The sequence below is a fragment of the Thermobia domestica genome, chromosome 8, assembly GCF_964235325.1.
Source record: "Thermobia domestica chromosome 8, izTheDome1.hap1.1, whole genome shotgun sequence".
NCBI lineage: Eukaryota > Metazoa > Arthropoda > Insecta > Zygentoma > Lepismatidae > Thermobia > Thermobia domestica.
Window position 1 is genome coordinate 25,080,892 of NC_137461.1, and position 72,089 is coordinate 25,152,980.

Here is a 72,089-nt window from a genome sequence, read left to right on the forward strand (position 1 = left end):
ACTTTGCCTCAGTAGCTGGATCGTCGATTCCCAAATAGATGGACTGGTAGGCGAGGAGCAAATGAGTGGCCGGATCGATCCACAGATTTATCTCTATATGTTTTTTTTTCTTATGGGAACACCTGAAAACTGTATCCTACAAAACACAACCAACATCATTACCAGAATTAAGGACCCGAATTAATACAGCTTGTCGAGAGATACCACCACTTTCTTGTCAGTACGCACCTCAGAAATTTGAAGATCGTTTATATTATTGTCAGGAAGTGAATGGTGCGCAATTTCAGCATTTATTAAGCTAAAGTTCAATATAGCTTTACACCATGTAATTGTACTTGGAATTTGATCATAGTGGGGTAAGGGAGATGTGTAGAATGGCCTCTCCATCTACACATGCTCAAACAACACAAACACAGACGAGGATGTTACGTACCTGATTCAGATATATCGAACGACACCCCACTTCATATGTTTTACCATTTAAAAGTAAATTGAGTTGAACACTATTTGGGACTCTAAGGCATGCCCTGGGGCGTTCTTTTTTCTTTTTTACCACGATAAGTATTGCACTTTTGACACAATTAGAAATGTGTTTGTCTCGTTTCAGATCTGATTTCCTGTTGTAGATTTCTCTGTGTGGCTACAGACATTTCAATAAAAACTGTGTTGAGATGATGTGGCACGTGTTGTTCGCTTATCACATCTGATTTACTGTTTCAGATTGCTAGTGGTGGCCACAGAATCTGCAATGAACACCGTGTTGGCATTTTGACCAACCGCCATTTTGCACAGGGTTCGTGTAGGAACTCGGGACTGGTACCATCTTCTTTCTTTTAACAATACCTTTCCAACGATGTACTACTTGACCCCCCTTGCCATGTGAAAATTTTAAGTTGCACCGCATCTGGAACCCCAGGGGTCCCTAGGGCAACACGTTTTCACTCAAATCGTGTGCCCCTAAAATAATGAGATATGTGTTCGCTGATTTTTCCACCTACCCAACTGTTTCCGAACAAATGACCTGGGGTCAGACTTTATAGACGCCCTGTATATAAATATTCAGCGTCCTAAGAATAACTTTCGTCTCTCGGACCCAAGAGGAACAGGAATGGAGAATGGCGGAAACTTCACAACGAGGAATTACATAATTTATATGGTTTACCAAACATTGTTAGGATCATTAAGTCTAGGAAACTCAAGTGGGCAGATCATACAGCCAGGATGGAAGAAAGTAGGAACACTTTCAAAGTCCTAGCTGGAAGACTAATAGGGAAACGACCATTAGGAAAACCTAGGCGCAAATGGAAGGACAATATTAAGATGGATCTCGCACAGATACGAATACAAAGTACTTAGAAGCTGGATCAAGTTGACTGAGGATAGAAGCCAGTGGAGAGCTTTTGTGAACGCGGCATTGAACCTCCGGGTTCCGTAAGCCATACAGTTAGTTAATATCTATATACTAAACCTGGAGCGAAAGAACCAGAACTAATAGTAAATATTTGCTAGCAAGAAATTTGTCTTTCCATTAAAATCCAAGATCCCAAGAGTGATTTCACCCCAGATCTTAAACTTTTATTTATTTATTCACAGAGTTTCATGTAGCACTAAGCCAATTGAAAAACTGCACAACATAACACTAATAAACAATACATAATAAATAAATATGAATTTTAAAAAAAAGAAGCAGAAAAGGTTCACCTCTAAATTTACAATGTTCCCTTTAGCTGCGTTCTAAAGTGTCGTCTAAAAGTAAAAATGTTACACTCTGTTAGCAATGTATTGTAATCGTATCTAGTTTGTAAAACAAGGAGTGTTTTATAATTGATAACCTACATGTCTCGTAAACTAGCAAGTTAAGAGAGCGAGTTCGCCGGGAGGTACTCGCAAGTTAACCTGTAATAGTAAAAATTCAAAATAAACTTTACCATTGATAATATTATACAGGTAAAATAGGTCTGCAGCTCAGCGTCGTTTGTTAGGGGGTACATAAGTTCATTAAATACATGATTTTTTTTTGTCTCGAATGATCACGTAACTCGGGAATTCGAAATCTAACTATGGCTATATAAATAAGTTTAAGACCGAGTCAACGCGTGATAAATTAGTAGATACTGTCAACTTCCATACACGTGAACAATATTTAATGATCGCGAAAATAAAGCCTTATAAAACATTGTAAGGGCAGGAAGACTTTGTATTTCGGGAAATCTATAATGTAAACTAAGCAATTTCTCAGCTCTGGATGATATCGATAAGATGTGATCCGTAAACGAGAGTTCTTCATCAAAGACAACACTTAGATCTTTTTGAGATGACACATGGTTCACATAGTTATATTGTTAAGATTGTAAGTCTGTAGAAGTACATTCTTTTTTAAAGAGACAGAAAGGGTAGAATGTTCGTTGGGGTTTAAAGCTACATTCCAGTTAGTACAGAAGCCTCCTTGCATCTATTGAAACTGGGAGTCCGAGAAAAGCTATTTCAGTGTAATTTCTCATAATGCTGAAACAGCAAGAAATAACGAGAAATGGTTTGTGATAAGGTTAAGGGTCCCCAAAATAGAGTTAAGCTCATCCGTATTAAAGCAATTATTAATCGGTTTCAATATCGAATTTTCATTGGAAGTGTACTGTAGTTTTGCAATGCCACACCATACCAATTTTATTTAAAGATAGTATTTAATTGACTCAACAGAACTACGTTAGTTAACTTTTAAAACTGACATCTTTTGTAAAATCTGTGCATTCTATGCCAATGACGTATGTTGAATATTTTCTTAAAGTGTTTAGGGAACTGGTGAGCAACTACATAATGCACACAACCTATAATCAATATACAATAAAAATAAGTAATTTAGTAGAGAATAGTTGACTATTTTCTATTTCGGAAAACATTACTGTATTCAAGTGTCAGAAGCTATCCGGTTGATTCAGATCTTAACGCTCTATAAGTCATTAGGGACTATACATGGCCACAAAGTGCGTCTTCAACTCAATGATGATGGTTTGTAATTACTGGCTTTCTTATCTGGACTTCATTACTTCCTAATTCACGAAGCTTATTATGTCTTATCAGCATGCTTAATAAACTGATAATTTTTTGCCGTAACCGGGAATCAAACTTGGGACGGTGTGGTAACCATATATTAATGTGCAATAATAATGATTACTATGACAATTACTGTGTCACTAGTACCCCAGTACAAGATTACAGGTGTAAAATATCAGAAATGGAGGGTTTTTGATTAAGTGTCAAACTAACTGGAAGTTGTTTTATATGTTTTTTGACGATTATGATTAACACACATACACTCTTAATTCGCTGCAACAGATACACGGACGAAACTAGATTTGTTACCTCAATAGACCTTGCATATTTGAATTGTAATCTTTGATCATAGAGTGCCACACCATCAATTCAACACACGTGTGAAGATGAAATAAATCTCGTGTAAATCACATGCTTCCACAGAAATCATAATGTAATGTTGTTAACTTAAACACGTAGGATAATGTGATTTTCGTTAGTAATTCTTTGGTAAGCTTTTGATTACAAATGGATTGACTATATTCGACAGATTAGTTATTCAGCAGTACAAAAGGGCTTACGTGTTGGTGTCTACAAGATACTGATGACATATTTTGCACTCATTGAGAGATATGAGATCTGTTCATTTGTAGCATTTGAAGGAAATCTGTTCAATATAATATTTTGCACATCATCTGATGCTTTCATAGATCATAATGCATCCACAGGTGACACCAAATGTTAAGGTTATGTCAACGCATGCACAAACGTGTTTATTCATAGTGTGATACTGAATCAAACTATCATATCTCGCATATTTGAATGAGTTACTACTGTCTTATAGTAATCAGTTGTATATACGAGTTTACTGGGTGAAAGAAGAGAGTTTGTGACAGCTGATGCAATGCGTCCTGCCACAAGATTTTTCTTGGACTTAGTGCTATCGTGAAACTGATATATATATATTCACCAATTTCTTCAATTTCTAGTGTTTCTAGTAAGGACGAATTCACAGTAGTTACAAGAACAAGTACCACTACTATTACTGTTGCTATTACTTCTACTCCTACTCCTACTACTTCAACTACTGTTACTACTATTTCAAATGCGGAGACATTTCCAGTATTGGAGAGCATATATTTTCATGAAACTTTGTCATCGAATACATTAAAAGTTCGACAAGTGTGTGCCATAGAATCAGCTACTAAAATGAACCCTAAAATCTATGTCTATTTGTTTGTAACATCACTGATTTTAACAGGTCAGACGTTGTAGTGAAACAGTTACTGACTTATCACAAAGTGCATGTGCTTTATCTTGACATAAATACATATATGAAAGGCACACCTTTAGATAATTGTACACAAGTGGTACAGTCCGCAGCAAAAAACCTGCAACATGAGCATGTAAGTTTCTTTGTGAAACTAAGCCTAACAGCGCAGGTAATCAACATAACGTCTAAGTGGCACGGATCACGAAGGGAAAAACCTCGGCGTCCTCCCCTCCACACATATTTTGGAGGAAAAGACTTCGTCGTTTCACAATTAAACTTACATGCTCATGTTGCAGGTTGTTTTTTTTGCTGCAGACTGTACCTTAAACAGAAGCAAATGGCGCGTGTTTCATACTAGTGATGCTCTTCGTGCTTTGACTTTCTGGAAGTACGGTGTCACTTACCTCGACCTGGACGTGGTTGTAATGAAGTCGTTGGATGGTCTGAAGAATTACGCAGGTGCCGAGGGAGGTAACGCAGTGGGATCCTCCATTATTAACTTTGGGTATTGACATCCATTGGCTGAAGTTTGTGTTCAAGATTTAAGAAATAATTTTAATGGCTTTGTGTTTGATCAGAACGTTCCTGGTGTTATAATTCGAGTTTTTGAAGCTGCGTTTGGTGTGACTCTAACGGATTTAATGACTAAAGACATATGTGATTGTTTTACTGTCTATCCTGAATATGTTCTCTACTCTATTCCCTTTGGAGATTGGAATTATTACTTCAGCGAGGAGCTAGCAAATATCAAGTGCAAGTGCAAAAATTAAGTGCAAATATCAAAGTAAGTTTTGGTTCTAGACAAGCGTATAATTTTATTGCACAGAAAGCTTGTCCGAAAGTATATTCAGCCTGCAATGAGCATTTTGAATATCATTGTTTTACCATTTGGAAGTTAGACGTAATAAAACCTTGTAGAATTTTATAATTTAACATAAATTTTTTGGTGAAATTATATACTTGTAGCAGCAATCCTATAAATGACGTTTCCTGCTAAATACTCAAGTGAAGGTATCAAGACGGACAATATTTTGTGTCAAAACGGGTTAACGAAGGAAATACTGTGTACACTCATAATGAGCAGTGGACAGATTTGAATAATATTCTTAATTTGCTTAGACCTAATTGGTATATTATATTCAAGATCTAGGAACTAAGTAAAATTACCTCTCCTCTGTTAATGCTAATTCCCAGGGAGGTTGATTTGCCATTTTCTTGGATAATGACTACAGCAACCCAAAAGCATAAAAAACAATAGTCTAGTAGCTTAGCGACTGGATCATGCAAAATGTAATACCAACATACCACTTTCAGGGATGATAGACCTATTAATAAGAAGTATATCCTGATATAGACCCAAATCAGCGGGGGTCTTGTTTTAGGTATATGACGTCATCAATATGGCCGCCAACGAATTTCGACTTAACTGAGTTTAAAAATGTATAACTCCATTACCATTGAAGGTAGAAACTCCCTTTTACCTTTATTTTGCAGAGAATACATTGTACCTTTATTGTCATTATAAATACTTGCCTTATATTGCCGCCATTTTTAAATATGACGTCTCAAACTGGAAAAATGTTTATTTTCAAAACGATTTTCTATGTTTTATAGCAAATAACTTTGAAACTGCTATGATTATCGGAAAATACTTTGATACAATCGTCAAAGATCATTTCAATAGCTTTCGAACGCGACCAGAATCTTTGATGTATCTCAACAAATAACCGAGATAATCAATTTTTTGTAGGACTAAATGTCGAACTTTCGTGAATAATGTTCGAATGTATCCGTAGATGTAGTTATATGGCATTTGTAGTTCCATTGGCCTTTGATAATAGGAACATAGTACCGCTACCAGTATGTTCCTTTTAACGTGGAGAATAGCAAATCACAAGTGTTTATCTTTTGTCCGTGCTGAAAACCCTTTATAATGTCATAAATCCAAGATGGCCGCCGCGGTTTATCTCCGGTGAAAATTTCTCGCCACAGAAAAGTAAGAGAAACATGCAACAAAAGCCAATCTCTTTCTTTGGATGTGAAAAAATTTTGACATAACATGTGATTGACTCTCCTTTGTGTCTACAAGCCAGTATATGACGTCATAAACACAGTATGGCGCCATGGCTTACATATGGATTATGAAAATTATTTATTTCTCGCATTAGAGAAACGATAGAAACGTGCAACAACCATCAATATCTTTTTTCATATGTAGAATCATAAAGACATAAGTTTTGTCTTTTCTTTCAGGCGAAAAACGAGTATATGACGTCATAAACCCAAGATTGCCGTCGACTCTTAAATATGTGTAATGCATAATATTATATGATTTATTTTTCTCGGCCCAATTCAAATTTTGGTACACGGCCATGAACCTTGAATCATTTCTTTTTTATTTGCTGGACAATCGATTTTATTCGATCGGTGAAATTCTCCTCCTATTGTAGTGCATTGGATCAGATTTGTCCCTGGATGTTCGCCCTGGATCATATCAATTATGCCTGTTGGATGTCAGTATTCGTAAAGTCTTTGGGAGAATTGAATGTACGAAACCCACAAGTATATGATGAATTTGAGAAAGGTAATTTTGCGGAAAGAAAGACTAACAGTAAATATTCGTACATGTTCCACGACCTGTTACATGAAGAATGTAATAAGGATCTAAAATGTGAAGGAGGTGCTATTGGTCTATTTGATAATGAAAGTGCTCTTCTGCGTTAGATGGTTTCGGGGCCAGTGATTGCAGAATTACTAACCGAACTTGAGAAAGAGGCAGAAATAAGTGACGATTCAGATTAACACAGGCATCATGAAGATACAGACGCTTTTTCCTCTAGGTTCAAAAAACATGTGAAAGCTTTAATAAATGCATGTGAAGATGATGACAGAAATACATTTGCTCAAGAAAATGGTGTCCTAATATGCGTTACCACATATGCTGTTATGGATGAGAAAGCAGCTGAGTCTGTCTTCAAAGCAGAAGAATTGGGAAAGCAACAGGACAAACATTTGTTCGGAAACGGTTCATCGAATGCCAGACGCCTTTAAGAGAACCGATTAAAAGAAATAAACTTTCGCTTTTTCATACATCGCAAAAAGAAGGAACGAAGAAAGGACTCAAGGAGTCAATTTTAGAGTTACTGTAACCTGTTTTCTCGCTTATACATAGCTTGTCAAAGTCGAGGTGGAAACATCAAAGATTTCTTTGCTCACGAAAACCTTTCGTACCTTCCGTCACTCTCTCCAAATGATGAATTGCGCAAGGGAGCAAAATCAGATATTATTTCTTGCTTAGAACCACTTGGAACATCACAATACGATGTACCTAGTGTATCGTGTGTTATATTAGATGAAGCAGTATTAGCTCACATGCTGAAGCCTATTCCGGGACAGGCGTTTTCTATCTATTACACTAACACAGTTCAACCATCTTTAGAAAAGTTTGCGAATGATGTCGTCAGATTAGACATAGTCTTTGACAATTATGATCCCGACAGTCTGAAAAAAGAAGAACGAGACCAACGAGGAAAATGACCAAGAATACTTGTGAAAGACTCCACACTGACTTCCAAAAAATGGGCATTGTTTTTGAATAATTCTGAAAACAAAACTGATTTATTTCGACTTCTGTGTAAACACTCACAGAACATAAGTGATTCTGGTGGTACGAGAGAGATTGTGTGTGCATGTGATGATACCGCAATCAGCAAACTCTAATATGGACGTGATAAGCCTTATGCCCTGCAAATAAGAAGAAGCAGACACACGCATGTTCTTGCATGCATTGCATGCCAGCAACCACGGACATAAAAATATCTCAATTAAAACTGTCGCTTCTGATGTTGTTATTGCCGTTGCTTTATTCTTTGAGCTCAATGTATCACACTTGTGGATTGAATATGGGAGTGGTAAAAATAAGAGATATATTCCTGTCCACGAAATTGCAACAAGCCTAGGAAAGTGTCACTCAAAAGCCCTGCTCTTTTGGTACGCATTTGCAGGGCGTGACACAGTGTCCGCTTTTGGTGGTCATGCCAAGAAGACAGCTTGGCAGGTGTGGCAAGAATTCCCTGAAATAACGGATATGTTTATCAAACTTTCAGTTACTCCTGCTGAAATTTCAGCTCAGGACTTTGCAGCTCTTCAACGGTTCACCGTACTCCTGTACGATCGCTCTAGTTCTTTACTAAATGTTAAAGACTGTCGACAAAGATTAATGACGAAAAAGAATTGTTCTTACGAAGGGATCGCACCTACATAGACAGCCTTATTTCAACACTGTCTTCGAGCTGCCCTACAGGCCGGGTATTACTGGTCTCAAGCTCTCCAGAAAGTGCCCATAATCCTCGAAATTTGTAAAGGGGTTGGAAGAAGGTGGATCGTGGTTATTATCCTCTGTGGTCCTTACTTCCAGAAGTTTCTGCGCACTGTAAAGAACTTATTCGCTGTGGTTGCAATACTGGTACTCCTTGTCAACATTCTTGCAAGTGTCAAAACTTGGGGTTAGTGTGCACTTTGTTGTGTACCTGCGATGGACAGTGTGATAGAGTAGATCATGTTATTGTGAGTTGATCTTGTCTAAATAAGAAATATGATTAACAAAAATTACTTCCCCTAGTTCTCTGAAGTACGTTTCAGATGTTAAGTTAATAGTCATACTATCTCACAAATATTTTCTCTTCCAAATTCTTAACATATTTAATTGTATAACTGTTTATTGTGTTGCAAATTTATCTCTCACTAATATACTGTTAAATTTATACATTGAGTCTGTTTCATAAACATTTTAATACAAACTCCAAAAATATCAAATTAAGCTGGGCGGTGGTTTGAAAATGTGACGCCTTTTGCCTCGAGCTATTTTGTAAAATAATATGAAAAGCATAATTCTCAGAAAATTACATTCTCATTGGACTGATTAAAATGTTTTAAATGTAAAATATGTCTTTCGAAATGCACAGTTCCCATATTCCTTGAAATATTCATTTAGCGCAAATACTAGTGCAAGCCTTATACTTTCATATAGCGCATAATTCTTTGTTTAATAACATGAAAAATATTCACTTTCGGATAATTAGTATTAAAGAGAATATATTTCAAATTTATTTTCGAACAATGCATAATTTCAGCTTTGTTAGTTTTTCAGTTTAATGCATAATATAATATTCAAAATACATACAGCGGCTACTTTGTATAACGATGTCATACACTTAAACAAGACAAATACTAACCTTTGGGCGCAAACACGATACACCTTTCTGTTGCTTCATGATTTAACTTATCTAAGGAGAAAAAATAGTTGCATTGCACGTTTCTATCACCTTTCTTAGGTGAGAAAGGCACAGTATACTTCATGCATATTTAAGAGTCGAATGCAATCTTGGGTTTATGAGGTGTTTACTTTCGCCCCAAAGAAAACACAATAACTTATGTTACTTTTTGATTCATACCATAATCATAGCAGTTTCAAAGTTATTTGCTATAAAACACAGAAAATCGTTTTGAAAATAAACATTTTTCCAGTTTGAGACGCCATATTTAAAAATGGCGGCAATATAAGGCAAGTATTTATAATGACAATAAAGGTACAATGTATTCTCTGCAAAATTAAGGTAAAAGGGAGTTTCTACCTTCAATGGTAATGGAGTTATACATTTTTAAACTCAGTTAAGTCGAAATTCGTTGGCGGCCATATTGATGACGTCATATACCTAAAACAAGACTCCCGCCGATTTGGGTCTATATCAGGTTTTACTTCTTATTAATAGGTCTATCATCCCTGAAAGTGGTATGTTGGTATCACATTTTGCACAATTCAGCCCTTTTATGCTGCTAAGCTACTAGACTATAACAGCAATTTACACATATGGTTAGTACCTTGAACATGGTTGTGGTTGTCTAAGGGTCCAGAAGAAACTAATTTTAAAAGGATAATAAAGCATAATTTAGAAAATAAAGCATAAAGCATAATTTAAGATACATATATAGGATAATCATTGGAAAATTCTGTTTAACTGCAAGTTTAACATGCTGTATTAATATTTGGGACGTAAAACGCATAGATTTCATTTCATTTTCATGTATGAATATTTTTTAAACCAATATTTACAATGCAACAATGCGAACCTTATTTTTATTTCTGTAAATTTTTTGGTGTAACGCTTTGAAGTCAGTGTTGCCAACAAGTTGATACAAAAAGTCGCTAAATTGGAGATGAAATGACTCCAATTTTGGGTGAAAAGTCGCTATTTTTTTTTTGTGTGTGTGTATGTGTGTGTGTGTATGTGTGTGTGTGTGTGTGTGTGTGTGTGTGTGTGTGTGGGATACGTGATCAATTCAAGCCATAGTACTATCTACGCTACAAGAACGTATATAAAAGACTCATATATAACTAATAGTAATTTCACTTCTATAGATTTTTAACTTTATGATCAATCTTACTTCAACAAAATCAAAAATGAATTTAGAAAAACGAGCAAAATTAAAGGTTTAGAAAAAATTTTACTTCACTTCTACTCACGCTTCTACAGATAATCAGTTTGCTGTCGGTAATGTATTATTTGTGCGTCTAAACGGAAGCTGTGTAAACTAAAGGACATTAAAAGCTGGAGTTGGTCCCCGTTAGAAAGTAAGAGATAACAATCAAAGCGGGAATATAAAGATAAAGGTTTCGTACTTTCCCAGCTCGTCAACATCTGCACTGATTCAAATAAGCAAAAGAAAAACAAACATAGTATATCTGAACTGATTCGAGTTAATAGTAGAGGCCCACGTTGGCTCAGTGGTAGAGCGTTCACCTTTGGTGCTTGGGGTCCCGGGTTCGATCCCAGCCCCCGCCAAGTAAACTTTGTGGTGAACAAACACCGTGTGCGTGGGTTTTATCGGGGTTCTCCCGTTTCCTCCCACTTTCCTCATTCCACCATTTCATTCATTACTCATCATCACCGTCTCCTTTAGCCTAACCGGCATAACCGTGGGACGTAAAACTCCAAGATTTCATTTCATTTTTTTCGAGTTAATAGTACTTATTTTAGGATAAGTTGTTCGCAGCGCAAAAGTCGCTAGATTTGTACGTAAGTCGCCAAATCGTCATTCCAAAATCACCAAAAAAGTCGCTAATCGGAAAAATGATTTTTTGTCGCTATCCTGGAAGGCGAATCCCCTAGATTTAGCGACTTTTCCCCCAAATTGGCAACACTGTTTGAAGTCGAGAAAAGAAAAAGAAGAAATCTTTCAGCCAAAAATGAGTAAACAATAGTTTCTTCTAAGTGAAACTGAGGAGTTGTATGATGATTATTAATGTACAAAACGTGCACAAGAACTCCACACTATATTGTTATGTGTACCTCTTGAACCTAAGACTTTCTGTATCTTTTGGTGGCATCTTTTGCTTTCCTTTTCTGTATATATGCACTTCTAAGACGCACACAAGTGATACAAAAACTGACTCGAGTAAAATACATCTCTTTACAATGCATTTAGTAGAAAATTCATTAAATATGTAAGCAATTGCTTGAATAAAGTATTAATAAATAGATCAAGATATTTAGAATATCTAATGTATAGTAAATATTACACATTATACATGATTAATGTAAAACAATGATTTAAACTAACAATAAAGCATAATAAAACATAATTAAAAAAAAAATAAAGCATAATGTGGGTTGTTCTAATAATGACAAAACTGAACTTAATTATTTGTATTCGTTTCTTTTCTTGATTTTCGTTTTTCCTCCTTCATTTTTTGATACAGTGAGACAAGAATTTATCAATGTTGTCGTAAGTTGAGAACACCTCCTAGTAATTTGAAATTTTGTCTAGTCCCGTATTAAGATCCATATATATATATATATATATATATATATATATATATATATATATATATATATATATATACAGTGAAACCTGCCTTCAACGGACCCTCTATTAAACGGAAAACTGTCTTAAACGGAAATATTTTACGGTCCCGTGAATTTTGGAGTAAAAAAAACGTAAAAGATCCTTCATTAAGCGGAAACTGTATTATGCGGACAACGGAAAGCAAAATAATCCTTTAGCGGAAAATTCGGAGTTCCGGACTATAGCATTTAGAAAATGTTTGACATCCTATAAGAGGGAAAAATATACTTTACAATATCTGCGATAAATTCTTCGTTGTTTTTTTTAAATCTTTCTGGACAGTGTTGACTTTCTCCAACCGTTATTCATATTCAGCCCACTCAATTTTCGGCTATTCCTACGGAGCATGTCAGATGTCAAGTCTTCTTTGTAGGTGTACTTCTGTTCCGATTGTATAGCGACTATCGACAGCCGACAAGAAACAAGGTTCTCAAAAAAAGGAATAGAGGCAACAAAGAGGAGTCATAATCTCTATCACTTGTCGTAAAGATAAGCAGTGAAGGATTCAAAGGACTTTCAGAATTCCAGAGAAAACATTTCTGTCCTGAAGTATACCGCGCAACGTTTTGAAAGAAATGCTTCATGGTCTGAAGCAAAAATTCATGTGCAGAACATTTGAGAGAATTATGTCATTGTTTCTCATTTACGCTTTCTGATATCCTCTCTCCCTTGCTCTCAGCAGCTATGGCTCTGAAATCTCATAACCATAGAGAAATAAAAAAAATCCTTGATCTACCAATACTCAGAAATGTATAGTAATTTCCAGTAATCTCCTGTTTATTGTTGTCCTAAACCTTCTCAACTCTCGGTTTTACGCCTGGTGAATCACCTTGCAATGCAACTTTTACCAATACACCTCTAAACTTACATTTTTGCATTAGTTCGGGAGCAGACATTAGGGTTTGTAAAACAAGGGTTGTGTTTGATCTTAATACCAGGGTGAAAATATTCATGCTAGTGAACGAGATAATTGAACATAAAGCAAATCATGAACATGTTCAATGTCGGTGAAACTCAGGTGTACGACATTCTAAAGAAGGAAATGGAAATTTTGAACCGGTGAGAAAACTGCAGTAATGAAAAAATAAAGAGGGAACTTACGGAAACTGAAAACCAAGACATTAATGAAATAGTGTGGGAGTTGTTTGTTAGTGTCAAACCGTAAAATCACCACATATCGGACTCTTATTTTACAGGAATACGCTAAACGGTACATGAAAAACTGGTTAAAAATGAATTCAAAGCATCCAATAGATGATTAGAAAGTTTCCGCCAAAGACATCAGATATTTTTTTAACGAATATTTTGATAAATCGTGTGATAGAAATAGTGAAACATTCGATGAATGGGTTGCTAAACTACTAACCATAATAGAAAGACATGAAATTGAATTGAATTTTTTTCTCAGGATAGGTCTACCTCTATTAAGCGGAAACCTGACTTTAACGGAAATTTTTACGAGTCCCGCTCAATTCCGCTAAAGACAGGTTTCACTGTATATATATATGGAATAAGCACCTCATACTGAGTTATGTGATAGTTTGATTTTTGCTACATTATACGCAGTTCTTCAGATATAAGGCATACAATTTTTTGATTAAAATAAATTGGAGCTTTCGAATCAGGTGCCATAAAGTTTTTAAACCGCCCCTAAATCGACTTTTCATATTTTTACGGAATAAGCACACCAGACTGAGTTAAGTGATAATTTGAATTTTGCTACAATTGTAGTTCACCTGATATAAGGCCTAAAAGAAAATTTTGCCTGAAATATATTGGATCTTTTGATCCAAAAAATATATGATTGTCAAGACAGTGGTTTTAAGTGGTTTTAAGTTTACAATAAGTTGACAGATTTTGGGGGAAAACAATAGTTTAAAACTAAAGCGTCTAATGTGACTTGCATTTAAAAGGTAATACATAAAAAGCGACAATTTAAATCTTCATATGCACATGACAGCGTTGGACTATACTCAGTAGCAGATCAGACAGCCATTCTCAATTGAGCACAGTGGTGTCAGATAGATAGTCCAAGGGCGCCGATTTCTCTGTAAATTTGAGGGGGGCTATCAGATGCAGAAGACACATATGAGGATTTTAAGACAAACTGCATTCAAATTATGCCAAATATTGTACATTCACAAGTACAATGAGGAGGGCTGACATGAACTTTTGCCCCCCCCCGGAATTGGCGCCCTTGACCTAGTTTAAAATTTACCTCAAAGAAGGCCAAAATTGCGCACACGACTACTATTTCTCCCACAGCCCAAATAATTTTATAGACACAAAATATAAATAAAATTTAGTATTTACAGATGAAAGCAAGAAGATTGTAAACATAATTCTAGGAACCTCTTGTAATGCTAAAGTAGGACGTCAGATCCTTAATTTTTACATTTTTCGTACCAAAATTAGGTAAAACAACAAACATTCTTTAAAATGCCACCAAATTCTGTTATTTCCTTAAGTCTCTTTTATATTCGGTTTCTACATAACCTTCACGTACTGTTGATATCATCTAGAGTCTAATTAGCTACTATTTTAACAGTTTTTTTTTAAATTCTCGAGCGACCTTAGAAGAGAAGAAATGATTTGACCGTAAAATAAAAAAAATCGAATTTCAGATTTGAAAACAAACTTAAACGTTTCCTAGAGTTCTAGAGAAGATCGGAATGGAAAGATCGAAAAGTTATAGGATTTTTGTACACGAACCAACATGTAAGTTTTAGAACAGGAGAAGTAGCAGACGATATTACAATTAGAAGTTGAGTTCTATAGAGATGGTGTCTCCAGTTAACATTCATTAATATCTATCTAGAAGAGACAGAGAAAAAGAGCCGACACAATGAAGAAGATATTTCCGTAGAAGCTAGAATGTTATTAAATTTAAGGAGTTTGCACAAGATGTATCCCTTGTTGGTCAATCTGAAAAGAAAATTAATAAGATGTAGAAAACTTGAGAAAGGCTTCTGAAGAATATGGAATGAAAATAAATGTTACAAAGACAAAAACCATGTTGATTGGAACAAGCGATCGGTGTCAAATATAAAAGTAGGAGGGGAGAAAATAGAACAGGTGACTAGTGTTTGATACCTGGTTAGAATTATTAGTAATGATATGAAATGTGAAAGTGAAATAAAAGCAAGGATAGGAATGGTGAAAGAGGCATTTAAGAGAGGAAGAAAAGTCTATTTTGTGAGTCTTTGAAAGAGGCAAAAGGGATGAAAAAGGACTCACACTTTCAAAACGCAGGTGACGAGAAGATTGGAAAGAATTAACAGAATCGAACGGAAAACTATAGAGAAGGTTTTGGAAATTGAGAGGGAGAAATGAACACTTGTAGATACAATTGAAAAGACGAAGAGAAACTGGTTGGGAGATTGGCTAAGAAAGAACTGTATAATGACGGATGTGGTATAAGGTATGGTGACAGGATGGAGAATGAGGAGTCGAAGGAGAATACAGTTGATGGGTGGTATTGAAAGAAAATATTCAAATGTGAAGACGAAAAAGTTAGCTGAAAACAGTGAAGCACGGAGATTTCTTATTTGCTGCAAATGACCTGCCAATAATGGCAGATTACCTATGATGATAATGGTGATAAAAATCACCTAATCGTTTTTGAGAAACCCATCTAAAAAACTCACCGAGAACAAACTACCTTTTGAGGATCGTATAATCTTTTGTGGATACCACAATTGAGTTATGATATACTGTCAGATTGTTCATGAAAGTTTTCTAAGATAAAAATCACTGCCAAAGAAAAATTGCCCAAAGTGTATTTTTGAAAGAATAAATTACTTATTTCTTATTGCAAGTTGTTAGTGAATCTTGTATGTATAAAATATGAGTTAAATTGCGTGAATTATTTCTGAGAAAATGGAATAAACTGCCCTCAAGAGTAAAGTGCCTCTTCTGAATTTTCCCTAGAGAATCGGCTTAATAATGATATGTAAATGAAGTATGAAGAAAAACGGTACAGGAGTTTCTGAGAAAAATAACTATTTTATTCTTCACTCTGCCTTTCAACCTTTCAAAATTATTTTGAGATATGTATTCGCAAATGAACAAAACAACTCATTTAAGTCCATAACTGTAAAAGGAAGCTTAATATTTTCGACTTCGACATGATCCAAGAACTAATTCCAAATTATTTTCATTAAGGCTTTGTAGACGAATTTGTGGAGTTTTACAGCACGGTTGTATTGCTTTCCGTCTAAAACTTGACAAATGGAGCCAGTTGCAATTGTTTCTGATTCTACTGCTAAGTCTTTATGTCCAGCATTAGCAAATAACTTTCCAATAATAGAAAGCAGGTTACAAACTATGTGGAAAGGTCCAATCATTACGAACATATTGTCAAATTCATTGGGATGTCGCGCTCGTGAGTTTTCTCGGGGTTCTCCTGTTTCTTCCCACTTTCTTCATTCCACCATTTCATTCATTTCTCATAATCATTGTCTCCTTTAGCCTAACCGGCATAATCGTGGGACGTAAAACTTAAATATTTCATTTCATTTTCATTGGGCTGTGTCCATTTAATTTCTGTTGCTTATGAAAAATTTACCTGATCTACAACAACAAATTTAGGCATGACTTTATTTGATTGCATTCTGCCAGTATTTCATAAACTGTTGACTTATCAGTTGCTGGGTGATTTATGGAAGGCAAATAAACTATTGTATTTGGTTTAATTTAACATTGTTCCTGACTAGTAAATTAATTCCTGTCCAAGAACTCTGATTTCCAGACTTGCAATGCCGACTTAGAACTCAAAGTAAAAATTTCAGATTGGATGTTCACAAATACATCAAGCGAAAGCTAATTAATTTCTCTTTTCTTTCGTCCAACGAAACTTAAAGCACTTTGAAATTCATTTTTTGTTATTTTCCTCACATATTGTCAAAGACACGGCAAAAATGATGAGGACAATATTTCCTGCAAATCTAATTAACTATCGTTAAAAGAAAGAGCGTTAAAATTCTATAATTAGGAGCTGAGGTATTGCCACGTTTATAAATCGACTTGGGCACCATCTTTGATTCGACGCCATCTTGAAAAGCTACCGTTCCGAGACACCCATCATAGTTTCCCGTGGTCCACAGGTACCAACATAGTTGTGGTTTGAAGGAAATCTGGTACGCCCAAATTATACTCAAATCTTGTCTGGCCCATAGACTATTCTATATGTTTAAAAGTAAAGTTTTTGTTCATTGTTGTCTTGTTTGCATGAGCAAACACGTGTTGGCTATTGCTGTTTTAGTGACGGAGATAAATATCCTCGCTGACGTTCCGATTGAACCTCCCAACCCACCATCAGCATATCAATACTCGTTAATCTTGAGTTGTTCTGGACGAGTGAGATGTGCCACATCTGAGAGTTGTTTCTGTCCACTTGATTGTTCTGGCGGTGTTGATAATGAAGTCACAATTGTAAACAGAACATTACAAACCATCATGAATACGTACATTACACACCTCATTTACCTTAGTCTTATGTCATCATTCTGTTGATGAATTTCGAATGTCACAACAATTTTCTTAAAGCGATTATATCATTTCTTTCTGGACCACTTCTTACAGTCCTTCGTTGGGATAAAATGAAACTCCAACGTACCCTTATTTCTCTAGGAGTTTATCTATATTTTCAACTGGTAAGTATTGTTTGCTATGTTAGCATACCGGTAATGTTACTCAAGATAATATTCTGAATATAATTATCTTTAAGAAATTATTTTACATGGCTTATTTTAAAAATTCCTTTTATTTCAATTATATAAATATCTCTGATAGGGAAAGTCATTTGAATTATTTCCGTTCATGTTTACAAAATTTTAAGATGGTTTATTTGCTATACAATTTCTTTTTACATATACTGTAGAAGCTAATATTCAATTCTTGCCCGCAGAGTTAGATGCATTATGTTTGGTGTTTAACCCTTTTAGGATTTCCACTTTTTGAGGTAAATTTTAGACTTTCACTCAAATAGCTACTGCTTCCTTACTATTTATCGTAGGATAATGGTTTATACCTGTTTTTTTTAAAGGATATGCATATTTTCCAACAATACTACTCGCTTGTCGGAAAATCAGGAAAAACCGAAAGATTTTCCGAATTTTTTTCGACTTTCTTCGCTCTTCTGGCCCGGGACTGAGCTCACGTAGGGATCTGAGATTTTTGAAGAAAATACGTTGTTATGTACATAATACGTGTACAAAAATTCAATCTTATATCTTGAAAACTAAGGTTGCAAGAAATTTCTGGAAGTCTGAAAGTGGCCCATTTTTCATATATATACTTCAAAAATGTACTGAATCATTACTATTTGATGTAGAGTCATGTTTCTTCAGTATAACGAGCTCTTTCCAACAGTATCTCTCAGATGTCCATATCATACACCTGGACCGGAATATTCTGGAAAAACAGGGATATTTTTTAAGTCTCGCCAAGATACTTGGCCCTCTGACCCGGTCCTGGGTTGACGTAGGGATGTAATTTTTTTAAAAAAAATACGTTGCTATAGACGTAATACGTGTGCAAAATATTAACCTTGTACCTTGAAAACAGAGGGCGGAAATAATTGTTGAAAGTCTGAACTTAGGTTCTATAGATAAATATATACACATACACATGCACATATATATATTATAAAAACTATTGCGTCATTACTATTTGGCATAGAGCCATAGTTCAAACGTAATTTTTTGCAGTACACAAAGCCCGTTCTAACGGTACCAGTCACATATCTATATCATACACCTGAATCAGATAAATCGGGAAAAGCCGGAATTTTTTGTGAAAGAATCACCCCCTCGGAAAATTTGCGCCGCTCGATCCCGGCCCAGTTTCACGTAGGGATCTCAGAAAAAGTTTGGGAAATAACCAAAAGTACACATAATCGGTATGCAAAGTTTCAATTTGATATCTTGAAAACTAAAGGGGTGAACAATGTTTGAAATTTGCCTAAAGAAAAAAGCAATAAGTCACGTCACTCCGTCCCCCACTTGGAGCTGCCAAATTGACCATTCGGTTCTGAAACCAATCTGGAGTGTTCTTTTATCCATCCTTGCCTTGACCAATAAAACAAATCGGATTAATTACCTGTTATAGAACCTAAATAAACGATCAAAGACAATGCTACGCCATGGTAACAAAAGTTACCAAAAATCTTAAAAGGGTTAACAGGCATCATCAAACCCTTGATGGAGCTACCTGAACTAATCCATTGTTGGATTCATATGACAAGATATGGTGGCGAGGAGTTTTAAATTATATGACGACCAGAACATGTGAAGTGTAGGGGATCAAATGACAAACTCAGAATAATTAAATTCAAAATAATTGTTAGGTAATTTTTTGTGCATTTTTGAAAATGTTCATGCAGCAAAAACTTCAATAGAACATTTAAATATGGTTAAACTACTCGTTGAGCAAAGAATACACTTATTGTAACACTTTCGTCAACTATCCTCTTTGACTTCATCAGCCAAAGTCGATCATTGGCAAAACTGTTACACGTTAATAATTTTTAAAATAAACGTAGTGTTTTGCTCAGCGAAGAGTTTCAACAAATTTACATATACTAAAGCAAAGCTGGCAATGGCAATGGAAAACATTATTTAAGTCTGATTTAAATACTTACAGCATGACGTTTAAATCTGACTCTGTCAGGTTAAGGGTTAGAAAAATCCGGTCTAGAAAACAGGAAGATGACAGAAGATACAACCTGCTGATAGCGTATTGCCCAGATAAAACCTGGCAGGTTGACTTTAGCTCTGTGTAAACTTTGAAAATAGGGATGTAGTTGAAAGTGTGGGCGTGCCATCTTTGACCTAAACACATTTCGTAAAAAGTTCAAAATAGAGTTATTTCATGCTATTTAGTGTGTTCAGTAAATAGAATATCTCCATCGAAAACATCTTGAATAAAATTGTACATTTATGATTTAAAAATCACGGAAATTACCTAAACTCAAAATCCATAATTTAATCGTAAACTAATGACGGTATAATAATATTTCATCTTTCAAAGATGTACAACTTGAAATTCCATCCTAAAACCTAAACTGTGAATGAACCAGTGGCCAATTGGGAAACCTACAATATATGTCAGGAGCTACGAGATTCGTGAATATTGCAAGCATTTAAGGAAAAGGAACATTTAACGTTAAAAAATGTTAATACTTGAAAATATAGCGTTTTCAATTGTAGCAAGTCTCCTAAACTATGTACTCAACTATGCACTGTACATTATTTGGAAGTTTTGATATTTACAATATGGACTACTACTGAATGTCCTTCTTTGTATGAATGATTTTAGGTCACACTATGGCATTCCTACACTTTATATATTCATAAAATACACATTATTACAAACATATCGCACACCGGGTGGAAGACTGTTACAAGTCAAAAATACACATTTGTGGGAACATGAATTTTAAGTTGGTTATCCTATCAAAATCGTTGCTTGGAATACTAGTATTTCTGCTATATAGGGGTTATTTTTCTAGTTACTTTTATGAAAAAAAAAAAACACCAGATAGAGCTAACTTCAATCTATCCAATGACAATGAAAATTCAAAATTACCATTTTTTGACTTATAACACTCTTCCACCGGGTGTGTGATGTATATACAGGCATACAGAACGTACGCAGGTGAAAACACTGATTTGTAATATTCTTGATTCCATCAACGTGATACTGTAACTTCAGATGTAACTCTACGTTCAAAACAACCCTAAAGAAATATTTGAACATACGTAGATTCCAACACCGATATTCCAACTTCCAATAAATCATAAACTGCATCCTTGCCAGTCTCTCTACTCATGGATATATCCATTTCTCTTTCTCCATCCACATACATATCAATCCACTTAAAGTGCCTAACAGATGAAGGTGTTATACACCTTTCTTCATTATATATCTTGATCGGGTCCAAGGAAAACACCATTTAAGACGAATGCGAAAGCACTTATATAGGCCTATATGAAGTAATTGAGGCATTCAATGCACTTATGTCAAGTTTGTCTGTTTCATCCAGAAGAGCTAAGTTTTGGCTTCAGTGTACCAACTAAGCTAAGAAAATGAAAATATCAGAACTGAACGAACCACTGTCTAGAATCTCCACATCTTTTGGCAACATCACGTATGCTTAAGCAGTTCTCTGCCACAGATCATAACCATTATGCTAAATTGAATCAATTCTACCTACATATTTGAATCTGATGCAGGAAAACCATTTATAGCTTCACAATCAGTTGACAGTCAAAAGATTCAATGATATTCGCTGATCCGGGAGCTTTGGAGTGGTTTATGGACAGACTTCAACACTGGACAATGCTTAATGACAATCATCAAAGGAAGGAGTGGACTAACAAGTGGACATAGTATCACGGAATCAAACTGTGTCCATAGGTTCAAAGCACGCACAAGTGCCCAGCTGTGGATGACGCAGTGACTAATATGACTGGTGCATGTCACGTGTTGTCCGAACAGAATATGGGATTGGGGTATTCTCGTTCCCAACGTGACCATGACCATATGGCAAAATAGTCTGGACTGAAAGTCACGATCCATTTGACGACGACAATCAAGAATGAAGAAACGTTGCCTCTGGACCATCAGCGGGTCTAAAGTCGTCCGTTAACTGTGATAACACTGAATCAGTAGGGTTCATGATATAGCTGCAATTAGATAAATTTCTCTTACCTCCGAATTAGATAATGTTCTCTATCTAACAAGAAAAGAAATCTTGTACATCTGTTGATGCATACGTAAAATGCACTGAGGGTTGGCAAAGAAAGGATTAACTTGTTCAATAGTCTGATAACCACGGAACGGAAGATATTGAACATTACTTTTGCTGTGACCTATCGCCTTTCTCAATGTATTTCTTCAAATACATTTATGGGGAAACAAAATAGGTCAAGATTGGGAGTACTAATGACAAAAATTACTTCCAGTGAACCCAGTCCTTGGCAGTGGTAATGTTTACGTTCCAGATGGAGGCACATTGCTGCACAGAGTTCGATGGAAACATATTTAAGTTTATGGAAGTGAGTCACCAATACAAATGTTACATCATTGCTCTGGAATTGTATTGATCGTCTTTGATGACTATAATGATTAACTTACCAAAGATCATGAGTACCTTCGACGAATGAAACACTGTTGTGCTGATGTTACTATGCTGTTGTTACTATGATGTTGTGCAATACTCGATGTTAGCAATTGCATCAATACAAAACTAGACGTTTTGCTTTCTAATTGCAAGAATAGATAATTCCAAGAATAGATGTTTATTCTTTCCTATTTCCTCAATGTAGACGGGCACGATATTCATCAGGGTGAGAGTGAGGCAGCATATGCGATAGTATGTTATGTTATTGAGTATTGTTCATTAGACTTCTATTCCAGTGTTGCCGTAGTTGCTGATGATACAGACATTTAGGTGTTACTTACATACCGTTATCAACTCAATATGTCTGACATATATGAGTATTGACAAAGAAAGATAAATTCTACTCAAAGTAATATTCATTTGCTTTTCGGTGTGTGCAACATTCGAAACTCTGTAACTGAAGATATAATTATCTAGCTGCTCAAAATTCATGCTTTCAATGGCTGTAATGCCATATATGTTCCCTTTGAAATTGGAAAGGCTAGTGTTTCGAAAAATAACAAATTCCAACGAAACAAGACTCTTATTCTTCAGATTATCCCAGATAACTCTAGCAAAGAAGAAGTGGTTGCAGCGTCTATCGAGAGTGGGCATCCACACGTATAAACACTTTGTGGCTTTGAATATATTATGAGATTACCAGGTACACCAATCACAACTGTCTCCAGAGAAACTTCCCCCAACTGAGAATGCTTCGCATTTCCACATTCTCAGATCCAATCTGCATATCGTTCACTAGATGATACTTCAGTATATCTTTCTAAATCCAGATGAATGGCAATAGAAGATGGATAACAGTATCTTAGGTCTCATGGAAACTGATTTAGTCCTAGCATCTGCTTAACTTTAAAACTTGGAAGATGCAAATGTAAATCGTGACCTACGAATCCATGATCAATAATGTTATGCATCTGTCGAAAACTCTGGATCGATGTGTGTTTTCTATTTTGAAAATATGAATAATTGAATAAAATGTTTTAATTCTTTTGTTTTCTTTAACAGAATGTTACTTTATTTTCAAATGTCACATAGTATTTGCATCTAAAGTTATGTTGTGTAGTTTCTATCTTCTGTTCTCGTTTGTTCGTACTGCAACACCCGAGATTACAATTCACCGGCCGCCACTGATGTCAATATTCTTAATTCACAATTAAGACAGTTTGCGTACTTGACAATGGTCCATCTTCCACCTGTCTCTGAAGTTAAGTTTTCACAGAGTGATCTACGTTGACACTTTTGATCTAATGATCATGATAGAATAATCTGCAGATTGTTGGATCTGCTTAAAACTCTGTGTTATTCATGATTATCATTAAGAGTATATTATATACATTCTAGGTCTCCGCTTCACAAGAGCAAAGATACAATGTCTATCTTCTCTCGCCTGCATCTTTAAATTATGACAGATGTAAGTAGATATGTTTTATGTCTTTTTTATGCGTTGATTTGGTTTTAATGTATGTCATTTTTGTTTAATTTAACAGGTTGACTGCCATGAATATCCGTAATGATGGTTCTCATGTTACTGGGGCTGAGAGGTAAACTATGCCAAGTCACTTTTTGGCTGAAACAGGGTTATAATAATTTTCTTACTTACATTAGTACGAGGGTCACTGGGAACGTTTTGAGATGTGGACAAGTGGAACGCAGGAAGTGAATTTTTTCTGTCAATATAGAATCGACGCAATTCAACAAAATATTGTCTTGAAAACACTTTTTCGCTTCTGTGAAATTAATATTTTATGACTTATGCTACTTTACCTCTCAGCCCCAGATTACTTGCCACGGTTGCAGTGAGTACCAAGCTTGATACTTGCCACCTGTTTTACTTTCGTTCACGTGGGTCCATATCAGTACTCAATTGTACGTCAATCATGTATAAGGACAGAGTAAATATATTTTAAACGGTAGCTTTAGGGTTCAAATATCTTTACTTTTAACAAAGTTATTCTATTATAGAAATGAGAGTTTTCTGTCCGTTTATTACTTTTGGAATTGAGGTTTATAATGTGGATTTCTGCCAGTATTTTATTGGAAAAGCAATCATGATTTTCTGTTTATATTATCAGTTTTGTTTGACCCCAATTGTAAAAAAATACAGACTTTGGTGAGATATGCAAGTTTATGACGTACTTATGCCTGAGCACCATCTTTGGGAAATCTGGCACTCAATACTAGCCAAAAATTCAGTCTTTGGTTTATGGACGCCTGTATATTATCACCCAGCGAGACAAAAAAACCCTGTAAAGTATGTAGTATTGTATAGAATCCTCACATCGAAAGGAAAATTGTATAAAATCAGCAGTATTTTTATTTCCAGGTGGGAGGGACAAATTCCCCCGTCGTGTCTCAATGAGATCCATTTTTGGTTGAATATGCAACTTGATGACGTTGCCGAAGTACCAAATTTCGTACTCATGGGAAGAAAGCAAGTTCTTACCTGTTTTGCCATGAGTACCTAAAATGGTACTCGGGCATAATTACGTAATGAACCAAAGTTTGCATTTTTTGCAATTGTCAAACAACTGTTAATGTAAAAAAAAATAATGTGTCCTCGGAGCAATGTTCATGATAATCCCTTGGCAGTCAACCTGTTAATGAAACTTAAACGTTATTGCTTGTTGAAATTTAGCGTCCCTTATAAGTACCGATGTAAGTACCGATGCTATATGAGACAGTTTAAGGTGTAATCCGAACCACAGCGATTCGTTCAAGTCTCTTCAATCGGGAATCGAACTCCACCACGTGAACCAAAAGAGTGCGTACAAGTTACTACATCAGCTGAGGTGGTTGACACTATCAAACAGTATTCGGATAAGTTGGTAAAAAAATAGGTAAGATTTTATATTTAAGCCCTTCAGAGGTCAAACCGATTAACTCCATCAAACGAGATATTTTAGTAGTAAACATTTTAAAACCTTACATACAATGGGCCTTAGGCAGAGTATTGATTACTGTCATACTAATGAGTTTGACTAAACATATGTTTCCTGCAGTAGTCACGCTTTTAGTATGACGGTAATCATACGTCAAAACAACTCTGCATGAGTCGGAATGTATTCAAATGAGAGTGAACGGAATGTTTACAAGTTCATAAATTATGGAGTTAATCGATTTTGCCTCTGAAAAAATGCATCTTTTCCAAGTCAAACATGTCTAAAACTAAAAAGCAACAAAAAATGAAGTTAATTGGTTCAGCTTCCGAACGCCTCAATTGAAGATATCATATTCCAATGACGAGAGTATCTATACGCCCGTTCTTTGGTTCAAACCAGATTCATAGACAGCCGCGAACTTTAGGGGGCTCGGTGGAAGTTAAGAGGATCCGATCCGACCATATTATAATTCATCACCATTTATAATTCATTTGTAATCCTACCGTGAAAATTTTAGGGAGGCAGTAAAAGTATTCGGAGGCTCGGCCCTCGTCTTCCCCGTAGATACGGGCCTGGTTCAAATTAAAATAAAAGACATTTGCTTTGAGCAAGAGGTTCCGTCTCATATAGAGAAATTGGTTGAATAATGTAAAAAAAATCCACCAATCAAGTTATGGTGCAGCGGGTGGTAACTTGATTTTTTTATTTGTTAAAAAAGAGTTTTTACAGTAAAGGGTTAAGGTTGAAGAGAAAGTATTTATAAAGCATTTAATTTTTGCATCGTTTTGGAAATTGTAAATAATATTTCTAACCCTACCCAATTCCCATATGGTACTTCTATCATATTACTCTACGAGGATGGTAGAACATACACATTAATATGTACTTTTGTACAGGAAAGCAAACTAGAACCTTCTGAATTTAATTTAAACTATTTTCAGTTCTGATGAAGACGAAATATATACTGCTAAAACAGGGAATTTTTAGTGGACCTTTCAGCATATAGGTCCATTATATTGTGCGATTAACAACTAAAGTGAAAAATCAGAAAATGGTCAAAAAGTGACATTATGTTTTTTCATCCTTGTTTAGATGTCATTCATAAGAATGTGCGAGGGAGGGTCAGAAACTAAGATTACAAGGCCGATATGTTTGGAGTTTCTTGTATTATAGAGGAATCGGGAGTGTGCAGTAATTGTAATACTCTGTAAAAAATTTCGCCTTAAATTTACTGGCCAATTACCGTCAACTCTCGCTGCCAACCGATCACCCCAAATTTTAGGGACCACTGTTTTTTCATAAAAACGGCACATCGTATATTTAGAACCAAAATAATATTGACCGTGTTTAGAAACAAATTTGGCAACGTATATTTTACGGTAATTTACCGTAATATTTAGGGGTCGTTTCTTTAAACAAAGCACAGGTGTGTTATTACCGTAGAAGATTTACGGTAATTCTCACACCGATTCCCTATCTAGAGGTCCTTGCCGGTCCAGCATGCGCTCTTGCTAAATCCAGAAGGAATTCTTGCTGGGCGTCATATATATACCCAATTTTCATCGAATTGCTGGAAACTGTATCAGTACCCAAATTGGCTAGCAGTAATTTTTGCTGAATGGATGCAACTTGAGTGCACACTGTTCCATTGGTGTTAAAGACTACTTAACTAAAGAAAACATAAAAGTTAACTAAAGAAGCGTTGCACCTACGACGTGCATAATATCCATAAGAATAAAAGTTGAAATTAATTCTTAGTTTGTAATATCGAACGCTTGTTCTGATATCATCTTGCACATACATTGCTTTTTCTTTTCAAAATTACCAATTTTGACATGTATTGAACAGGACACCAGAAGAGGGGTTCGATATTACATACAAAAAAAAACTACTTGAATTTTATAGCTGAGTTTCCGCACGCTTTGAAGATGTAGTTGGAACAAACATCCATGTCCTTTTTAAGATATTCATAAATTGATATTCTGTTGCAGTGTTAAGACTAGCTTTATTGCATGTATTTTCGCTATGAGTACCACTAGACTAATAGACCTCAAATATTGCAATCAGCGATTCATTAGATAGTCGCATTATTACGGTTTCAGATAACCAAGCAGGCACCCGCCAACATAGCTGAGAATGACCAGAAGTATGACAAAGCAAGTGTAAAACCATATGACGTCTCACAACACTGCCTACAATATCCAGTGTCCGCTATCCCAAATTAATAAACACGTGTTTGCATAATTATGTAACAGCAGCATCAAAGCTAAAAAAGTCACCGAATTTCCAGAGTATCGAACTTTTGCATTTATTAAACGCTCAAATGTATTAACAAGATACCAGAACAGATTATAGGTACTCAGAACAAAACTAAAGATACAAACAACATTTACAGAAATATGTTTCAAATCTAACAATTCATTTTTCCAGAAAAATAGTGACAGCATGGGCGCCCGATGAAAATTTTCTAGGGAACTCATCTCCCTGGCTACTATATACCCTATTACATTTGGTATTATTTTAGTTGTGTTAAGAAATTTAATACGTTTTCATTAGCTAGGGAAGAGACCATCTGCCCCTCTTTCGGGCTCACATGAGTGACAATATACTTTATTTCTGTAACATTAAAAATTCCAATTGATGCAACACAATTTATGTAATGCTGTACTAAGTACGATAAACTACGAAGCATTTTTCCTATTTTTTTTAAAAAAGTATTTCAACATTGTGATTCTAATTCTAGCTTTACCAGCACTTGTAGTTGGCTACATTATCATATGAACTTTAGTTTATACATCCAGCAGCTTCTTGGTTTCGTTGCACTTTGGAGCGATCTGCTTGCCACGATAGACACTAAAGTTTTGTTTGTCACCAAACAAAGTTCACATATTAACATGGTGCTTTCCCATACATTACCTTCTTGCTTAATGTTGAATTTCCAGGATATCTTCAACAGTAATATTGTGTATATCACACCAGAAAACCACACACTAAACAAACAAAAGAAAGAAACAAAACAAAATAAAGTACAACACATCCGAACCTACGCGCTATCAATCCTCGCTTCGAACATGTGCTTTTTCTCTCCAATGCGCATGCCCGACACAAGTATCTAACAGGAAAACGGTCTCCTACCATTATTTTAGAAAAACAGTAAACCGTATATTTTTCATGGTAGGAGGCACTTATTTTCACGGTTATTGGTTATAGTGTACATGGAGTTGGCAACTGTGCAGAGTTTCAGCCACCTGCTACGTACGGCGCTAGTTGTACATAAACACTCATTTCGAGAGTTCGTTTGAATATCTGGTCTCGCGAAGAAGTCTGCTCAGTTATTAGATTTCTGTGGGCCAAATATGTAAAAGCGGTTGATTCACCGGCAGGTGGTAAAGGTTTACGAAGAGACTGTAATGTCTTGTCCGCATGTCGCAAAATGGTGTCGAGAGTTTGCAGCTGGTACAGAAAACGTCACCGACGAGGAGCACAGAGGCCGCCCTAGCACGGCATCAACAGATTTGAGCACAGCTCGCGTGGAATAGCTGATTCACGACAACAGAAAGAACACGTTACGTCACCTGATGACTGTATTGGGAGTGTCGTTCGGAAGCGTTCGTCACATTGAACAGTTCGTGACAACATGGCTTGAACATACGCAAGGACAGAATTTTTACCGGGATGGAATCTTCAAACTCATCCCACAATGCAAGTACCTCAATCCATATGGGGACTATGTAGAAAAACAATCTAATCTATGCACCATCTGTTGGCTGTACTGGTTGTGTGAACTAATATGTACACGTTTTACTGCAGGGTTTGTAACCTTACTTTCTGATCACCACTCGTATTTTTCTTATCTGTACAAATGTTCATATGGACCGTTGAGAGTACACGATTCAAGTTCATTTACCAAAGCCGGTGAGAAAAAGATGCAAAATTTATAAGCTCCATTTAAATACGTGGAAAAGTCAGTACTGTTTTCTTCGTTATAAGTTATTTACAACATCTGGAGTTGAATCAGTACTGAAAGGAGCTTCAGGTAGAGATCTTAAATATGAAATATATCCAAATGACCAACAGAAAACTTAAATTTTTTATGGATTAAGCGCCTCACATGCCTTGGCATCCCAGGATACATTTTATGCTTATTATTTATTGGACTAAGTGTAGTTCATAAATAAGTGTATCGAAATTTAACAAAATGCACGATTAGTTTTTGAACAGCATAGATATGAATACTAGAAAATTATATATTTATGCTAATACTAATATGAAAAGTAATACTTTAACAGACAACGATTAAAGCAAGTGAATAATTATGGAAGAAATGGTGGAATGAGAAAGTGGGAGGAAAGGGAGTACTCCCAAGAAAACCAACGGACACGATGTTGTCCACCTCAAACTTACGTGGGAGGGGGATCGAACCAGAGAACCCACACACCGAAGCTAAGTGCTCCAACACTGAACCACCTTGCCCTCAATATGGTGCAACCATAAACAGAAGACGACGATTAATTTCCTTTCAAGGAAAATTTAGATAATCTGTTCCGTTATCAAGTAAACATGTTATCTAGCTGGAAAAATGAAATGCACTGTGTGCATAAGAATTCATGATTCAAATTTGGAATCTGGACTCATGTCTTCAAAACTTATCACATATCGTCTATCATATGTTCAGGCCCGAGCATTGGAAGGCCCACGGCAGGTGTTCAACTTCATCTCAATATTCCTCAAACCATGCCGAGAAAACTTCAGCTGTGTGAATTGGCACAATATTATTCTGGAATATGTCAAACGTGACATTGGGCAAATTGCAGCTCTATTCGATGCGTCTGCAATTGCTTCCACTGTTTGACGTCGGTCCCCTTTTGCCTCTTTCACAATGTAGCGGTCGCAGTCTGCTGTAGTTGACAGTCATCAACCACCATCTTTCCTCGCAGACGGTGTTGACTGAGGTTCAGAATACTCATCCACTTGAAACAATGTTGACGCAATACGAAATCTCCTTACCACTCACATGTCCGTATTATACACCTGAATCGGAAAAATCGGGGAAAACCGTTTTTTTTTTCTGAAAAAATTACCTCCTTGGAACACTTGCGCCCCTTTCACGGTTTCACGTAGGAATCTAAAAAAAAAAAAAAAAAAAAAAAAAATGCGAAATACCTAAAGGTACTAACAATCCGTATAGAAAGTTTCAGTCTGATATCTTGAAAACTAAAGGCGTGTTTTTTTTTTTTTTTTTTTTTTTTTGAAATTTGCTTTAAGAAACAAAAAGTCAAGCTCTTCCGCTCCATTAGGCGCCTCCAAGCTGACCATCCGCTTCCAAGACGCATCTGAGGTGTTCTTTGGTCTATTCTTGATTTGACCAATAAAAAACCCGGCTTAAATACCTGTTATAGAATCTAAATAAGCGTTCAAAGACGATACTATGCCATGGTAACAAAACTTAGCAACAATACTAAAAGGGTTCATAGCCCTCTGCCTGACACCGCCGGTCTCATCCCTTACATTCAACTGTTTGGTATTTTGGAAAACAAACCCATTCGGTGTCTTGGTCACGCTGACGTCACAATACGCAACGTCTTGTTTCTTGCAATCACGTGTGACAGACCTCTGGCAATAAACTGCCGGGATTCGTCCATTTCCATCACTACACAATATCTTCTGTTACTTTATCTTTCTCGTTCTGGATTACATCTCGAACGCAAATATCAACTGTTGCAACTATTGTAGATACAATGCAATGTGTTGTCTTGTACAGAATTTACATTGCTACCTTGTCGGGTACATACATATATGTCACGACACGAATAGATGGCTGAACTTGTCACTCTTATCACTGCCAGTTCACGTCTTCTCATGTCCGTACGTTCCATTTCTAATTGATTCGCCTTTGTCTGAAGTCATGTACAGTCATGTCCAAAATGATTGTCGCATATCTATAACTGTCTTGTGGAAATATAATTTGATAATGATTCTGCAAGATACTTTTAATACTGTTACTATGAGCATAATCGGGAAATGTATATTTATGGTACTCATAAGAAAAGAGTTATAAATACGAAAGTTAGAATGGGTAAAACAAAATGTTGCTAAATGGACAAGAAAGGCTTTTTTCTTTATATTGTTCTTATTTACTGCTCTTTTGGCATGAGATTTGTTTCTTGAATCATTCTGTGTGTTGTATTATTTAACTTTCATTCAAATACACAAATCAGTATATATAAGTTAAATATGTCTAAAAGCTATCCTCTTCGTAGATAAACAAACATTATAACTAGCTATACATATATAAATCATTATAAAAGTAGCTACAAATTCCATTAACTAATACATTATCTTTTGTTTAAACTATAGCACTTTCTGATGTACCGCATGGAAACCGTGATGGATATTTACAACAGCATGGATCACAGAAAACTTTCATTCAACCTAGAGTAAGTCTCATATATCAATTCTTTCAAGAGAGTAAGAAAGTTTCACATAAAGCACGACCAGTCACAAGTAGATATGAGTCATTTATTGCAGAAAGGATCATTCTGTGTAGTTTTGTGATTTAAAGAAAGAAAGCATTTAAATCCAGGATGCAGATCTTTCTTTCACTCAATCTACAATTCAATGTTCCGTTTACACCGTTATAATACTTTCAACATCTGACTTTTGTATACACGAAATTACGTATACCCCTTAGATAATTCCAAGATTTCAGAAAATGTGATTCGTGTGTTTCCTGTAATTATCGATTTAAATATTTTATTTGTTCTGGCTTATTGCAGGTTGAATGCCAGCTTACCTAAGTATACTAGTAGATATTTACCCTATTCGTGTTAATTTCTCTCCGTTTCTTATTTTTTTGTTTTCTTACGTATTGTTTTCTCATAGCCTTTTCTTTGTGTTTTCCATTAATTTATCATCCAAATGTGATATCGTAAAGAAGGTCTAATTTGCTAGCGTCACATTTGGTTGGCCCAAGGTAGACTAATGGTCAACATGGTTGAGAATTGTAAAATAAAAGTTGAAAAATACTTGGGTTCAACGTAGGTTTAAGGGTATGTTGCTCAATCAACAATCTGGCGTCATTTATCTAATGTAGATTAAAGTATATCTTGGCCAACAAACGATTTACCGTGATTTATCCAACATAGTTTAAAGTGTATGTTAGCTAACCATCAATTTGCCGTCATTTATTCAACGTAGATTAAAGTGTATGTTGTCAAACTAACAATTTGCCGTCATTTATCCAATATAGATTAAAGTGTATCTTGGACAACCTAAAATTTGACGTCACTTATCCAACGTAATTTAAAGTGTATATTCGCTAACCAAGAATATACTGTCATTTTCCCAACAAATTCGGCCATCCAGTGGCGGCGGTTGGACGTTAAAAGTGAGGGGGCAAGACATGATCTGAATATTTGTATATAAATATTAGTTTTCATGGTTGTTTCTAACACTTTGTTTGACGAAAGTTTGTATAACTAATAGGATACTATCTTTTATAGTTAAAATACCGTATATTGTATTTCATATTTTATTAAGTAAATTGACAAGAGCAACGCAGTTGGCACTTGCCTTTGTACTCTTAAACAACAAAAGTGTAAGAAGAGATTTGATTTGTTGCTCATGAATATCTTAAAATTCTGTCAGAAAAATTGTGTGATCCGATTATTTAACAATGAATTTACAAAACAAATAAATAGAAAGGATAATATTAATCATAGTAATGAATAATGATGCTTGTTTTGCAAAAGTTATATTGAAACTGGGGATTAATGAAATCTTACTATTTAATTCCACACATGCTATTAAATGTATGTTATTACTCTTAGAAAATGAAAGGCAGTAAATACTACAAGCATATGCTACGACATTTATAGAAATATTTGCTTTTGCAACTTTTCGAAACATGTTCGTTGCCATTAGGTGCAGTTTTCACTTTCTTGGAACACATCAAAACAGAACAATACTTAGAATCAATCCACACTTCAGTTATACAAAATAACCTTAAAACCTAGAATTATGTTGAATTTACTAAATTTAATTGTATATACACCCGTACACCTCTAAACACAACACTTCACTCTTATATTACACTACAAAGCAATGGAAAAGGTAGAAGCTTGTTTCTTATCAAGCTCTTTGTAATCAATGTTCTTTACTTTAGAAAGAAGAAAAGACATTTTAGGAACTGTCAATTTTTGTTCAATTAAAGAATAACTTGTGAAATACTTTTTTTTTTTTTTTTTTTAATAATGTTCTCTCAATTACTTTCAAAGCGGCTGACTAACATATCGAGCCCTTGTAAGAAGTGAAAGTATGCTAGAATTGTGCTCCAATAGGTTATTTTTTGGGGTTATTTTCTGTGGCAATTAAAACACAATTCCTGTAATTTTCTTTACTCCACGGGAAGACAACCAATACTTATTCATGCAACGCCAAATATTATATGGCACCATTTTTTCTATGAACCAGTAACACATACAAAATCTTTACATTTCCAAATGAAACTATATACATTAATGGGTAACTTAAAAAAGTGCGGGGGCAACTGCCCCCTTTGCTCCCCTAATCGCCGCCTATGCGGCCATCCATTCTCAACCACAAGTTTACTTCTTTCCTAGGTTTTCACGTTAGTAAATGCTTTGGTTGGAAAATGATTGGCAAAGCGGCCAATTGCAACGTAGAGCTAACGGGTACAGTTGGTTTGTCTACCATTTCACAGTGTTTTCCAGTTTACTCGGAAGTCAGAAAATGTTCGCCCAAGGTGCTCATTTTACTCGTACTTGTGGCATGATCGTTCTTTTTCAGACTTACTTTACCCGTATATTTTTTTAAAAAGGTTAATGATTAGGATAATCTAAAATGTCAATGTGTCACGAATTTTTAGAAATATAGAAAGAGTAGGCTAACACTGTGTTAATATTCAATTAAATAAATAAATGAATAATTAAATAACCTATTTTATTTCCTACACTAATTGTAGTATAATGGTGAATTTATTTAAAAGGCAAGACAAATAATAAAGGTAATTTAACTTAACCAACTAAAAGAAACATGTAAGAGCAATTTGTGATGAGAAGGCTAATGGTGGCATAGTGGAAGCAATTAACAACGTAAATGTGCACCGGAGCACGTGCACCCCCTCAACCATTGTGAATATACACTATCTAAAGTGAAAAACCAGCAGTGAAAATAGCAATACTTTTCCTAAATTTCATGTCATGTTTGAGTTTCGGGCTTAAAAGAAAGCGGAGCTTTGTAAAACCAATACTTTAAGTCAATTGTCTGAAGGAAAAGGATTTACCGAGAACAGACACTTAGCATTTCCAGGAAAATTCGTCATACACGCCACATATGCCTAAAGGCATTTAAAATTTAAAATTTAATTCAAATGTACTGAGTTATTGGCGCACCTCGTACATATATATATATATATATATATATATATATATATATATATATATATATATATATATATATATATATATATATATATATATATATATATATATATATATATATATATATATATACAGGGTGTATCAAAAAGATTCATCCACTTTGGCAAGTCTGTATTTCTGAAACTAATAAACATATACAAATTGTTTTTGTTTTGCATGACAGTGAAACTCAAAAAGTTTTTATTGCACCTGTTCATAGGTGTTCAATGTGCCCCCCGTGAGATGCACGGCATATGTCCATGCGGTATTCAAATTCGTCCCAAACTGCAGCTAGCATGTCTTCAGTTACAGCTTCCACTGCTGCCGTTATGCGATGTCGCAGTTCATTCAATCTGCTTGGTAACGGAGGCACATAAACGGAGTCTTTTATTAACCCCCACAAGAAATAATCACATACAATAAGGTCAGGTGACCTTGGAGATGGAATACCCGCAAAACGTAGTACACAAAACGCTTTCTGTTGTCCAGATACCATTTTAACCAGAACCGTAGTGGGCGTTCACTCAAGCACATTGCTGCTACCTAACGGAAACCATGTACAACTAGAGATGTTCCTCTTTTCAGCAGTACGTTGTTCACTCACATCTTTGAAAAGACAGAATAGACATTATTGTTTAAAACCAGATGATTCTTTTTGATACACGCTGTATATATATATATACATATGTGTGTGTATGTACGATAAGCTATATATACGGTAGGAGTAATGAAATAATGCAATATATTGAATTCCCTTACAAAAATAACAAATTACATAATGATGATTTACTTTTTGAATGAAAAACGTATGTGATGAAATTAATAGAATTGCCTGTCAGGTAGACTTCCTGAGAGCCAGAGAGACTGTACTTTGTTCCAGTGTGAATCTTTCTGAAACAGTTGTAAAAGGGCAAAACATTTCTACTTACATCAAATTTCCGACAAACCATCTTTCCCTTTGTCAGACTAACTATTCAATTCGTATTCCAGTCGAAGCGTAAAGACAAAAGTAGGCTACTCTATCTATCCTATGTATTCTAAATGGCAGAACCATGTATGTGCCCCAAATAAAGCTAAAGTCTGAAATGTGACGATGGCCACATCATTATCGTTGAGCGTCAGGACGTAGTGTAAGACTAACATTAAGGCTAAAATGAACAGTTAGAAAACTGTCAGTATTTATAGTTTTCGTTATAGCTGTGAGAGCACCCAGGTGACGTAGGCCTTTCCGTTTAAGTTCTTTGAAACTAGAATATTCGTTTTGTTCATATTCCCGTGTCTTATGTGACATATTTTTTTAAAATAAACATTTTGGTGAAGTATAAATTCTTATAGTTGTAATAAATTTCATTGTGAGAAATTATATTTTTAAACTTTTCCTATATCTTTTTCAATAAAGAATAAGATAATATTATAAAAAGTGTTTATAATTTTAAAAGAACAAAAAATTATTATTTTCAATTTCAGGTTCAAGCAGAAAATGAATATTTCGTAGGAAACCCTGCAATTGGGCCGAGGCTTTTTGTTGGTAATGTAATAAGAAAAATAAGAAAACGTCGCATTCAACGCTATGGTTTGAACGGAAATAAAAATCGAGAATTCAACTTTCAAATAAATTATAAAAAAGGAGAAAAATTTGGTTCTAGACGTCAGCTTTACGACGACCACGCGAAACGTTCCGAATCTGCAGAAACAGATTCTTCAGACGAGGAAGAAATTCCGCAAGGTAAGGTATTGGGAAAGGATAGAACATGTGGTGAAAGAGTTAAAGAGGATGAAGAAGATGAACGAAGTGCAGAAGATAATGACGATGAAGATGAACGAAGTGCAGAAGATAATGACGAAGAAGATGAGGAAAGTGCAGAAGATAATGACGAAGAACAAGTACGAAGTGGAGAAAATAGTGACGAAGAAGAGGAGTAACGCAAAAACGAAATAAATACGTATTATAAACGAATGCAACAAAAATATATGTAGAATATTAAAGAAATATAAGAATGGTGTAGACGAAGAAAACAGAAAGTTTAAATGTAACGAAGTAAAGTTCAGAATATAAAACAATATATAAATTATAATGTATTAATGTTTACTTTTATGAATACTTCACATACTCTTTTAAAATAAAATTCAAGAAAGGAGCCAAGCATGTAATAGTGAGTAAGTTAATGTTTTTTTCTTTAGTGTATTGACTAATATCTCGGAGTTTTGGAAGAAAAATCGAAGTTGCACTTAGAAATAAAAGTACTCTTAATAGCACTGATTACTCTCATGGTCCACTCCTTATACAACAAATGGAAACTCAATATCACCAACAATCAGTAATGTCAATGTGGAACCTTATAAAATCCCAACTTGAAAGGTAGAAATTCCCTTTTTGCACTTAAATTTCACACGCGCTATACTAATTCCAAAATTATTTAAAATGTATAAAATATGAAAATTGAAAGTACTTTATATTACTTACTTTTCTCGATATTTGAATGAATTATTCATACATTCCGATATTACAAAGTTCTAATAAATAGTTTCCTTAATTAAAAGAGACTATTGAAGTTGTTGATGAAAACAACCATATTTTGTTGTCAAAATTTAGTATTTTCATCGCGTTTTTGTGCTAAAATGTTTTGTTGAACGTAATGAAATTTAAGAAACTTCATTCTCCATTTATTTCGTGTGGGACGTTTCAGAAAATTGCAGTTTCTTGTGTTGTAATTTAGTTTCTCGTGTTGATGATTCTTTATTTAAACTACAGAGTACAAGTTACGTTCCAGAATACAACTCCAGAGTACAACTGCTTTTTTTTTTTTTTTTTTTGGTGTTTAACAAGTTCCTGGATAATTACCTTTACACTAACATGCACTTTCAAATAACAAAAAAGTGACAATTAACATTGGTTTCACAATTAATCAAGCGTTGTTGGTCTATTTCCCTCTCATAAAGAATTCTGTTGGTGTTGATGAGATAAACATACGAAAAATCCCGTATATGCTATCAATTTTCATGAAAATTCCTATCTTTATTTGAAAAATTAGAAAAATAAACACACTCTGAACAAGACTGCACTTATTTAATATAAAAACACATTTACGTGACGTTCCGATCTTCTAGCCATGAAGTCATGAGACGTATATTGAGTGATACAAAAAACTACTCAAGTATATATACACATTTAATCTCCCTATCTGCTCTCTCATTGGCCCATTCAAACAGCCAATCAGAAGCGTGGAAATCTATCTGAACTGACCAATGGGAAAACATAGCATTCTACCAGAAAGAAACAACAATTAGCAAACAAGCATTGAATACGTTAATTCAAATACATTTTTCTGTATTTATCAATAATATTTCTCCATTCTTTATTAATGCTGATACCTTTAGTCCAATTCATTAAGTTTATATCCCCTTCTTTTTCTATCCACCAAGCTTTTTTCCACTTTCTCGGCCACAACATTTTTCCCCTTCCAGCACAATAATTCTTCCCAGTTCACATCATGTCTTTTTTCTTTACGTGTTTAAAGATTGCATTAGTTTCTCTTCAATATTTTACATCACTTTTATGTTGTTTAATTCTTTCTTTCAATAATTTCCCCGTATCCCCAATATATTTCACATCACAATCCTTACAATTTATACAATAAATGACACCTTTCTGATCTCTTTTTTCTCTTTTCCTCCCTTTGCTTTTGACCATGTCCAACAACGTTCTGCTACCTATTCTATATACTTAGACCCCTTGCTTAGGGATAGGGAGATTAATGGTGTATATGTACCGTGTTATGCAAAAATGAACTAAGCGCCAAAGTTTGAAAATCCACGTAGATCCGACGATTGGTTCCTGATAAGCATTAGAACGTTTTGCACAATCGAAAAGAGAGGAAAACCAACACCTTTCCAAAAAAAAAAAAAAAAAAGAAACATAATTTCACTTTTGATTACGGCTACATTAATGCTGGACATCAACCTTTATACGTAATTTTCTTAAAAGTATGAAAGTGGCGCTTAGTTCGTTTTCGCAGGATACTTGGGTAGTTTTTTTGTATCACTCAGTGTGCGTCTGATGAGCATCTTGGCTAGATTATCGAAACGTCACGTGTAAATGTGTTTTTATATTAAATAAGTGCACTCTTGTCCAGCAGTGTGTTTATTTTTCTGATTTGATTTGCAAGACGTATGACTATGATTGTGTGTCAGTTTGAAAAATTAATGTCAAAAAATATCTCACAAGATGAGATTTTCCTCACGGGTTGGCAGCATTGCACACAATGAAGAAGAATAATGACTACAGCACCACTACCGATTATATTGTAAGTACTTGCCAAGGATGTTAAAAAATAGAGGATTTGCCCATACAACAAGATCATGAAGCCAGACGTCACAGCTTCGCCACACCTACTCTGCCTACTCCGCGCCACTAAGATTGCAATCTTTTGAGCCAACAATCATGGCGGAAACAAAAGTAGTCAATCAGACGCGACGGATCAGACGATGCTCGGTTGATTTTTGGCTTCATTGAGTTCATATGTTGAAGATACGCATGGGCAGGTCCTCTATTTTAAAACATCCTTGGTACTTGCATCCTCTGCTGCTTGTCCAGAGCTTCATTTGGACACATTCATATCAAGGAATGGGACGTGGTAACACCTCTCATCCTGTACTTTCGCATTCTCGACTTTTAATACCTTACGATGTAAAATGCTTTTATTAATTCATTATATGTTTAATATACTTAATGACTGTTTAACGGTGTTTCTTGCCTGGTAAAGAAGAAGAAGACAAAGAACTTGATTTCAAATTTACCACATAGGATTCTCTTTTTTTTTTGTTTTCAATAGTTGGTGTTTTCCAACTATTCCCTGAGGTGTGTGGTGGTCGAATACATTTTCACTGGTCACGTTATCTAGTTCTCTCTCTCTGTATATTCCTTTGTTTATTTCCTTTTATTATTTATTCCATCAAGGGTGGTTCTTATTTTTATAACTATTGAGGACTTTGTTTCGAGCCATATCCCCTAAAATGGTTTCATATCATACCAAACTATCACACGTGAATATTAGCCCAATTGAACAATATTAAATAGTACCTTAAGCGAATTCAAGTTTTTAACTTATTTACAAAATACAAAATGAGGCAAAGATATCTTGTAAGTTTTCGAGCAGCTAGTTAAGTAACATCATATTTTGGATAGGGGTAATGAAGGTAAAATTGCATCTATTACTACACAGTACTATCATAGCGGCTAGACTTAATTGAAGCTCGCTATTTTGGATTCGGGTCCTAAATTTTTAATCGGAACGGGTCATGTTACACGTTTAGGGTGTGCTTCTCAATACAAAATACATCTGACGCTATTTTCATCTTATCTCTAACAATGTAATACCTTCATACTATCTGTCATAATACTAACGTTCACAGTTATCTTTCCAAACTTACAAGGTACGTACCTTTGCCTCCCATTGTATATTATAAATACATTCAAAACGTGAAGTAGCTTAATTCATCATTTAATACGTATTTTTCAATTGAGATAATTTCCATTCGTCTAATGTAGGTTCCTATCACCATGGCATGACACGTCCTCAGGTTGCAGATGGAGGGGACGTCTAGATACAGCATACATAATGTAATCCGTTTTTAAACTTAATTCTGGTGTAACCGGCTTGGGTGTCAAGTCGCTGTTCGGGCGGCATTTATTTATAACCGGCTTGAGGTCGGGTCACTGTTCGAGCTGTCATTTATTTGTAACCGCCTGTAGTTCTGTTCGCTGTCCTTGGCTCGTGGTATTACCAATAAGTATACTCCTGATACTTTAACTTACCTGGACAGGACGACGAAGACCTCTCCAAGAAAGGTTACAAACTGTTTCCAAAAAGCTCGTCGGTCTCAATAATGAGATGAGCATTAGGCGCCGAGAGGTTCGGGTGTCTTGTCTCGAAAACCTCACGGACGATCAGACGGTCATCCAGACCATAACGCACACAAACATCACTCATACATACAACGAAAACACACTGGGTTAAATGACACTATACTTATTTATTAGAACACTATTTTGAAAAAAAATAACGGAGAGAAATGAACACAACACTGGACACTAATAAATTTTGCCGCTGAAATTACGTTTTGCCCTTTTCGGGAAATAGAGCCCTTTCTATATATATGATTATAATTCAGGTATCACTATAAATACTTTGCTCACACCATTAACACACTTGGGGGATTCGCACTGGGGAAAAGTTGTCTGGATCGTCCCACGATGAATCCAGTTGTTACGAGTCCTGCAGCGTAAAGGTGAATCTTCAGCAAACACACAAAAGAAGATCTCCACAATGGAATACAGATATTGGAGGGCGCGTACGTAACATTTTAAACGCACAAAGTCTGAGGACCTGGGATTTCACTGATTGGGGCTAGCCGTAAGAAATCGTCCTTCACCGGCTAAATAGCTTGTGCCCCTTAACACAACTTATGTTTGAAGTTCAACGCGAGATGCGTGGTTGCATCTTCCAGACCTGGAGTCAAACTCCTCGAGCATCCAAGCTCAAGCTACGGGTTGCAATGGTCAACGGAAAAGTGTTGGCAGTTCATTTCAAAAATCACTCGGTTAACTCACCTGTATGCACATACAAACAGAATACGGAAAACAATTTATGTTAATTTTAGTCAACTGCCTATAATGCACTAGACACGGCGATAACACTGGCGTGAGAAAGTACAGATAACGAACTACGAAAATTGTGAGGCTGGTGCCACTTTGGCTACTGGGACATCTGGTCAGCCCGTATTTCTCTAATCTATTGTAATGTTTCCATAAGTGATTAAAGAAAGCACTTAATTCAGTTCCCAATAACTATAGACTATATACTGTGCATATAATAAGTCAGGGAGAAACACTGAAATGGTTAGTCATTCGCTGAAATGTTCTCAGCAAAAGCAATGTTTAAATATATATATATGAGAAATCGATGAAAGACTTCTTTGTCCAATTGTGTGGGAAAGAAGCAATTCCCACAAAGAAAGAACTTATGTGCGTTGCAGAATAAAGTATAAATCGAAAATAATAATCACTGTCTTCACAAAATATACAGAGTGTCCACAAAAATTCCTTCTATAACCTGGTAGCGGTTATATATGGTGTCCGAAAGTGGAACGACCTGTCAAGTGCACACGTAGACAGGTTGAGAACCCTTGGCCGTATGACGAAGTATGAATAAAATTAGGTTTTTCACCTGAAATTTAAAATCAGTTAGTTGGCAACACTGTCATATTGTGTGAGACTTACGTGTATAAACGATGAATGGTTTTTCACCTGAAAAAGGGCTATTAAAATAGTTAAATATCTTGTTCACTCACTACAACATGATGAGGTTCCTGCATGAGCAATGTCCAATCCAAATGTTCCATAAAGTAATAAGATCCTCTTGAACAATTGGTGCAGTTGGGTTTCCTTATCTTCCGTTTCTTCACATATTGAAACCATATTGTCTTCCTGTGTGAGTATCCTCCATGATTCTCCAACGATGAGTTGATGAGGGAAAAAGGGGAGATTTTTTTTAACACTGGTGTGAGAAACGAAGTACGGTTACAACACCTGTATGATAACTCTTTTTTTTTTTAAGTTCGCAGAAAGCGTTTATAGTGCTATTAAAATTCTTATTTTTTTTTAAAAAAACACAAATACTTTTTGTAAAATGTTTTAAGTGTTCCGTTTCGATCACTTTATTTGATATAATATGAAATAAATACGTTATGGGGCTATTTAAATGTTTTTTTTAAACACTAATAAATTCTTTTCGTAAAATGTTTAAGTGTTCCGTTTCGATCACTTTATTTTGTGTAATATGAAGTAAATACGCACACTCAATAACTATTCGAGAAAACATCGACTTAAAGAATTATCAAAGATCTCAATAAAAATTAGTAAATATACTGATATCTGTATTTAAAATATCAAAATGTGAATGAATAAGCAAATAGCAAAACATGTTAAAGGTACTAAAATATTAAAATTATTGTCAAAGTTTCAATAATACTATAATATATTTGAAAAATACGAAAATCATTGAAAAAGTAAAAATGAATGGAAATGTAAACACGTAATAAACTAACAATATGCAAAGAAAATAAGATTTTCACCTGTATGTCCCCTTTTTTTTTAATTGTGCCTCGTGTTGTTTGGCAGAAAAGAACGAAAAATCGTTTTTCAAAATAAAAAAAAATAAACTTAAGTGTGAAAATTGACGTTCATAGTAATTCCAAGAAATAAGCATGATTCTGCATATCAAAGAAAAAGATCGTGATTTCGTTGACATGTATGAAGAAAATTCGGCACGCCATAAGATCAAATGCCATCTGCTCGTCGTGAAAATCGAGACTTTAATTCAGTAATGCTCAATACAACAAATGGTTTCGTTCTGAAACAAAGTTATTATTAGCTTAGGCCTAGAATAATGGTTGTTCACTTCCATAAACGTAAACATTGTAGGGTTACCAGAATAGATGGGTATTATCTGCAAAAATTTATTAACAAAGTGTTGAAAACTATTCAATATTGATCCAAGTTTTTCGAAGGTCTGAATCAAGGAAGTTGACTCACTAGTCCAAACATTCCTGAAAATAAATGGTCATTACGCCATGAATTGACCAAAACCATAGGTGGGAAAAATGTGTAATACTACACGTACTTACACACGAAATATGCCATCGAAACCTGCGAGGCAAAAATTAGAAACGAGGGAAGGCCTGTAACCATAGGCACTTACAAAATGTTTCTATATATAACTGAAATATAAACATTAATATTCAGTAAACTACGCGTATGTTCCCTGGAACATAATATACGTCTTGCACCTAGAAAAGATGTGTAAACACACAAAATACAAATGCTTTCGTAGCATCGTAAAATATGTCTCTATAAGACAAAACACGTGAGACCTATTAAAAGAAAAACATGAGATACAAACAAGAATATAGTCAACGACATTACAACTTTCTGGTCAATCTGAAACATCCAATTAAATTCCCTACAAAATAGCTGCAACAAGCTTCCTTAGGCATCTTCGCTACAAATATTCAATATGGTCTTATTAACATATTAAAATTCAGTCATCGAGCATACGAAATAATTGACAAAGTCATTTTCATAAAACATTATGGCTTCATGCTGTTGGAAAGAAAGAATATAAGTTTATTTTTCGGGATCTATATCGCATTCGAATAGTTTCTAGGACATACTAGAACTAAAATATACTTTTCTCAAAATTAATATGAAAAATAAACATTACAACTCATTAGCATACAAGTACACAATATAGTTACGATTCATAAACGTTAAAATATTCGCTGAAATGTTACTAGACAATAACATACACTAAAAAAAAAATCTAACCTAAGAATACACATGGTTAGTTACGGGTACCATAAAGGAAGAAGAGAAATGAAAACTATATTTTGCGATTGATGGCGAAAATACAGTTAGCTATGGAATATCCAATGGATTAGCCACATCCATTTTTGCAAGAGATCTGCAATTCCAGGAAATATTGCCTCCCTGAAAAAAATATTTATTTATCCCCATAAAATATCCTACCCGAAGAAGTTTCCCTACGGTCGTTCAGTGGTCTAGAGAAGACGAAAAAAAAATGTTAATTAGAAATTACAAGAAAATATAGAAGTTAAACATATTTCCGCATACATATTAATATGAGGGGAAAAACGACCGTTCACCATCAGAATATCTGTTCATATAGTTCCTTCTAAAATAAAAAGATTACTGCTTTCGTTCGGAGAATTATACTATTCACACGACATTCCTGCACATTCTATTACCAACAAGGAAATGTCTGTTATCACTTGTTTAATGCTTAGCCTACTTTCCGTTCTAAACTTTTCTCTTCGAACGAAATATATCATGTCACATCCTGGAAATCCAAATAAGTCAAAATCGGGTAAATGACGTAAATGAGGGTCAATCAAATTACAGTAAACATTTCAAAATGAAAACGGGAATCTAAGATTAACACTGAAAAAGAAATTTAACATTGGTAATTGTAAAGTTTCATGTTCTACGCATGAGATTACGTACTAAGTTTTAATCACAAATATACAAGTATATATAATGAATAACTAAAAAATTTCTCTTCCTGGGCATCTCGATGCATTATTTAAAAAAATCTAAAAAGAAATCAGACATTAATCGTAAATAACATGTAGTAATGTATTTAAGAATTTCGGAAATGGGAAGGGATCCTAAAAGTATTTTTAAAGTTTTAAAACACAATAAAAATATATATTATAACGCCAAAACATCTTCCCACTAGCTGGGGGTACGGAAATCGCGCCAAGATTTCAAATTGCTTTTAAGATGCAATTCCCCTACGTATTTCTGATCCTGTACATCTGGGTACATTCTTCTTTTTTTTCCTAAAAGAAAATCAAACATTAATGTAAATCATATGCCATAGCAGGTTTAAGAATTTCGAAAGTGGGAAGGGATCCAAAAAAGGAATTTAAAATTTTAAAATACCGTAAAATGTATTATAACGCCAAAATATCTTCCCACTAGCTGGGGGTACGGAAATCGCGCCAAGATTTCAAATTGCTTTTAAGATGCAATTCCCCTACGTATGTGAATACATACTAAATTTTAATTGTAAACATACAACTATATATATTAGTAACAACTAAAATTTTTCTGATCCTGGGCATCTGGATACATTCTTCTTCTTTTTAAAAAAAATTCTAAAAAGAAAATAATACATTAATTGTAAATAACATGTAATAATGTATTTAAGAATTTCGGAAATGGGAAGGGATCCTAAAAGAATTTTTAAAATTTTAAAACACAATAAAAATATATATTATAACGCCAAAACATCTTCCCACTGGCTGGGGATACGGAAATCTCGCCAAGATTTCAAATTGCTTTTAAAATGCAATTCCCCTACGTATGTGATACGTTAATTATTTACTAAAAGATCTAAATTCAAACATCTGAAATGAAAACAAGAAAAAATTAATGACATTAAACTAATAGTAAGTCAGTGATAAGGTTTGCAACATTAGTATTCAATTGTGAGGCGCGACACGGAGTAAAGACCAAAAGCGGAAAAGAATCAGCTGTGTGTCGTTCGTCATTCGTAACCATAAGCACAGGTGGTCGAGAATGCAGCGACTATCTTATCAAAATAAAGAAAGAAAAACGTGTTATCTGCTCATTGCCGAACAGTTAAAAGCTAGAAGCAAAAATAAGTTTGAGAGAAATGCGTAGTTCTTCTTTTCGTATCCAGGTGTTCTATCAAAAACTAAAAGCAAAAAGGAAGAAAAATGAATGAATACATGTTTATCGCTTAGAAATGCGTCGCTCTCCTGAAAGAAAATTCGTATCAGCATACAAAGTTTTGGTTGGCCCCTTTTTTTTCTTTCCCTATGATTACTGTTTCTACTTTGATAATTACGGTTTGTTCGTCTATTCCTACAGTGGTTACCTCTCCGTACAAATTTATGTTTAATGTCACACAAATTGCGGTTCCTATCTAGTAAGTGATATCTCAGGCTACGTGGCCGTGATTTACGACTCCTCTTTCTGTTACTACCTTTTCGAGTGCGGTCTTGGTTCTGATTCCCTTTAAATTTCGTGTTGTTTACGATCTGAACTTGGTATCTTTGCCTATTGCTATAACTGTAATCTCGTTTACGCCTTTTCTCTCTGTGGTTTGTGGTAGTTATTCTTGTGCGCTTACGACCTCTGTCGTGTACAATCATATGTTCGTGGGTTTCACTACTTCTACTACAAGCGGCGTCACTAGATTCTGAATAAATAAAATCATTATCAGATTTGTTACGAGGTTGGTTTAGACTACCTGTCTCTGGTTGGAGTTCAGATTCCTGCGTTTCCTTTTCATTAGCAGTGTTAGTTTCTAGCTCAGGTTCCAATTCCAATGTTTTGTTTACACTAGGAATATCAGTCACTAACTGAGGTTCAAATTCCGGTATTTCGTATCCAGTAGGAACATCTGACTGTAACTGGGTTTCACATTCCGGTGTTTTGCTTTCGGCGCTTTCTGTTTCTTGGCTATTTTCACGAAACACATCCCGTAAAGCGTCTATCTTTTGCCCTAATTCGCTCTTTGCCTCAGCAAAAGTCTCTTTAAAATCAACTTTACTTTCCTTTATGTATCTCTCAATATTCTCTTTAAAAAGTAAACTTATCTTAGTAAACAAATCTGCTTCGTTGTATGCCATCTTGAACAAGATAAAGCTTAAAACATACAATTAGAATAAAATATGCTATCACAAAACATATTATTAAAATCACCTGAAAGAGAAGTTTTTTTTGATTACTAGTTCTATGCTGGAAAAGAAGTGATATATTAAAATATTGATCTTATAATTATATTCGAGCACCAACGGTCTCGATTCGGGTCCCTGTTCGGGCGCCATTTATTTGTAACCGGCTTGGGTGTCAAGTCGCTGTTCGGGCGGCATTTATTTATAACCGGCTTGAGGTCGGGTCACTGTTCGAGCTGTCATTTATTTGTAACCGCCTGTAGTTCTGTTCGCTGTCCTTGGCTCGTGGTATTACCAATAAGTATACTCCTGATACTTTAACTTACCTGGACAGGACGACGAAGACCTCTCCAAGAAAGGTTACAAACTGTTTCCAAAAAGCTCGTCGGTCTCAATAATGAGATGAGCATTAGGCGCCGAGAGGTTCGGGTGTCTTGTCTCGAAAACCTCACGGACGATCAGACGGTCATCCAGACCATAAAGCACACAAACATCACTCATACATACAACGAAAACACACTGGGTTAAATGACACTATACTTATTTATTAGAACACTATTTTGAAAAAAAATAACGGAGAGAAATGAACACAACACTGGACACTAATAAATTTTGCCGCTGAAATTACGTTTTGCCCTTTTCGGGAAATAGAGCCCTTTCTATATATATGATTATAATTCAGGTATCACTATAAATACTTTGCTCACACCATTAACACACTTGGGGGATTCGCACTGGGGAAAAGTTGTCTGGATCGTCCCACGATGAATCCAGTTGTTACGAGTCCTGCAGCGTAAAGGTGAATCTTCAGCAAACACACAAAAGAAGATCTCCACAATGGAATACAGATATTGGAGGGCGCGTACGTAACATTTTAAACGCACAAGGTCTGAGGACCTGGGATTTCACTGATTGGGGCTAGCCGTAAGAAATCGTCCTTCACCGGCTAAATAGCTTGTGCCCCTTAACACAACTTATGTTTGAAGTTCAACGCGAGATGCGTGGTTGCATCTTCCAGACCTGGAGTCAAACTCCTCGAGCATCCAAGCTCAAGCTACGGGTTGCAATGGTCAACGGAAAAGTGTTGGCAGTTCATTTCAAAAATCACTCGGTTAACTCACCTGTATGCACATACAAACAGAATACGGAAAACAACTTATGTTAATTTTAGTCAACTGCCTATAATGCACTAGACACGGCGATAACACTGGCGTGAGAAAGTACAGATAACGAACTACGAAAATTGTGAGGCTGGTGCCACTTTGGCTACTGGGACATCTGGTCAGCCCGTATTTCTCTAATCTATTGTAATGTTTCCATAAGTGATTAAAGAAAGCACTTAATTCAGTTCCCAATAACTATAGACTATATACTGTGCATATAATAAGTCAGGGAGAAACACTGAAATGGTTAGTCATTCGCTGAAATGTTCTCAGTAAAAGCAATGTTTAAATATATATATGAGAAATCGATGAAAGACTACTTTGTCCAATTGTGTGGGAAAGAAGCAATTCCCACAAAGAAAGAACTTATGTGCGTTGCAGAATAAAGTATAAATCGAAAATAATAATCACTGTCTTCACAAAATATACAGAGTGTCCACAAAAATTCCTTCTATAACCTGGTAGCGGTTATACTGGCATTGTTGTATCTACTTTTAATTTTAAAAAATTTTCAGCTAATCCATTTAATTCTTGCGTATGCAATGAAAAATTTATTTATTTTTCCGTCCAGTTTCCAATCAATGTAATATGCTTATTACTCACTTGTACTATTTGCTTAGTCGGAATTACAAATTCACCTATAATTAGGTTATCGAATTTGTAGTAATTTATAAAATATGATCTATTCTTCGTTTGTTCCAATTTTGTGGAAGTAATTTCCTGATGCACACCTACCTTTGTCATATACGCATCCTGATGAACAGATGAATACATAACACCTGCATGTGTATATCGAAATATACTTTCCCCAAAGATTTTTCTGAATTTTGTTGACATCCTTCTAAAGAATTATTTGATACAATATTATTCAAACATTTTGCCTCATCGTCTAATGTAATGCTTTCGCAAAAATATAAGAAACTTTTAAATTCGCACTTCGTTTTATCCAATGAGTGATGCCCAATATACTGCTTCTGGTAATTCAAAGAATATTCTGTTATTATTAATTAAATAACCCATTGAAATTACATTGTACATAATAGAAATGCTACTATCGTATATGATCGGAGTTTTTAACAAGTCGATATTATTTTCTTCATAATGGTACTTCATTAAATATATGTGAGACATTTGGTAGAGCATTCCAATATCTGACCTATAAATAGTGTGTTGTAATACATCATGAAGATTTACCAACCTTCTTTCGTCTTAATTTCATAGTATGTAATATGACAACTGATTATTTAATATGTTATTTATGATTTTATTCACCCTTTCTTGAACTAAGGGTGAAAATAAATTCGCAAGTATCTTGCGTTGAGATTGATCTAAATAGCAATACAATTCTTGTATTTTACTTTTAAACCCTTGCAAAACATGTACTTTTACTACAATGCCATGCACCAAAGAAATTTCATTATTAAATGATGTTTTTAAGTTTTTAATTTCATTAGTTAGTAAGTTTTCATGTTTAGCAACTTTTTCTACCGAATGTGACAATAGTTGATTATGAACCAAATTATACGTTGATAAACCAATAGATGACAAACCTAATAACTAAGAGAATATAAATCTTTTACTTCTATAATTATTAATACACCTAGTCTTGCCGTTTTCCTAAACAAAATGACAAGGCAATAAATTTACAATATTTCTCCTAAATTCTCGTTCTTTCGTTGCATATTCGTTCAAAATGTCGTATGCATCGGTACATTTATCATGCACCGGCACTGCTTCTTGAAAGTTCAAATGCAATTTTACTGTTGTGTACACCATGTTTGATGAATATATGGCATAAGCGTCCTGCACTAATGCCAACCCAATCTATGGTAAAGTAACTTGCTGATGATCGTCTTCTGCTACGCACACCGTCATCACTATCATTCCAAAAATTATATTCGTCAACATGGTGTTTACTATAAATAATTAAAACCTAGAATTACTTATTCGCTTCTACATACTGAATTATTTTTTAATTTTAATCAATTTTAAATCTTTTATTTATCTATTATTTATACTGTTTACTTATTTATTTATATATTTCATCTTATTTTTATTTAATTTATTTATGTTGTATATGTATCTTAGATAAGTTACTACACAGATTAATCGATTATGACTTCTCTAATTTATAAAAAAATACTCTATATTCCTATTTTCTCTAATTTCCGTAAACAAAACATGTTTACCAGTTCAGGATTTTGTGATGGAAACCGACTATTCTTTCGGCTTCGGACGGACTTCGGTTGTTAAACGGCGATCCAGCTCGCCGTTCACTGATAAACGTAGTTTGTCTACAGATGACATATGGAAATAATTCAAACTTCTAAACAATTTAATTAATTTACTTGTTTTTTTTCAACCGCAATACTCACAAAACGGTCGTGGTACTTGCGCCTGTGAAATCATGAGGTTAACGCTAAATTTCCTCTTTTTTTCTAATTATCACTGTCTGAATTTGAATTATCCTCGTCATTGTCAATTTCTCCATCCTTTGGTCCAACGAAAGGTTTATTCGACGAATGTCCACCGTATCCACTTTCTCCTGACCCTTTTTGGTTTCATATTTCACCTTATACGAATTGTTATTCATCCGTCTAATATAATGCCTCTGATCTTCCCCCAAAACATGCTGGGATTCCGGCTCTTGACATTTCCTTTATCCAAACTTTCTGTCCGATGTCAAACTTAGGTTGGGAAAATTTCTTCTCTATTTGTTTTTTCTGCGACTTAAATCGTTTTTGTAGATTTTGGTACGCTACTTTTCTCGCTTCCTTCACTGTTTGGATTCTCAATGTACTCACAGGGAATGTCCAGATCTTATTCTAGGAACGTTCTGGGTTCACGTCCTGTCAGTAGATAGTATGGCGAATGCTTCGTACCATCGTGAACTTGAGTATTCAGCGTAAACACAATGCATGGAAATATCTCGTCCCAATTTGTGAATTCTTTATCGATGTAGTACTTCATTACCTGCTGAATTGACACTATTGCTCGTTCAGCTATACCTATATTATAGTGAGCATCAGTATTTGCAAAATTTAACTTCATACCGAAAAGTTCTGCTAATTCTTCCATGACTTTACTACGGTGAGTACTATGTCGATCCATGGATAAAATTTCGGGAATTCCATGTTTTGTTATCAGTTCCTCGAAGATTACTTCAGCTATTATTTCGGATGTAATAGCTGGAACTACTTTAGCAATAACATATCTCGTAGCATTGTCAATGCAAACTATAAAATACTTGTTTCTGTGGTTCCTTGAACGTTTAAATGGTCCAATTTTGTCCATCGTTACACATTGGAATGGCATGTAACTGGGATATGTCTGTGGGTGTAATGGCGTTCGACCGGCCTTCCGTTTCTGAATTTAGCAGCTCACACATTGGCTAACTTTTTCTTGGAAGAACTTCTTCATACTGGGAAAATACATCGATTTTAGTGCTCTGTTATAACATTTGGTGGTGGTTTCTGAAAACTTGTTCCCTTAATGGGAATGGAATATACAGGAGGAATTTCATTCCACTTGCCATCTTCTGCGTTCTGTAGAGTTTACCTTCCTTTATCACGTACCAACGTGCCTGCTTTTCTGGATTCGTCTCTGCTGTTTCTGGGTGTTCAATAGCATCCATGATCGGTCCAAGAAACGCATCCTTCCTTTGGAGATCCGCCACATGCACGTAATCACTAAACGTAATATTTACTTCTAGATCTTCTTTATTAATGGGCAAAGCATCTAAATCCACGTCTTCCGATGTATGTTGAATATCTTTATTTCGTGATAACACATCAGAGGGTTTTTTCTCGCCAGAGCAGTGAACTGGTGTGTATTGGTATTGGGCCATTTCAAGGCTGTATCTCAACAACTTGGGTGATAGTTTCGGTGTAGTCTGGAGATATTTTATACACCGGCAGTCCGTGAATAATTCAAATTTTTTATTATATAGATAATAGTTCAAAGCTTTAAATGCACTCACCACAGCTAAGATCTCGAGTTCTACTATATGTTTTTTCGCCTCCTGTGGTCACAATCCTCTACTGTAGTACGCAAATGGAGTCCACTCATTATTTCCTTGCTTTTGCATTAACACCGCACCTATGGACTTAGTCGACGCATCCGTATATACTCGTGTTTCCAATGGTGCTAGAAATGGTGCATTTAACAATGCCTCTTTCAATTTCTCGAAACCCTTTTGATGTTCCTCTGTCGAAACGAACTTGTGATTTCTTCTAAACAATGGCTGGAAAACTGCTGCGATTTCTGCATACTCTGCAGAATTTTCGAACATAGTTCGTTAAACCTAGAAATGATTTTTAATTCTTTAGCAGATTTTGGTGGTTTGCATGTATTTATTGCCCGAATTACCTTAGGACTAATTTCATATCCTGCTTCGCATACAATATTCCCAAGTACCAAAACTTTCTCTTCCATGAATTGACATTTTTCAACAGATAACTTTAAACCATATTTACGTAATCTTTGGAAGATGGACCTCAATACTGACACCATTTTCTCTTGTTCGTTAACGTATATAAAGACGTCATCCATGTAATATGACACCGCCTCCGGACTAACGTTAACAAGTGTCATAGCCATGATCTTTGTGTTCACTTGGAGCGATTGAATGTATCCCATGGGCAACACTTTCTACGCGTATGCGCCAACGCCTGGAATGTTGAATGCCGTGTATTGCCTAGACTCTTTCGTTATAGCCACCTGGTGATACGCACTTTTGATGTCCAAGACGCTGAAAAATTTGTGACCCCCCATACACGCTAAAATTTGGTGTATGGGCGGTAATGCCACGGAATTGAACCTGACGTGGGAATTGATATGAGACATTCGAGACAAGCTCTGATAGCACCAGAGGGGTTTTTGAACGGAGAATCGGAGAATTATAGGAGAATTATATGAACTGTTACTTTCCTCGATAATATTTTGCTCTAACAAAATATTGATCTGTTTTCTGACCCATTTTCTCAGTGCAATTGGTATCGGATATTGCTGTTTCCGGAAAGGAACTTCTGTCTCCAATTCAATCTTATGTTCTTCTCCTTTTACACGACCTAGATCATTCTCCTTCCATGCGAATACGTCAGTGTAATCGAAACATAATTTTTCTAATTTATTTCTAATTTCTGGTTTTGTCTTTACTCCAAATTTTAATCTAAATTTATCATACTTCCTACTAGCCTCTAACACCTTCTCTATCTCATCCTCTGTCAAACCTTCTTGCCTTAACTCTCTCTCGCTCATGCATTCCTCAGCGTCACCAATTTTCATATTTCTACCTAACATAATAACTTTATTGGAGTGGTTTATAATTTCTAATTTCTGATTTACCTTAGATAATATTGCTCTAGGTATTAATACATTATAGTGATTCTCTAAACGCCTATCTGGTTCCAATAAGTATTCGTTACTATTCCAAGAGTTCACTAAACTTACTTCCACCGTTGTCCTAGTTCTCTGTAATAATTTAACTTTATGGCATAGAGCCCATTTCGGTCTTAAACTAGTTCTAATACTAATTGCTGTATTTTCGGAAACTGATCTTGGTTCCTGATCGTTCTCATTTTTCTTTTTGGGTCTACCAAATCTTTGCACCAATATTTTACTATTACAATAATCGATCTGGCAATTCTGAGTTTTTAGAAAATCGTTTCCTATCAACATTTGATAAGGAAAGTCTTAAATATCTCTAAATTCTTGATGGAAAGTTTGATTTGAAATTTTGAACTTTACAATAGCCAATTTGTTAATTATAAGAACGTTTTGGGTTATTCCACGTCTCTTAGTCTGTTTTGGTATCACTTTCGCATTTGATGATAATAATTTTTCGTTAATAACGGATATTTGCGATCCGCTATCTAACAAAGGTTTAATTGGTCTATTTTCTATTTCTAATGGCAAGCACACCATGTTATTTTCTTGTACTACAGAGGCTATCACTTCACGTATTCTGCAATTTTTATTCCCTGGAAATGTGCCTCTTTCATTTACAGTCCTATCTAGTTTAAATTATGCGCACCAACCGGCTGATAGAACGATGTACCATTCACCTGTGCTGGTACTACTTGCACAAATCTTTGCGGGTTCTGTTCTTGTTGGTTTTGACCTTGATGGCAGCACGTATGCTGAAATTGATTATCTCTTTGCCAGTTTCCTTGCAGACATCGAACTCTGTTACCTAGCCAATATCGGTTATGATTTCCTCTCCTATTATAATATCCGTTATTGTTTCTATTGCCTCGAAATTTATTTTGACCTCTTCCGTTGCCATTGTTGTTCCAAAACCTATTGTTATTATTTCGGTAATTATTCTTACCATTACCTGTATACTGCCTGTTATTTCTAAAGTTTTTTTGACTTACTGTCTCTATTCTCACGTTTTTCCTTATCCTCGGTTTCTGCTGATAACGCAATTTGGAGTTGATCGACTTTCTTCTCTAATTCAGCAAGTTGCGTCAAGTTCTGCAGTTCTTGCTTTATTTTACTTTCGTCTTTATTCTTTCGGACTATTACACGGTCTAATTCTGAATCGCTCTTATCGTCTTCAACTTGTTCTCGAATATTCTTTACCAAATCTTTTATCGTGAGTTTACCCGTTACGCGTTTCACCCCTTTTCTCAATTTTACACTTATTACGTTCTATTTTCTGTAAATCGTCAACAAATTTATCTAGGTTTTAGTAGGCCACAGTCCCTACCTTTTCCATATAGTAAGGGTGTAGACCACTCACTATTTTGCCAATTTTCTTTTTATCCGACATCGTCGAATCTAGCCTTTCACATAAAACAAGCATATCATAAACATAGTCTATGATTGCTTCGTCTTCTTGCTGCAACCGCTCGCGTATCCTATCTTCTATGTAAAGAGTTACATTAGATCTTGTAAATTCTTCTACTATTTCGGCCTGTAAATCTTTGTACGAAATTTCGGCTAAATTTTTACGTTTCAGAAACAGTTTTATACACAGTCTCCCGACTCCTTTGAATATACACGGAAATAATTCTTTCCTTTTGTTTTCGGCGACGCCTGTCATCTGACACGCATCGTCGAATTCATCGAAAAAAGCAACAATGTCCCCGTCATTTTTTAAATCAAATTTCGGAAGCTTATTGACATTTGCGTAGAAAGTGACATTCGACGCCATGTTTACGTTCTTATCTTTATTTATCAAATTTCCGTCTATATTTAAAAGTGATGGATAGCCTTCCGAAAAAGATGTCACCACTGGACTACTTGGAAAATTAAATAGTGTGTCTTTACCTACTACAATTTTTGGACTCGCGGACTCGACGGCTGTTTCCTGACTACTTATATGTCCACGTCTTTCAGGTGTCCTTACACTAAATAAATCGTTAACTTCTATTCGAATTCCTTTGCTTGCTTTCTGTGCCCTCGTTAAGACTGTATTTTCAGTCATCTAACAATATACTATATCACTTAAAATAACTTAAACTTAATAACTTAGTGAGGGAGGGTGGTGAGGGTTAACCTATTTGCTTAAACAGTACATGACTCTTCGTAAGCCTGTCGGGATTCGAACCAAAAATTCGCATAGTACCAATGGTGAAAGTAGGATTGAACTTGACATATTTTTAACATAATATTAATAACTTAAACTTATTCTAACCGCGCTGGGACTCGAACCAAAACAACAGCACCGTAACAATGTCGCCTGGGGCCGTTATAAGGCATAAGCCTCACAGCTATCTCCACCATAACAAGCTCCTTGAGTCGTGCCTATAAAGCGTGGGGATAATTGAAGAGTGACGTCCACAAGTCACTATCACTTATTATCCGGAATGAGTAGGTTAATGATTTACGTGAGAGGAAATTATAATAAACTTTATGATTTCTTTCATTCATGTATTTGTCTGAATAAGAACATAATGTCTGAGTGTAGCATAACAATCAGATCACAACTCGTAAACGACTGGAAATTGAATCACGTTCAACACCGACATAGCTGAGATACACATACCTTCTTTATGCGATGACAGTCTGGATTGGCGATTCCGCAGCACTGGATCTCCTGGACATGGTTGTTGGCTGTGTGTGTTCTCCAGTGGAATGCCAACTAGAGACCAACCATTCATCGTCGACTGTGTTTGAACTTGAATGCGTATAAACTACTTTTGATACTTCAGCTCGGCGTCTGATCCGATCTGATCTCCTCTGCTCTCTTTCTGATCATGATCCTCTCTAACAAGAGTTTTTTGTTCACCAATTCCAGACACTGGAATTTGCTAAGTCGTTCAATTGTGTTTACCTCAGCTATTGAAACATTTGTTTCAACCCGTGTTACATCTTGACCAAATTCCCAGACTAACAATTGCTGCAGATCTGAAAGTTGTGCCACATTCAAATTGTGTCAATGTTAACAAACTAGATTGCACATTGATGACTTTGCAATTTTCAATTTCATCTTTACAAAACAAAACAAACAAACAATCTGACGATTTAGCGTCTCGCCATGATTTCAATGACAACACAACATAAATACAACCATTTACGTAAACAAACAAATGCACGTTTTTAATGTGACATAACATGACATTATTCCTGTATTTTAATTTTTCAATTTTAATTATAATAAATCCTTATCTCCGTCACCAAAAAATGAAATCTTTAATCCACATACCGCTACAATATATACAAATATTCAACTAGCAGGTTTTGTTCTTTACGAGTGTAGATTTTTGGTTGATATTTCAGGTAAAATACTTTCAGAACAATTGGATGCTTTTATAAGCATATATTTGGAAGTTGTGTCTACCAGTATCTAAAATTTCAACCCAAATGTATCAGATTTGTTCGGTATATGTTGAATAAACTTGCAACGAAGTTTCGTTAGAAATAGTTCCTCATCACCAGTAAAATTGTCATGAGACTTGTAGTTTCTGTTGCATTGTTGACGAATGGCTATCATATATCAGAAACTATAGCAAATTTATCTTCCTTTTGTCTCTCAGATCTACAATGTTTTTCATCAAATCGTATAAATTTTATGATCTTACAAAATCTGTTTCTGCTTATTGTTTGTAAACTGATGGTCCATATTGTTTGCTTCATCTCTCTTATGGGAATAGTACTTGCGTTCAAAGTTAATTTATTATCATCCAGCTGCCAGTTAGCTTCCGTTACAATGCACTTACGTATGTGTCGCAGAATTCTTTCATCCTCAAAGAGACGGAACACACTTACGTAATCATTATGTACACTCATGTCCAAAATTATTGTCCACATCTATAGCAGTCTTTTTGTAAGAATATAATTTGATAATTACTTTGCAGGGTACTTTTAATACTGACGTGTAATAGGGAAATGTATATTTGTGGTAAATTTCATAGGAAAATAATTATAAATACGAAAATTATGAGTAAAATAAAATGGTGCTAAATGGACAAGAAAATTTTATTTTCGTTTTATTGTTCTTATTTACTGCTCTTTTAAGATAAAATTTGCCACATACATGTATTTTTCGATTATACACATACTAACAATATAAGAAATACAAGGCGAATTCGTTATCAAATTATATTCCTAAAACAACATATTTGTAGACATGCGACAATAATTTTGGACATGAGTGTACATGTTGAACTGCGTATGATGAGGGATCAGGTTCTTCGCATAAGTTATTGTACTTATTGATACGACCGGCAGTGTCCTGAGCATTACTCAACTTTGTCCATTTTGTCCCATCTGCGGCTACAAAATTGTTTGCAGGAAGAAGATATATAGAATTATCCGGTATATCGTCTTCCGAATTTCCATTACTGGGATCTTTATGTAAGAAAATAACTTGAGTGGAATCTTTGTTGTTTTCACCTAATAATCTTCTTATCTTCAGATTCAGATTCCTGTTCTTAAAGATCCTGAAGTGTGAGAAATATTTTAAGGGTTTCATTTCAACAGAACACTAATTATAACCATTCACGATGATATTCCTTCAGCACAGAAGTAAGTAGTCTGAAGCACTGAGCTTATATTACACCACAGCGTGTAAGATGTATACAATTACTTCATAACAGGAATAAAGTAACTTTCTAAAGCATGATATGCAAGAGATCAAGCAATAATATATCAAACAAACCAATCTGAAAGCCTCATTTTAGTGTACTGATGGCACAAATTACGAAAGGATAAAGTAAGCTGTAAAACTGAGTGTTAGAAAAATCATTTGTGGTTAAAATGTGAAAAAAGAGAACAGAAATTAAAAATGTTATATAATTAATATTGCTGTCACTTACTGTCCTCTATGTAAAATGTACCTAATATTTTATATAAAAAAACTTTTCCGTCACCCACAAATTACGATAACCAACAGTAATTTCTTCATTTTCCTATTACTTAACATTATGTGGTCTAAAAAACCGCTTGGTGCTTCTAGGTATATCATGCTAAAACTCCTTCCCCTAACACATTTTTTAAACTCATCGTAAATACGTTGAATAAGAATAAATAAAAGTCAATGCGTATGAGCGACTGATCGATAAAAGTAACTGAGAACGGGCTATATGTTTATCTGGAAGCGGTTTTGAAAACCGTGTTAAGTAAGAATTTTAAAAGGAGCGCACTCAACTCACGTTAAACATAAGGAAAACATATTCTAATGATTTAATAACTAAACATAACTGCAATTATGCAGATATAGAACGATCTGGATTACATTTAAAAATATTAGGGCAAAATATATTGCTTTACGTAGAAATAATACAATAATTTCTAAGGAACTCATTTATACAACTGGCAAATCTATAATTACATTAATATAGACGAAAGTGCCTCCATAAGAGAATCACTTCTGACATATTATGTACCCAGACACCTAATAGGCACTTGTCTGATAATTGTAAATCAGTGTGAGTTCGAACAGAATCCGCCCCTGTACATTCGGAGCCTTTATATTTTACCACTCGCTTGCCTTTGCTTCTTCAGCCCTTACACCTTCCTGCGTGTTCTGAAGCAAATATCCTAGCGCAGCATATTTAGCGAAATGGCAAACTGCTAACAGAATAAATCTATTTAAAACATCAACAAATTTGTTTGAAAAAAAATCGCAACCATATTTTATAAGCTGATCAGTTCTTAACCTGTACGAAAAGATTAAATCCTATCTACATTATCCAGGGTTGCAAGAACCAAAATAAATGCTTTAGAAATGGGTCGATCTATATCAAGTTGCTTGGGATCCATGAGTTGGGTAAGTTGCTTCACCATGTTTAATTTTTAGTCTTTTTTATTTACTGTTACCATGTACATTGGCAGCACAAAACTGGATTTTAAAACTTTCAGGCCCAGCCAGTTTGTGAGTAGCGGTCAGCTTTGTTAAGCACTACGTGCGAATAAGTGACTTCGTAGACGTTAGCGTAAACTTATATATATCTTACATGTTAGGATCGGACTATTCGAAAACACTGTAACAAACACAATTTTCTTCAGCAGTTTCTGTTCTTTAATTTTATGTCTTAGCATAAAAAACCCTATTTGAACCCCAGTAAGTGAACTTACTCCATATGTTCAATATCGAAATTTAACAAGTTCTAATTTCTAGAGCTGAATTTTGTAATAAAGGGATGAAATATCAACGTTGATTTTTTTAATTATAATTTCATATCATATAAAACACTGAGTGCTCACTGAATTAAGACCACTTACCTAATACTTTGTTGATCCACCTTTTGCTCGGAGGACGAGCTGTTTGAAGCGACGTTTCTTCCACGTTTCGAAGTTAAGTACGCCCCTGCAGTTCCGTCTCTTGGAGTACGTTACCCTATTTTCTTCCCACTCCCTGTACACCATCATTACACAGGGACGGGAGCATCCGACAAGTATCCTTGCCTGGGTTGTTGACGTACCTATTGCTCGGGTACCGAGAATCATGCCCTATTGGAATGCGGATAAATTCTGCCCACCTCCGATTTTAATAGTCTTCTGTCTGCCAACATATATCTTAGAGTGTGTACTTTCTCTGCAATACTATCAGTCAGGGTAGTCATGTGTTGAGCTCGCCTGCTGGCCACACCTTTTTGTATGGAGGGATGGTCGCAATTCACCGACCACTCAGTGCAGTTACTACAGCTAGAGTAATAACACATACACTATTTCCTACATTTTTTAAAATTTTAAATCTTTAATATTTAACAATATGGTATTGTTATAATTTACAGATACGATCAAACTAAACTAATTCATAATGATCACAAGCTCTTATCAAAATTAATAGAAAAATAAATACTATCAAGATAAGACGAAATATTGGCAAAAATAACAAGAAATGCTAAACAAGAAGAAATTATGGTAAAAGAAAGATATACATTAGAATCAAATTGGGATAGTAAACGTGAAAATGAAAATGTATCTTTCAATGACGATGACTGTTATGATGAGAGATCTCTAATTCTATAACGGTGGGTACAGGGGTTAAAAATGGATCTGAAAAGGTAGAGGGACGCATTTCTTCATGCCGTACCTCGTACCTAGCTTTGCCCATTGTAATTTTGTTAGAAAGTGTGGGGGGGGGGGGCGCGACGAGTATTTCCTGGAAGCGGGGGTGCGACGTCCCTCCACACTTTTACCAATGGGTGGGTAACGTACCAAAAATGGCTGAAACGTTTCCACGTTGAATGGTAATACTGATCCGTTGAGTAAGGAATGATTTAGATAAGGAATGATCTCCGGATATACGTGATATATGATTACCTATTTCGTTGATAAAGTTAGCTCCTTCTTGACCCCAAGTACCATTTGTCTCGATGGCAATTGGAACAACCCAATATTCCTAAAGGAGATTAATATATTTACTCCTTTTGTCGGTCTCCTTACGAGCAGCTATGAGATCTGCGCGTGATGATGAATGTGCAAGATTGGAGGGAGCAAAAGTATCTGTGCACGTGAAGTCTCCACCTAGAGCTTTCCCTTTTTATCCAGGGCACTAAAGTCATTCCATCTGGTCTTTTTCCGTCTGAACGACTGCATCAATTTGGTTCTCGTACTGATGGGAACCTGCAGATGTGAGAGCTCTCAAAATAATATCGTTCACATTGTCCACCTGCGCTGTTCTTGCATGATAAGCCATATAAGCCTCTCTTATCGACGAGAGCATTACAAGCACGACAACGGTGTGGTTTGCAAATATCTGCTCCTAACCGCAGAGCTGTAGCTATGCGAAAACTTTCGTTGCTGAGATGTAAACCAACATAAGATGACGGTAGAGCTTGAAGCCATTCATCGTTTTCAGGTAACGAAACAGTGAGGAATCTGGCCTTGTCTTCGATTTTCTGAGTTGGTTGTGTTAATGAGGAAAGATGATGTTTTACCATGGGTTCGTCCTCGGCTGATTGAAGATTTCTTTTCTCGTTAGCCGAAGGAGCCGACCCCACTAAATTAGACCAATTGTCGATACAGTTTTGTACCTCTGAATCGGTGTCCAATTCGACTTCTCTCTGCTCCAGAGTTCCAATTAATTGACTTGAGCCATAAAAAGAAGCAAGAAATGACGACTTAGCAACATCTGAGGCTCGACGGATTCCGAGACCTCCATTTCGGGCTGGTAATGATGCTTATAACCATGATTAATTGTTTAGGGTGCAGTGGAGGATAGATTCCAAACCTGTCCTTATAGTATCGTCAAATTTCTCGAGTAAGTCCTCTTCATGCCAGGAAGGAGAACATCGGAGGAAATACTGTAATCTTGGTATTGACAAAGAGGCTCGCAATAAATAAAACGATAAATGAGCTGAGATGTTTGAAAGCGTGACAAGAATAACTCTAATTTCGAAATCTTTTTTACCAATATTTTCCTCCGGGCTTCTGGTGATAGAGCTGTGCCTAGGAGTTCAGCATTAGTTGATTGCAGTAGTTGTATACCAGGTGCAGATTAACTAATTTTATTATAAAGGCCCTGAATTTCCTCTTCCTTAGCACCTAGAAAACTCACTTCGAATTTTGAGTGGTTGAGATGTAAACCGATGGATGTTGCCTGTGAGCGAATGTTGTCTAAACTATGTAGTACTGCATCAGTATTTCCGGCTATGGTCCAGTCGTCGGGATACAACACATTCAACTCTGTTTTTATATTATTGACTACTAGTTGGAGGGTCAAAGCAAACAGTGCTGGACCTAGGGAGTCGCCCTGCTGAACGCCTCGTTGAGTAAAAGATAATACTGTCTCCTACAAAAAGGTTGCTAGGTTCCGAATAACACTGAAAAACGTAGGGATAGAAATTAGGAAAGTGATTTTTTACTGCCGCCAACATGGAATCTCGATTGACTTCATTGAATGCATTTCGGAAATCGATTTTCAAAAATGCCTTCACTTGTGAGTGTGGAGACGAGTAAAACATTCTAGCAGCATGTACGGCAGCTTCAGCTCCAGAAGGTGTGCATACGCCTACTTGGTGTGGGGACAATATATCTATTAATGATTCGCGCATGAGGAAACAAATGATCTTAGCTGCCAAACCCTCCAACCGCTACTGAGCGTATCCCTACACTTTTCTTCCTGAGCGCTATCAATGATGCGCCGAAGAAGATAGGTCTTAAGAAGATTGGTACATTTCCAGATATTATTATGTGTAATAAATCACAAATAGAGTTGCCTAGACGATCCTTTGATTCACATTTCTGACTAACAATAAGATCTTTCAATATCGATGGCCTGATATTATACATTTCTCTAGCTGATCCAGACGGGAAAGATTTTAGTGCCTTAATGAATTCATCAATCGAGACTGGTTACTGGACTATTGATCTCTGGGGTCTCCGGTGTAAATAATGAATGTGAATGAGCAGGATGCTTCTCTCTGAGAGCTCCCAACAATGATGAATCTGGAATTGTCATGACGTCTTCCGAAGTTAATAGCCTCACTGCCCCACGTATATCTCCATCGGATAATTTGTGCTCAATACTCTTGAAGTTGATAGATTTATTTGTTGGTAATTGGTGATGTTTGTATGTTTTTGTGTGAGGGTCTAATAGAACTTCTCGGCGATATTCCGACCAATTTCTAACTCTTTGCTTAACCCATGTTGTCAGATTAGTAACTTTTTAGAAATGTAGAGGGACACATAGAACTCCGTAGGGAAAAAGCAAAAGGTCCATCCAGGAATTTAAGTCCTTACTAACTGTTATCTTATGAACCTACATTTTATATGATTTTTTTTTTTAAATTTGAAATTCTTAAGTTTTTGCAAGTTTGATGCATGATACCTCTGTTGACGGGATGAGAGAGAGAGAGAGGGAAGGAAAGAGAGAAAATATACATCTATATAAGAGAAAGCTATAGTAGAAATTTCAACTTTGATATTTGACTTGAACGAAGTTATGAATTTTTCAAAAAAAAAAAAAAAAAAAAAAAAAAAATGCACAGAAAACTCATGTTTATGGAATTTTTAACCATCTGTTTCTGGACTAAATACTTAACCAACTTGAATCATAGAACACAATGCTTTAATTTATTGTTTCTATTTTAATATTGAATTACTTAGGTCTTAGAATAAGCTTACAATACTCAAATAAAAGAAGTTAATTTTGAAAATTAAATAAAATTGAAAATCACTATCGAATAAAAATAACAAAGTGGATGCAATTAGCACCCAATATAAGAACAGAAAAGTAATAAACATGTCCAACAACAAAACATATTTTGGGCTACAGAGTGAGCGGTATTCTCTGCCTCTTATTATGGGTATAATGTCTGCGATGGAGTAGGAGGCACAACAACATGTGAAGTAAGTAAAGTCAGGTTGAAAAAATAAATAAATAAATAAAAAAGTTGAAATCCTCAGAGTAAAGAAAATGCTCAATTTCTGCCATATAAAACATTAAATGCATTACCTTATGTATGTATTACCTATTAACCCACTTGAATAAATTATTATTTATATCTAATCGACCTTGAAACCTGCGAAATTGTTACAGGGTTATTAATGAAATATCTATTTGTGAAATATGAAAAAAAAATCGTGTCATTCGTTTTGAGAAAATCACCCGGAGAAAATCACTCCGAAGAGTAAATACCACTTTTGGATTTTTTACAGAAAAATATTTATACCACAGTATAGGATTAATCAAATATAAACAAAATCATTAAAGCTGTTTTTGAGAAGATCTCAGCGTTTTATTCACGTCCTTCAGTAATACCGTTATTTTGGGAAGTACGAACTTTAAAAAAGCTCACGTTTCGAATTTGATGCAGATAATTTGAACAATCCCTAACATCACAATTGTATAGCAGGCATATGCTTATCATGTTCTCTTAGGCACATAGGGATGTGCCCAGTATGTGCCTTATGTATTTATGAGAGAGAAATCACAGAGATGGCAAATGATAATCACATTCTGTCTGCCCCTAGGCACATGCCTGACATGTACCTGGGGAACGTGCCTAGTATGTTCCAGGTATGTTGTTGGCAGAGGCGAATATCGTCTACAGCACTTTAACTACATTCCAGTCACGTACAAAGCATGTTTGGGATGTTTAGTGCATGCTATGTATGCGCCTGGCATGTGCCTTATGTACCTCGAGTACTTCAAATTAATATATCTGGCACTTGTCAAATGTACTCCTGTATATCGCACCCCCTTCAATAAGCAATACCCGTGGTGAAATTGATAATTTTAAGTACGTTCTTATTCTTTATCACTTACGTAAATAATTAACTGATTACATATGTTTGAAAGATTCATCTTAATTTTTATTCATAAGTTATGTCATCTCTTTCTTCTAAATATTCATGTCCCAAATTTGATGCATTCGTTGCTTCTTTTTTCTAAGAGATTGTATACTAGAAGCAACAAATGCATCAAATTTCAGAGATGAATTTAGAAGAAGGAGAAGACATAACTTATGAATAAAAATTAAGATGAATCTTTCAAACATATGTAATCAGTTAATTATTTACGTATGTTAGGAATAAAGAATAAGAACGTACTCAAAGTTATCAATTCCACCAAAGGTATTGCTTATGTAAAGGAAGGAATTTGGGTGTTTGAGATGGGTGTATTAATTGCGTTCCTGAATGCAAGTGTAGTTGACAGTGCAAAAATAAAACAGAGAAGGAACGGCGCAAAGTCCATTCACATTGTCTTGAAACGACCCCAAATAAAATTTCGCCATCGCATCTCATCAAATTATACTACCTAACAAAACAAAAAATAAATAGAAGAGTTAATATACTGTACACGTACATAACTACTGCATACAGGAAATGGATCAGAAAGCGAGAGAAACTGTTGCATGGTACTGCGCATGATCAAATGCAAACAACTGACTGTCATTCGTGCGTTGCTGCAGATATCAATTATGTGTCGTAAGTAAGTGAAAAAGTATACAACTAACGGGCGTACATAGAACATGAAAGATATATGTAGCAAGTGACGACATAAACAAAAATGACTGTCGCAATGCGAAACAGACCAATGTATATAAATGGTACATTGTTGTTTCATAGTCGCAAATATCAATTAGGTGTGACAAGTACCTAAATCTTTAGGAGCTGAAGTACATGCTTAGCACATGAATACCATATGTGCTAAGTTTCGGATACCTAATAAGTAGCTGGGACACCTAAAAGGCATATGCCTAGCACATATTGTGCTGTTAGGGAATATGGGCTCTAGGTAAATACACAAACACTAGGAAAAACAAAGGAAAAGACGAATATTCTGAAGGCAAGTTATTAGGAATGTAGGGGCCATGACATGTGTAAATCTATTAAAATCTCAAATTTTATTTCTCCAAGATCGGCATACTTTTCCTCTCCTATCGTTCCTCGAAAGTAAAAAACGATGACATAACTTATGAATAAAAATTAAGATAATTCTTTCAGTTAATTATTTACGTATGTTAGGGATAAAGAATAAGAACGTTCTCAAAGCTATCAATTCCACCAAAGGTATTGCTTATGAAAGGAAGAGATTTGGGTGTATTAATTGCGTTCCTGAATGTAAGTGTAGTTGACAGTGCAAAAATAAAACAGAGAAGGAACGGCGCAAAGTCCATTCACCCTCTAGTAAAAAAAGCAAAACCAAATGAAAGTCAGACACACTCTCAAGGTGTAGATATTATGGAAGAGACAAGTATCTTGAGGCCTGTAGTCAGATATCTTGTAATTAAGGATACAGATGGTGACTAAGGGCTTGTCCCATTTTCTCATTAATCAAGTTATTACTGTATTTGTACTGCACTGACTAATGTATAATGTATTTCTCGCAAAAAATCTAATTTAATGTAGATGACGTCAAAGGGTTCAAGTTTATAATGGAAAGAAAATAAAAGAAAACTGTTAAACATCTGATCCTACTACTTATATTTTGTTAGTATATGGAGAAGTTCAACAAATAATTGATTTTTTTTTTAAAAAAATACTGAGATTTCTTTAAAAATAAAATCTGCAGATTTCTTTTGATTTCTTTAAATCTAAAATCTACTAACTTTAGTCGATTTTACTCGAACTACATAAGACAAAATACTTTATCTGTTTTCGGTTCTACATAATTATCGTATTATAATTTTGTACAATCAAAAAGTATGATAAATTCCGCCAACTGAACAAGTCACTAGAAATAGATTCACTTCCAGTTACCTCGAGCTATTCCTACCGCTAACCTGCCCAGGGCCATGCCGTGAGGGGGGGAGGCGAGCGGGGCGGCGGCCGTGGGCGCCGAAGTAAGGGGGGCGAAAAATTCGGAAGAAAAAAGGAAAAAGATAGGAAAAATTGCTTGGAATATATGTATGGGGCGCCGTCGTATACTCTCGCCCTGGGCGCTGATTTTCCACGGCACGGCTCTGAACCTGCCTAACCTGCATAAATTTGTTTAATGACAATTTAAACCTTCTTCTCAGAGATAAGATATAACGGTACAAAGGGATGATTAGAGCATTTTGTGAAAATAACAAACAACATCTGGTGTTGAGCATGCAAATAAGCGTGGGTTTACGCTCAAACTCACTTATACAGGGTGGTAGGTAACTCCACCGACAAACTTTGGGAGGTGATTCCTTATATGAAATGAAAGAAAAAAGTTCTAATAAACATGGGACGAAAAATGTCCCCTTTCAGAGTTATGAACCGCCGAAAATTCGAAAATTCACGTTTCGAAACGCTCTGCCTTAGAAACTACAGAACCGATCCCAAACGGTTTAATTATTTACAAAGGAACTAGTGTGCGAACTATGTAAATATCCATGTTTTACCATCCTCCATTATCGGCGAAACGAACTGTAAAAAGGAAATTTAGGTATAGGGATACTCTTTTGAGTACTAATAACGCGTTCATTTCGCCGATAACGGAGGATGGTAAAACTGTAAAACGAACTGTAAAAAGGAAATTGAGGTATATGGATACTGCTTTAAGTACTAATAACGCGTTCATTTCGCCGATAACGGAGGATGGTAAAACATGGATATTTAGATAGTTCGCATACTAGTTCTTGTGTAATTCCTTAAACCGCTTGTTATAGGTCTTATAGTTTCTAAGGCAGGGCGTTTCGAAACATGATTTTTCGAATTTTCGGCGGTTCATAACTCTGATATGAGACGTTTTTCGACCTATGTTATTAAGAACTTTTTTCTTTCATTTCATATAAGGAATCACCTCCCAAATTTGTCGGTGGAGTTACCTACCACCCTGTATAGCTAGTTAAACTCAACTGACGCTCACATTTTTCAAAACGAGTTAGCTCATGATAAAACTCAAGAAAAACGAGAGTGCTCAAGTGAGCTAGTTCAAATGAGAGCGTTCATTGGCAACTCTGCATTATTCTAATTAGAAAGAAATGTTAAATAACTTAAGAGAAAATGTCAGAAAGTAATTTAAAATTGCTAAAGAGAACAAAGTAATTAAAAAGAAAGGTTCTAAAAAGCAGAAAATGATAGATGGTTGTCAAAAAGTATTGAAAAGATCTTAATCCAACAATGGATTAACAATTGTTGATAATGATATGTATTTGTTTCAAATGTAAATAACCCTCACAACTATAGTTCTTGTTCCTGATATCTGAGCATTTGAGATTGTAAAATAAGCGCTTATAACTTGTTCTGAGAGATCATATGTTTAACCGTGTAGCTATAAGAATTTCTAAAAACAAAAATAGTTAAACTAAAATTTATTGTTGAAGCGCATAAGTGGGTAAAATTTAACTGTTATGTCTGGATATAAGAAACTTTTCCGCGAACTCGAAATATTTTAACAACCGGTTCCATAGCGAACCGATGTGAATCGGCTGAATAGCACCACTGACCAAATATAATACAAAATGTTTTTACTTAATTGCTGTATAATTTATGTTGTAGGTAGTAAATACAGGTATGTTTCAGTGAAATCTTAGATATCAAGTTTTATTTTCTTTATTGTATGGTAAGTTGATATCTAGATTTTCCAATAGATTCTACGTCAAGGTTTCATGTTATTTTACTTTGCGTTGTGATTATTCACAAACTCTCCTCATGTCATCTTGAACCTTTTTATTACTTCTAATCGATTTTCTAAACCATTATGCGCGAGATTGGCGACCGTTGCCATAGACCAAACTTTGGTTCAGTTCTTGCAGGGGAAATTCTCTATAGATCTCGATGCAGTACTGTGCCCACAGCTAAAATGACCTAACATAACTACGAAACCTAACAATTGCGACGTTTGATGTTGTACCGCAAAGAAATAAAATCCCGAATGACATATGTATACGTCGACGTATAAAGGCGTGTGAGAACAACAATAAGTTATTGAAAAGGTTTGTCATTCAAATTGCAACACTGTATAGTCCTATGGGGAAAGTTCATAACAATCTCTAGGTGTATTGTCTAACTTGTCCTGCAAATCTCCATATACAAGGGCGCCAATTTCTCTGTAAATTTGGGGGAAGGGCATTCAGATGCAGAAGGTATATATGTATGAGGGTTTTAAGACAAATTGCATTCAAATTATGCCAAATATTGTATATTCATGAATACAAAAGGGGGGTCTGCCCCCCCAGGATCGGCGCCCTTGTACATATAGAAAAGAACAAGTAAGCGTGTACACCACTGTCACATGAAGGAGTTCAGTTTCTATGCCGAGTTAATTCCTCAATTAATATTGACACTGAAAGTGGTTGTACGTACACTCATGTCCAAAATTATTGTCCCATGTCTCTAAATGTGTTGTTGTAGGAATATACTTTGATAACGAATTCGCCCGGTATTTCTTACAATGTTAGTATGTGTATAATCGGCAAAGACATGTATGTGGAAAATTTCATGTCGAAAGAGCAGTAAATAAGAACAATAAAACGAAAATAAAACTTTCTTGTCCATTTAGCAACATTTTGTTTTACTCATTCTAATTATCATATTTATCACTTTTTTTCTATGAAATTTACCACAAATATATATTTCCTGTTTATACGCATAGTGTAAGTATTAAAAGTACCCTACAAAATCAATATCAAGTTATATTCTTACAATAAGATAGTTCTAGATATGCGACAACCATTTTGGACATGAGTGTACATCTCCACCACGACCGGTGTTAGTAGAAAATTTAAAGATTGAAATATTTTTCTGACGCTTACTTAATCGCAGAGAACGGCTTTTCGCTATCACTTACCAACAAGGGCATTTTGAAAGTAATTTCCGCCACTAGACAAAACACAGGTTCTACTCCCTACAAAAAAGAATAGTATGTCTTGTTCTTAACCGTTAGGTTTAATCAATGGTTTTACAGGTAACATTTTCTTTATTATTATACAAATTTTGGATTGATTTGTCTGTAATTGTAATGTAATACTTTAAGGGCTTATACAATCTCAATTTTAAATAAAACACATTTAATTGACGCTCTTAAGTACTAATTATCATAAGTCACATCTTAATTCTAAAGTTTAAATAATATAGACCTACATTTTATAAAAGCACGCCGTGTTTCCTGAAAATTCACAAATTAAACTGTTATATTGAACTCTTGTAATTTCGTTTACTATGGACAAAATTGTTCAAAATAGTATTCTCTTATTGCCGATCTGAAATAAGTTTATTTCATTTTCTAAATCTGAGAAAGATCATTCACCATTTACGTTTGAAACAGCTATGCACAAAAACAACATTTGATCTACAGTCTGCAGCAAAAAAAACTTGAAACATGAGCATGTAAGTTTATTATGAAACGAGGAAGTCTTTTGCTCCAAAATAAGTGTGCAGGGGAGGGCACCGAGATTTCTTCTGGCGTGATTCGTGCCACGTAGACGTTATGTTGATTTCCTGCGCTGTTAGGCGTACTTTCACAATAAACTTATATGCTCATGTTGCAGTTTTTTTTTTGGTGCGGACTGTACCTTCTCCCTCGCATTTTTTAATCATTTCACAGGCGTTTTACTCCATTTTAATTGTTTAAAGAAATTTCATTTCCATTTGCTTATCCAAATGAAGTAGTGTTTTATTATTAGCTGTTTTGTTCTCTTGTGGGTTGATGGGGTCTATCTTTTAATTCGACATGTTATCTTTTAGTTCCAATTGTTTTGCTGTTTTTTTTGTCGGGACCATGAGTTTCTACCTACGGGAATGGTTTTCTTGTATCCCCATTCCCCTTGACAGTATTGGTCCCACGCTGATCCTACAGTAAGGGCGTGCTTAGTGCTTGTACGATAGCCAGAAAACTAGCGTAAGTCCTCCTCGCAAGCGCCGGATGTGAAATTGCGGTATTCACACATATTTTCTATTTATGAATATATGCGTTAGTTTCACTCTCGACTGTGGAATTCAAAGTGCCGTCACACACATCTTAGAAAAAGATCAAACCGTCACACACATCTTAGAAAAATATCAAAACGTCACTCACAAAATAAAAAGAAATTTATGAATGTATGTTTAATTTCAACATTTTATGGGTACTAAAAGTTTAAAATTGGGTGCGAGCTAACCGCGAGACACACTCTCAAGGTGTAGATATTATGGAAAAGACAAGTATCATGAGGCCTGTAGTCAGATATCTTGTAATTAAAGATACAGATGGTGACTAAGGGCTTGTTCCCTTTTCTCATTAATCAAGTTATTACTGTACCTATAACGCCACACAAGTAAAAGATTTCAAGAAATTACGGAATGGAACTTTATTGGTGGAAAGGTCGACGACAAGCAAACGCTAAAGCTACTCAAATTGACTAACACTGGATCGGTGAACGTGTCGGTAGAATACCATCGACTATTGAAAGTGGATTATTATTTATTAATTTATTGAAGGAAATTATGGGAGGAAACAGAAGAACTCATAGAAAGCTCACAAACAAGATGTTGTTTTAAGTTAACTCATATGATTTTTGATTGAGTCATGTACTCCTCAACAGAGCCTTCCTGTAGGTGAAGCAAGTGAAGCAGTCATCCCAGGCCCACAACGCAGAAGGAAAGACTTACATCCTTAAGGGAAAGTAACATGTTTACTATTTGTAACTTAGTTTTGGTGGATCATGTTGTAAAACATTTGAAGGACTCTGCACTATTTATATCTAAAAGTGAAATCGTATTGGGAGATCACTACCATTGATATGAATGAATCAAACTTGGCTCAAAATAATTTTCACCTACATTATTATTATTCTCTCAATTTGCTGTCATCAGGGACCCCACAAATTGAGGGATGTACCTGCCTCTCACTCCAGAAGTAAACACTTTATCACTGAGTTATTGTCCCTTCTACTTAAATTAGTAATAGCCAGTGGAAATTAATGTGGTTAGAAGCCTATAATCTTCATTGTAAAAAAGAACATTAAAGCTACAACCAAAGAAAATCGCAAAAATCCGTTGAACATTCAGCTGACCAAGAAATTTCCTTCTATCTGCTCTATTATGTTCATTAGTGATTATCTTATTTCCATCTCATTTATTTCTGAGATATCACTATATGTCGGCGCATTTACTCTGAAAGAAATGATTTACACTTTC

The 72,089-nt window shown here is 35.3% G+C and overlaps 1 protein-coding gene across 1 annotated transcript; it reads left to right on the plus strand.

Annotated features, from left to right (window-relative positions):
- The first annotated feature begins 17,768 nt into the window (after nucleotides 1-17,768).
- On the plus strand, nucleotides 17,769-36,739 carry LOC145691589 (uncharacterized). The gene is made up of 4 exons (XM_081766995.1): nucleotides 17,769-17,862; nucleotides 23,733-23,802; nucleotides 31,628-31,707; nucleotides 36,178-36,739. The coding sequence occupies exons 1-4, from the start codon at nucleotides 17,809-17,811 to the stop codon at nucleotides 36,631-36,633; spliced, it is 660 nt and encodes a 219-aa protein (XP_081623121.1). The 5' UTR covers nucleotides 17,769-17,808; the 3' UTR covers nucleotides 36,634-36,739.
- Nucleotides 36,740-72,089: the final 35,350 nt, after the last annotated feature.

Bases quoted from the DNA above. Each gene is read 5' to 3' on its own strand.
- LOC145691589 (XM_081766995.1), top strand. From the start codon at position 17,809: ATGAAACTCCAACGTACCCTTATTTCTCTAGGAGTTTATCTATATTTT. The intron at 17,863-23,732 runs GTAAGTATTGTT...TATACATTCTAG, and splicing joins TTTATCTATATTTTCAACTG to GTCTCCGCTTCACAAGAGCA. The intron at 31,708-36,177 runs GTAAGTCTCATA...TTTCAATTTCAG, and splicing joins AAACTTTCATTCAACCTAGA to GTTCAAGCAGAAAATGAATA.